This window comes from Acipenser ruthenus, chromosome 36 (genome assembly GCF_902713425.1).
Source record: "Acipenser ruthenus chromosome 36, fAciRut3.2 maternal haplotype, whole genome shotgun sequence".
NCBI lineage: Eukaryota > Metazoa > Chordata > Actinopteri > Acipenseriformes > Acipenseridae > Acipenser > Acipenser ruthenus.
Window position 1 is genome coordinate 1,264,403 of NC_081224.1, and position 63,823 is coordinate 1,328,225.

Consider the following 63,823-nt stretch of genomic DNA (forward strand, 5'->3'; position numbering starts at 1 on the left):
TTAGAGACTAGGGGGTGAACTATGCATCAACAACTGCTGCTGTTGCAGAGTCACTTCCAATAGGACCTTGTTTGTTTTACGTCTCATCTGAAGGACGGAGCACAAGGAGGTTCAGTGACTTGCTCAGGGTCACATGCACAGTGAGGCAGTGGCTGAGCAGGGATTTGAACCTCCCTGTTATCAGGACCCTTTTCTGTAACCACCGGACCACCAAGCCTCCTCCAAGCTGTGGCCAAAAGTTTTGCATCCTAATTTAAAATTGTGATATTTCGAAATCCAACTTGAAATAATGTACTACTATTATGGCTTCTGGTAGACTTTTGCGATATCATTGTGTAGTGTCTTTTGATCACATGATGTTAAATAAAAGATCAAAATTATGTTGATATATATAATATATATATTATATATATATATATATATATTTTTTTTTTTATGTCTCAATCCAAAAATTCTTGGTGATGCAAAACTTTTGGCCAGAGCTGCAAACAAATTCCCTTATTGCTAACTGTCTAACAGCTCTCAACAACTACAACAGTGTTTATTAGTATTCAAATTAAAAGGGATGCACAGAGACTTTTTTTTTGATGCAGTACTTTCCAGGCATCTTGGTAAAAATGACAAATCCTTCTTTTCCGTTTTAGAAATTCTTCGAGATGATCGGCAACATGCAAGGGCAGATGACTGTGATGCGTCTCATCGAGCTTCTGGACCGAAAACGCCGTTTGCCTTGTCCTAAAGACTGTCCGCACGAGGTAAGGGCGTCCAAAACTGTCTTGAAGACAAGGGGAGGGCGACGACGCTCAGTCCAGTACTCCATTCACAGATCCGAAGAGCCAGACTTCCACGCTGCCCAAAATGATTATTTAAAGGGGAGAGTTAGCTGACTCAATATAAAAGGAGGCAACAGGAATAGCACAGTTCCAGCTATGGAAATAAGACTCCCATTGCATAGCAGTTTGATCCATTCCTGGTTTTACTATGAGTTTAATAAGACAGCTTGTTACCTATACACTGTGGCTAATCAAGCTCAGAGTGAAACCTGGAATGGGTGAAACTGCTATGCAATAGGAGTCTTATTTACATCTTATGTGCTACCTTTGTCTCTTAATCGGAATATAACATGCATTGGATATATGTACTTCTATTTGATCATCCAGAGTAATGCACTTTGTAATAAAACCGAAATAAGAGTGTGTAACAGGGAGGTGTGTTACGTGTGTGGATCGTCACTGAATAATAATGATTCAGACACAGAGCATTGGGTGTTGACACGCCGCACAGGCACACAGATTTATTAACACACAAACATGTGCTGACACTAGGGCACCAGCAACGGTAGCCCTGGTGTCAGATTTAATAAAGACAACCAAACGAAACAAAGCTAAAAATAAAAGTTTGCCACACAAGGCGAGCGCCAGGCTCATTATAAAGAAACAAGATGTGCATCAAAGCCCAGTGCGTTTCACTGCACCCTAGTGGTTTGTGAATACTGCCCAAAGTTACTTGAAAAATAATTACAACACATGAGGCGGATGCATAAGAGAGCTCAGTGGAAGACCCAGATTACTCTACATAACTGACTCAGGCTGGAATCGAATACTTTCCCAGATAATAAAACAGGTGCTTGGAGCCAGTTCTGAGTGACCTTTCAAAAAGTCCGTCACCGGTTTAAAATGTCACCTTGTAAAAGTTTAAACGCTGCCTGCTCTTGCTAAGAAGCTGGATTCCCCGACACGCAGAAGTCTGTATGTAGGCGTCAACTGAAACTGGCATTTTTAAAGCTTTTTATTGATACTTGATTTTATTATTTCTCGCTGTAGGTTTATTTGCTGATGGAGAGATGCTGGGAAAGCGATCCTGCACACCGTCCGGCATTCACAGATCTCATCTCATCCGTGAAAGAAATAGCCAAGCGGTATCGCCAACCTGCCACTGTCAAGCTAAACCTGATGAGCCAGCCCTGAGGGTCAGCACCAGTGGACGCCGTGCTCCGACTAATTACATCCCACCCCAGCATGGGAACCACTGAATCGACCGCCTTCACCAGTTGCCTGTTTTTTGTTTTTTTTTTGTTTGCAAATCTATGGACGAAATGCCTTCAAAAGGCAGATATTTTTTTATTTTTTTTTATATATATATATATATATAGCGCAGCTAATGTGGGTTGCCATTGTAAAGGTGAACTAGTGTGAAGTGAGTGTTGTACTGCTTCAGATGTTTTTAAACATGCACATCTGTTCGGGGGAAGTGATGATCATGCCATGGGACTGGATATGCTTGTCAGCTTTCCAGCTTGGAACTCCGAAGTGCTTTTTGATTCTGTCTTGGATTTTAAACTTCTTCCGTTCATCAGTTTGGTGACTAGCTAAATCGTGCCAGGTGGTCGCTTGCTGTAGGCTGGCTGAGCTCAGTGCTGTCGTGGTGTAGTCGGCTGCTTTTCAACTGAGAGTCTTGGGAACCCAGTCAGCCTGATCTTGAAGCATAAAACGAACATCAAAAAAAGAGGAGCAAAAATGTAAACCTCGAGGTATAACGACTTGACTGCGCTTTCCCGTGATCTGTGTGGCCGCCTAGCAAGGTTTTAAAACGTTATTAATATTTTGCTCCTCTCTGGCACACACACACACAAAAAAGCCATTGTCTTCAAAAATCATGCAATGTTTGCCTTTCTGCTGGAGTGAATGACCGCAATCTCTTTGCAGCGATCCTGACTGCATGTTCAGTGCTAATCCGGAATAACAGGAAGATCTCAACTGTAGCGCAGCACTTCAGAACATATGGATAAACAATACAGGGCACATGCTTTCTCCTTCATACATTATAATTAATCAAAGCAAGAATCAAGTGCAATGTGTGTGTATATAAATAAAATATATATATATATATATATATATATATATATACTGTGTATTATGTAATATTATACTGCCTATTATAGCATCATTTTCCTTTTTAAGCCATGGTTGATAATATTGTCTCTGTTAAACTGTGTTAATGGCTATGCAGAAATTAATTGTATCTTGTTTTAAGCACGGACCTACAGCTGTTGTCAAAAGTTTTGCATCACCTAGAATTTTAGGATTCAGACACAATAGTAGTAATTAATAATTTAAAAAAAAAACTACACAAACATCATTTAGATCTTTTATTTAACATCATGTAATCAAAGAAACTACAAAATGATATTCTAAAAAAAGTATACTGGAAGCCATCACAGTAGTACAGTAGTATTTCATGTTAGCTTTTGAAAGGTCACATTTCAGTTGTTCGTTTAGTATGTGGAAAACTACAAAGCGGTGTGCAGTTCAATATGTGAAGGTAACATTATTCAGCAGGTTTCATTCGACTCTAAGAAGAAAAATGTGTTAATTCTATGGGGTGATACTAAACTTTTGTCCACAGCTGTGCAGCATAATGAAGCCTGTGGGGGGGGAAAACGTCTGTGTGTTTACTATTAAAAATCATCATGTCTGATTTTCTTTGCCCTGTTTCCTCTGTTCAAGTATAAAACCATCACAAACCAAGCTAGTCTTATGTAGACAGGGGGTCGAGCTGAAAGAGTTCACTGCAGATAAAGTAATTGCATACATTTTCTGAGCCGTGCACATCCCACAGCTGTATAGGTCTGCAGTCGTGTGTTTTCACTTGAAAACACGGCATCGGGCACCACGCTATGTTAAAGAAAAGCCATGCTTTCAGACTGTGTTGTACTCCCTCAGGTGAACTTAACTGAGAATGTGTGTAATTAGATTTTCAATGGTCTTTGTTATTGTGATACAAACAAACATTCAATACAGTGCAGGAATAATAGATCACCCACCACCTGTAGAAAGAAGAGAAAATGTGTTTGAAAACAAACAGTGGAGATACTTCTAGGCACGGCCGTAACCAGATATGAGGACACCGAGGTCGTGTCCTCGGTAGTTGTTTTTTTTTTGCATCATCAATGCTGATGCGCATGTAAAAATTCTGGTCAAGTACAAAAGACTCCTTTAATTTCCTCTGTTGGTTTGCTGTGTAATATAGATTTGGAGGTTGAATAGTAAATGCCAAGCAGTGATATAAATACTGCCAGATAGAGCTTGAAACCTAAGTGTGACGTCGGTAGAATGTCAACTCCGGTTCCGACGCTACTTATAGGCCTTTGCCATGGTAACTACACTCACTTATTTCTATTTAAATATATTAATGTGTGTGTGATGCCATTTCCTGCATAGTTTGTTACATTTTTGGCAAAAGATACCATAAACAAGGTTTTTAGTTTTGCATGACGTGTTTCTTTGAGCTTATATATATATATATATATATATATATATATATATATATATATATATATATATAAAGCAAAATACATTTCATTAGCGCTTCTCTTTCATTTACTCTGTGTTACATCTTAGAACAAAGGTGTTTATCATGTTTGCGTTTGAATCGCCAGCGGCCTTACAGTGCACATTGCAATTAGAAGAATCATTACAGAATCGTGACATACGATCCCATCTGCCTCGCTTAAGGGGGTGGTCACACTGGGGAGATATTTAATAACAAAAAGGGGGTGGAATTATTTAACCTCGTGTAGAACCAGATATCATATTGCAGCCAGCATGTATTTTTGCATTTTAAAACACGCTTTCTATATATATATATTTTTAAATAGACATTTGAGTCGAAAGCATGGAAGTGATTCTCACGATGGGTGATATCATTAACCCTGTTCCGTATACCTCATTGCAAAAATAAATAAATAAATAAAGTTAGCATCATTTTTTATTGGTATTTTATTTAATTTCGTTGAAATCGTATATGAAGAAAAAAAAATGCATTAAAAAATGCTAAGGAAATCGAGGAGTGACTCGCTGCGAGTCGCAGGGAGACGGATACAAACATAATATTTAGCAGCTTCAACATGCCCTTCATAATGCCCACGGTGTGGATTTGCATCCCATGTGACCTGCCAAAAAAAAAAAATCCAAAACGCTCATCCAATGAGAAGAGCTCTTACTACCCCGTCTGTTTATTTTAAACTGATCCAATGCAGTGACCTGTTGCTGTTGCTAGATTGAATCTTCCCAATGATGGAGGCAGCCGTGTCCGTTAGCGCCGCAACCGGTAAAGAGACCGTCAGAACCGAGCCGAACTTCGGCGCCGAACCGCACCACGACCTGGCCGCCGAGCAGGGAGAGTATGGGTACTGGGCCCACGGAGAAAGCGCGGATCCGGGGGATCCGGGTGAAGAAGAAGCCGCGGCGGGGTTAGAGAGCCGCCGAAGGTTAGATGAGGAGCTCCCGCCGCTCAGTCCGGAGGAGATTGAAAACCGGCTGGAGCGGACCCAGAGGGAGTTTTGTAACCGTCGGAAAATCATTATAAAAAACCTGCCGGCTGATGTCACAAACCAGGTAGCTTTCTGACTAGTTTTCTAAACTTTCTACACTTTTTTTTTTTTTGCTGGGGCCGTGACGGGACAGGGAACGATAGAGAAGAACTTCCCGTGAAACATTTTCCTGCCAACTCTCACGGATGCAGCGTGACAAGCAGCGTTGTGTTTTTTTTTTTTTTTTTTTTTTTTTTTAATTTATTTATTGTCTGTAGTTTAAAAATTGTGCGATTTAAAAGGAGTAATCGGTTATGTAAACCTAGAAGCTCCCCCCTCCCCGTTTTTTTTTTGTGAACTGTATTATTTTACCGTACTCCTTGGTTGTTTCAATATATTGATAACGCCCAAAAACAGTTGGGGAAATAATATACCTTTTAGAATGAACTGCCTTCCTCGCGGAATTAAACGCTACTTTTTTACCGAAGGAAAACTGCTATAGTTAATGGGGAATTTTATTTAATTATTTTCATAAACTTTATTTGAGTGGGGTGGCTTCACACGAATCCGCTGCCACTTTTTTTTTTTAAAACGAAACACAATAAGTATAGAAATGTCTATATGACGTTAATCCTTTTGTTTTGTAGAGAGACACATGCTTTGTGGTTTCTAGATCAAATGTTGACCAAAAACAGTATGGGGAGGGAGGAATGAGCCTTTTTACTTATACTGCAGCTTAGTGCTAAAGGAAAGTGCTGGAGAGGCGAGTGGTCCCTGTGACCTGCTGAGGGTTAGATCACAAAGCAATACACTTGTCATGTGACTTTTGACACCGTGTAGAAAGTAGTGTGTGTGTTTTTTGTTTTTTTAACCCTGTCATGGCGTTTCTGTAAATATCCAGCAGACTCACAGGCCTTAAAAATGTACTGTCCAGTTAAACCAGATTAAAGTTGTCATGTGAGACTACATCACAAAGCAGAGTATAGTTAGGCAAATCCTCTTTAGTGATATATTCAAAGATGATATAATTCACTTTAAATAACCCTACGGAGGTTGTGTGGTCCAGTGGTTAAAGAAAAGGGCTTGTAACCAGGAGGTCCCCGGTTCAAATCCCACCACAGCCACTGACTCATTGTGTGACCCTGAGCAAGTCACTTAACCTCCTTGTGCTCCGTCTTTCGGGTGAGACGTAGCTGTAAGTGACTCTGCAGCTGATGCATAGTTCACACACCCTAGCCTCTGTAAGTCGCCTTGGATAAAGGCATCTGCTAAATAAACAAATAATAAATAATAATAATAAATCTAACCTAACAACTTGGGTGAACATCTGCCGTGTCATACAGCCACCCTATTAGCTACACTTCACATAATGGTACATTTGATTTAGAAATGTGGCCACTGGAGTTTATTTGAATGACTTCAATCCATTGAATAATTAGTTGAAAATCCTAAGCGATTCTCGCCATTCGCTGCCTGCAGTGGATTTCAGGTGACGTCAAGCCGTGCAAAGATCAAACAAGAAGACATGCCGTAAACAAAAAAAAAACAGCTCACTGACCATTTTTTTATTATTTAGCAGCACAGTTTTATTGCAGTGGGTGATAAACCCGAGTTGTGCAGTGAAAACGGGAATTGTGAAGTGGAGTTCAGGAAGTTGTTGGTAGCCATTTGATATTAACTTGCAAGCTATATGCGTAACCTGTGTGTTTTTTTGTAGGAGGTCCATGATCTGTTAAGCAATTATGACTTGAAATACTGCTTTGTGGATAAATATAAAGGAACAGGTGAGTAATCTGGCATGTTGAACAGTTCGCTGTTATTTTTTTGGTTTATAAACAGCATAGCACTACCAGTTTACACCCTAGTCCAAATACCCCCCCAAACTAGCAAGCTGCAGCAGTTGTGACTTCCCTTTTCCGACTTTAGTTGCTGTCAAACAAAAAAGGAAGTCTAATTTAAACTTGAGTGCCAGCCTGGGAAAAACAGGACAAAATGCCTGTTTGTGTGAGCCATGCTTGTTTCGTTTCTGCCACAAGTGCAGATGTTTTAAGTGTGGCATGTGGCTTTTCTTTTCCCCTGTATTTTAAAAAGAAAAGAAAAACACATTTGTAGTACACAAGCCGGTCTTAAATCCCTCTAACCTTGTCAAGGGGATTCCCATCCTTTGTCTACAGCTGTGACCAAAAGCTTTGCATCAACATATACAAACATAATTTAGATTTTTTATTTAAGATCGATTAATCAAAGAAACTACAAAATATTGCAAGTTTCTACCGGAAGCCGTAATAGTAGTACAGTGTTTCATGTTTGATTTTAAAATGTCATATTTTTAATTAAGTGTATGGAAAACTGCAAAGCGGTATGCAATTCAATATGTTAACGTAACATGATTGTGCATTTGACTTTGTGACGCAAAATGAGTTCTTTCTATAGGGGGATGCAGTGCTTTTGGCCAGAACTGTGCAGTATAGTTCGGCTGTTTGTGTTTTATACTGTAGTGGGAACCTTTTTTTAAAAAATCAATACAATAAAATTAAGCGAATGTCTCTTCCTTTCAGCTTTCGTGACGCTGCTGAACGGCGAACAAGCCAAGTCCGCCATCAAGGAGTTCCACCAGTACCCTCTACGGGACAGGGAGGTCTCTGTGCAGCTCCAGCCCACGGACGCCTTGCTGTGCATCGCCAACCTGCCCCTGTCCTGCACGCAGCAGCATTTCGAGGAGCTGGTCCGGCCCTTCGGCAACCTGGAGCGCTGCTTCCTGGTCCACAGCGAGCTCACGGGCCACTCCAAGGGCTACGGCTTCGTGGAGTACATGAAGAAGGACTCGGCCGCCCGGGCCAAGTCAGAACTGCTGGGCAAGCAGCTGGGCACGCGCACGCTGTACGTGCACTGGACTGAAGTGAACTCCCTCACCTACCCGCTGCTCCACTCTCGCTGCCTGTGCGTGGACAGGCTGCCCCGTGGGCTTAAAGACGTGGAAGACTTGAAGGAAGTGTTCGCTGAGTTCCACATGCCTATATTTTGCCAAGTAAGGCTAAAAGTGTTTTTTTGGAGGGGGTGTTTTTTAAAGAGCGGAAGGCTAGGAAGGGAACTTATTTTTATTTCTTTATATTTTACATGCAAGTGTTTTGATGGTCTTAATTTGACCTACAGTAAAAAAAAATCTGTGTGTTATCCCAGAGTAGGAATCCCATCAGAAGTGTTTTTATTTTTTGTTCCGATTGCAGTGTGAACAGGACGGCTCATTCCTATTGCGTAGGGCTGTGGTGCCACCTGGAACGCTTGTTGGTTACTGCCGTGGAGCATTTTCTATTGTTGCAGGGGCTATGGATTATGGAATTGTGTGTGTGTGTGTGGAACAGAGGCCTGCTCTGTAATGCAGTCTAAGCGGTGTGAGTTGAGCAAGCTTCGTGCTAAAGAACGTCCAGTAATGCAGGCTTTTTTCTTTCAAAGGCAGTAATTGCTGTGCATGCAGAAAGTAGACCACCAGGACCATGATGTACACAGTGACCATTGTGCGATCCGTTCCAGCCTACTGTTTTTGTACCTTACTCAAACCTTTGTTTCATTGGCATGGGCTATGTTCCTTGTGAAATGAAATGTGTTTTTTTTTATGGGCTGTTTTTAAATGCCGCTTATCTTTTTTGCCCTGCTTTCCATCATAGAAAACCTTCAATGGAACCACCTGACAGTCACAGGTGGTCATTCTGAAATCTGAGTGACCTGCCCACACAGTGTATATTTGGAACTGCCCTGTTCAGCTCTCTTTGTGTTCCTTCCTTTCGGTTTACGTGATGAAGCCCTTTCTGGAACTTGTACAATGGCTGTCCATTGGGGGACCTTTTGTTATGTTAATTGAGTGTTTTGGCAGTTGGGGTGGCTGCTTTTTGTACAAGAATCGCAGAGTCTGAAAGGAGAAATTGAACCGCTGAGTGGTTTTTTTTGGTTCCATAATGTGCTCATTAGCCTTGGCCTTTTCAGACAGAGGGTGCCTATGGAGTTTTTAAAAGCAACCATGTCACGCGTGTGCATGTTGTGTACTGATCAGGAAGTTTTAAGAGTTTTTTTCACAGCTCCTGTAAAATTGTGTTTAAACTCCCGGGGGGTAATTTCACATGACAGCTCTAGGCAGCAGTGTATTAAACCCAACTCTCTTCCATTTAATGAAGAAGAAAAGAACACGTCTATCCTTTAATCACCAAGGTGGATTTCTACTAAACTTTATCGTTCTGTCTTTTTTATAGGTGGGTTAAATCAGATAGCTTGTTAAGTGCTAGCTGTGCTTTGTGTAACTGGTCCCTGTAACCTGGGAAATGTACAGGTGGATTGCAATGCATGCTTATTGTTATGGCTAATGTAGTAAAATGTTATATAGTGTGTGTGTGTATATTGCACCTTCTAAAAAAATATATATTATATACATATATTTTGAGGTGCAATCGGCACTCTAATTTCATATTCTATTAGCGTATAGACATTTAACAATAATCAATGCATTGAATTGATGTTTTATTTGTCAAAATAAGCAAACGTTAGTTATTTAACAGATCTAATAACTAAAAACACCGTTGTGCATAAGTTAAACAAAAAGGCACGACTTGCATTCCAATTAGAACACTCCCGAGTATAAAAAAAGAATACAAAGGACTTGCGTTTAAAAGCTGAAAAGAATATGCATGCGTCCACATCAGATTAACATTGTAATAATAAAAAATACTATTAGCAGAAGTAATTTCTGAACTACAGTTGTTCAATACTCTTTACAAAGCATTTGAATTAATGTCACAAACCCTGACTAATGTAACTTATCGTACTAAATTCAGCTGCTTTTTCTATAATGCTGCCATATAATCCAAACACATGTTTTGAAGCAAAAGGTAATTAATTGGTAGATTTAATAGATAGTGTTGCCTTAATTTAAAAAAAAAAAGTGAATACTTGGCCTACTTCTGACTTGTCTTACTCAACGCGTAATGTAGGCAGGAAGTGTGTATCCTAGCAACGTGCAAAATCTAATATACTAGCATTAGAAGCAGCGCACTCGCACTCAAGGCTTTAATGCATACCTGCAACAGGAGACTTAAAACTGGGTACTAATTCAATGCATCGATTCACCAAAATGTAATCGAAGCTCTGTAAAATTTAAGGACAGATGATCAATAACGATGCATCGTGTAATTGTTGCACCCCTGTATAAACAATGTGTGTGTTTAGTTCTCATTGCATTTTGTTCATCTTAACTCGGTCCCTTTTTGTGGTGGCATGTTTATAAAGCATGTCTTAATCACAGGCCTCTTTGTTTGTCAGCTGGCTCAGGGACAGGATGCCCAGTTCAGGCGCTTTGCAGTGTTGGAGTTTGAGACGCCAGAGATAACGGAGATGGTCCAGAAGAGTACAGACGGGCTGGCTTTTGGCAGGAGCCACATCCGGGTGTCCTTCTGCGCGCCCGGGCCCCCGGGACGAAGCATGCTGGCAGCGCTCATAGCAGCACAGACCATGGTGTGTGTTCAGTGGGCTTTAACCAGCCTGTAGACTGGGAAGGTTAGGCTCTGATACGATCTTGAACAGGTCGTGGCGTGTGTTTTAACCAGCCTGTTCAGCGGTGGCCAAAAGCTTTGCATCACTCTGTAGAATTCTGTGGAATGAAACCTGCTGAGTAATGTTGCGTAAACGTATCGAATTGCATTCTGCTTTGTAGATTTCCAGATACTTCATGAAAAACTGACATTTTCAAAATGAAAATGAAACATGAAATACTGTACTGCTGTTATGGCTTCTGGTAGACTTGAGATTTATTTTTTAGATTCTTTGATTACGTGATGATAAGGCTCTAAATGATGAAAAAACAGTATGTATGTCTCCATCCTAAAATTGTAGGTGATGCTAAACTTTTGGCCATAGCACTGAAAAGGTGAAAGGTTGGGGTCTGATGTGATCTTGCACAAGTTAACTATTATGTTTTGATTTTTAATGCGAGATCTGGATCGAGGTGGATCTGGTACCATATAATTGGCAACCATGTCATTGTTGCTTTTTAATCAGGTTTAATCCTTTCTGTCATGGGATTAGATGAAATTGGTTATTTCTTCATTTAAATTAGTTTTTTTTTTGTGTGTTTTTTTACTGCTGCATATTGCGATGGTGCATTGCTGAAAATCTGCCTTTACATGCTTGTTGCAGGCACTGAACAGAGGAAAGGGGCTGCTTCCCGAGCCAAACCTAATGCAGATTCTCAGCAGCCTCAACAACCCCACCACTCTGAAGCTCCTGATGAACCCTCTTCTGCAGGCACCCCCAGGGAGAAAACACGGTAACAAGCATGGTAATATAAAGCACAGTGCAGTACTTGCCAAAATTCCAGTACTGATGTCATCCTGTGCGTAGAGCACCACGGCTGAATGCAGTGTTCAAAAATTGAAACAAAAACAGCCATACCTGGTACCTTTTTTTTTTTTTTTTAAGCAAATATTACCAGAATGAATAAATAAATTAATGTGTGTTGCTTCCCGGCCCTCTCGCCCAAACTTGTATGATGACACCCTACACAGGACGTATTCACTTTATAACTTGTTTTGTGTGCTGTGTTGCTTGTAATATCATTTTAAAACTGTACATCTTTCTGGTTGCGGAGATTGAAACCAGATCCCTCTGCGTATCTGTTTCCAGGTTTCTGGTGTGGGCTCGACTGGCTATTGTTCCCAAAGAACCGTCAATAAAAGACTTATTTTTATACAGAGCTCTTCATGCCTTGGCATCCCAGAGCGCTGTACAAAATTTAAAAACAAGAGCTTGTCTGTACAATCCACTCCAGCTACAACCAATTTAAGCCAATTTTTTTCAGATGAACTTTGGATGCTACTAAAAGTGCCCTTGTATAGAAGTTTCTCGTTGCTGTTAGGGCTGTAACAGTCTTATCATCTTGTAGGAATTCTTGGAGCTGCTCCCACGGTGCCTTTCCTGGGAAACCCTGCCCTGTCTGGAGCTCTCCTGCAGCTCCTGCTACAGAACCAGAACCAGCTGCAACAGGTATAAAAAACAATGCAGCCCATAGGGGACAGAGAAAGCAGGTGTGTGAGCATTATTGCGGGTTGTAAAGACGATGTCAGCATTGTGCCTCTTGTGTTTTTTTTGTTTCATAAAATATTTACGAATTTAAGAGTGCATTATTTTTAATTTTAAAATCTTAGTTAGTAATTATTTCTTAGCAGACGCCCTTATCCAGGCTGACTTACAGTTGTTACGAAATCACATTACAGATAAGAGCAGTTATAAAATACAATAGTCGGTAGTAAATAAGAGCAAAATCAAGTGTAAGTACAGTAAATTTAAGTTTGAGAGCCATTTCGACTAACAGAAATTAAACTTACAGAAAATATTTGCTTAAGAATAAATTCCATTAAGAGCAAGTAATAAGTACAATAAATAGATAAGAACGATTTCAGATAAGAGCAATTGCAAAAAACGTGTGATATACTGGAAAATTGACGTGTAGAATACACACACACACACGGTCGAATTGGATACTGTAGCACACGCGAGTGTGTGCTGGGAGGGAGTTTTATTTTAACCCTTGGAAGACCGTGGTTGGTGTAAACATGATCATACTGAAGTGGTGTTCTGGGCCCGTGATTGGGAACCTCATAAATGCACTTCATTTCTTTGAATTATTGGGTCACCATACTATTGCATCTCCTTGAATAGGGGAGAGATTTTTTTTTTTTTTTTTTTTTTTTTCCTCTTAATGTGACGTCACTGAGCCGGGCATTACATTTTTAAAGGGGCGGAGACATTTTACAGCAGCATGCAGAAACAAATCATCACAGGAACTGCCAGAAAATACCTTAAATCCAATGTATTTGACTAGTAGTTAGCATGTGTCTTTATATATGTCTGTCTGTCTGCCTGTGGAAGTTGAACTGGGGGATGGGGGGGGGCAAGGATAATCTTTGGCTCCTGACCAAATCCTTTGGTGCACATTGCACACAAGCATTCTGCATGCCTGTCAAACTTTTTCAATTGGATTTCTTTCTCCTTTTGTAGCTACTTTTAACTTGCTCTTAATTTGAACAACCCTACTCCTGGTTGAAAAAAACATTTTAATTCCTGCTTTCTCATCTCCTGGCACCAACGATTCTTCCTGTAATCTGCTGTCTTTCTCTTTCGCTTCCGTTTTCCCTTCTCTGTATTGCTTTCTCTACCTGCATCACGTGGCAGAACGTCTTGCTCGGGAACCCTCTGCTCCTGCAGAGTCTTGTTTGGACACGGCTGCTGCAGAATAAGGAAAACCAGGCAGTCCTGAGTGTGAGTTCATGCAAGAGAGTCAAACCTGAAGCAATGTGCTGTGCTGTGGTGTGCTGTGGAGTCTTTCTTGTGATGTGTCTTGGCAAAAACAGGAGGCTACTCCAGTCTTCAAAGTGAAATTGAGGGGTGGAGTTATGCTCCATTAGTTTTGCCGTGTTGTTTTTTTTGTCACTTGTGTGCGGTTTTTAAAAGTACAGCATGCATAATGAAGTGTGCACATTGGTTTCATTTATCCACGGAAGGGTTAGGAGTACATTTTACGTTCTTCCCTGAAAATTCCTAACGCAAGTACATTTGTCGTTTTGCTTGATGTAACTGGATTGTGAGATGAAGTCGAGATGAGATTACTGACCTGCATCCCCCCTCTATTCGTTCACAGCACCCCGGTATCATGGGAGATTCTCCTCATGCAGTTTTACCGCAACAGAATGTATTGCAGCAAGGATTGGCTATGCTGGGGGATCTAGCTGCAGGTATTATCTTTTGATACGTCGCCAATCTACTAAATGAATTGCAAACCTCTAAAGCTGAGGGAACTCAAAGCCACATTTTCAGGAACAATGGCTTGAAACCTGGTCCCAGGAGACCTAGTCTGAGGCAACTTTGCTGTATCAAACTCCAAGTCTCCCCCGGTGTGTCGTGCAGTGGCCTAAAACCTAGTCTTCTGAAACCCAGGTTCCAAGCCACAAAGTGGCTTCGTGTTCCCTCAGCTTAAGATCTTAAATATGACTTGCAACAGCTGTGAAAATGTACATCATTTTATGATGGGTTAAGATTTCACTGCAGTGTGTATACTGCTTTCTTAGCAATGTTCTGGTAAAGGGTCATTGGTCCTAGTAAACAAAATTATCTTCAGTGTTTAGAATTTGCTTTTGTAGGCACTTGAACTACTAAAGGGATCTAGAAACTGGAATTACCAGTTTGTATCAAATGGGCAAACTAGTACCTGTGCATGCATATTTCCCTGTTTTGTCATCGGTAAATTTTTATTTTGCCACTTTTAATAAGACTGAGCTTTTCCCTCAGCTGGTCTGTCTCCTGATGTTCCCTCTGGACCAATGAAGTCTCCCAACACATTCTACGGGCTCCGTGGAGTCCCGACGGATAGAGAGTCCCCCACAGCAATGGGGGAGCACCATCATCTGCAGGCCAACCAGCCTCCAGCCCTTCAGGGCATGGGCAGCCCGCTGCTGGGGTCTATTCTAGGAGGGATGCAACAGCAGAGCCAGAGTCTGTCTGGGGACAGTGGCTCTGCATTGTCTGGGGTAAGGAAAAGTGCATTTGTTTTCAACCCTCCTTTTATCTGATGCCTGTAGTTTTTCTATTTTATGTAAGCATGCATGTTGTCTTCAAACAGTGAAGTGTGTAATGATGAGGGCTCTTGAAAAGGAATGGATGGTGTCCTGTGTAAATAACTAAATGCCTTGGGGTTTTTTTTTTTTTTTTTTTTTATAATAGGTTTCAATATTGGGAGAGCCACCTAAAGACTTGAAGATTCCTCAGAACCCGTTCCTAAACATCCAGAGTGTGTTTCCAAGCGTGGGCATGCAAGGTAAAAATTTAAGGCTGCAATCTTCCAACTATACACTGTATAACTGAGGCTTGTGTGGGCAGCCTGGCTACGTTTTGCAATACCTTTTTTAATTATTGGCTTTTGAGACGCTTGGAAATGATCACAAGACAGGCAGCTGACCTCTTCATTAATGTAATTTAGCCCTTTTGAATTGTCTGACCCATTGCAGTGTTCAGTGTGTCTGAAAGGAGCTGATCTCCTGTGCGTAAATGTGATTCTCTTATAGTTTTGATCCTGCTTTAAATCTAACTTATCTTTTTTTAATCCCCCCAGCTGTGAACTCCAGACCACACCCCTACAGAAAGAAGCCAGGGATTTTGGGGAGCATGTCCAATCCTAGAATTGCGCAGAATTCCCATTCTGATTTTGCGGTTCCTTCTAGCAGTAGATACCAGGATAACTATGCCTTTGGAGAATACAAACAGGTAAACCCAAAGACTTAATAATGATGCTACCTTTCTTTTTGCAATGAGGTACGTGAAACAGGGTATAAAATGTACTGAAAGGTTGGATCTGGTCATCCAAATGATCAGTTTCTCCTTGTGATACAAGTCGCTCTCAAATGTATATGAGGCGGTTTGAACAACAAGCGCTCAATCCTTTATGTACCTCAAGGGGTTAAATTGTTTTGATGTCTGCAAATGGGTTTCTATGCCTCCCTCAACAGGGCAGTCTTCCTCCTCCTGAGAATGTGTTTGCATTGCAGAATGCCATATATAAATTCAGATCTGCCACAGCTTGATATCCTGAGAGAAATGCCCACAAGTGCAACAGAAGTGTATGGTTAGGGTAAAAAGACCGCGGTGGCTTTTTAAATGCTTTATGATGGTTTTACGTTTTCTTTACAGGATTCCTTGTCACATGTGTACCAACACCATGAGCCTGCTGACCCTACATCAATGAGAGGGTATGGCCACCACAGACAAAAGGTAAATCAAAGCTTAAAAGAGTAAGTATGCTAGAAATGAGAAACTTCGTCAGACACAACCACCAAAAACGTAAAAAAAATTTGAGCCACTTCAAAACTTAGATGATCAAAACCAACATCAAGAGAATGAAAGGAACAACATCCAGGACCCTAAAAACCAGTGCAGCCAGGCAGCAAAATGGGAGGTGATTATTGGGGGACTCCATATTGAGAGACCCAGCAAGTTCAGTGTTCAGTCTGGACCCCCTTACTACAACAGTGTGCTGCCTTCCAGGAGCCTCTGTCAAGCACATCACTGAGAACGTGGACAGGCTCCTAGAATAAACAGGAGACAACCCGGTAGTAGTCGTCCACATCGGCACAAACAACATTGGAAGAGACAGACCAAAATCCCTGCAAAACAAATTCAGAGATCTAGGAAGGAAATTAAAAGGCAAGACCAAAACTATGGTATTTTCTGGGATACTGCCGGCACCTTGCAAAGGACCATACAGACAAAGGGGGCATATTAAATGATATTTTCTGGGTGTCCACTAACAACTACTTTTTTTTCTGTTTTTTAAAAAGGGGCCCTATCGCTCCAGCTACAGTGAACATAACCAGTTTGGTCCCTCTCCTGTGCCTCCACCCCCTCCCTTTAACCCGGGGTCTCCCTCTTCATACTTCAACAGTGGCTTCAAGGCTGGACTCCAACAGTCTCACCTCAATAAGGTAACTGTAGAAATCCAGTTTTGCGTGCTCCTTTTTAAAAGCACAACCAGCATTTTCATTTTACTTTATTTATATTCTGTTAAGCCCACATGTTTTAAAAAAAAAAAAAAAAAAAAAAAAAAAGCCCTGCATATTTGTTGCTTAATTAGCAATTTGCATTGATCTGGCCAAGTGTGTCTGTAGCTGCCTTTTGATTGCACAAAGAAGGAAACAATCAACTGATCTTTTATTTATTCATGCAATATTATGTCGGCTGTGTGAAATGACCAGCATGTCTGATTTGTAGTTGTGTTTATGGTTTTCTCTTGCAATTTTTTATTTTAGGCGGTGGGAATGCCTCCAGTGTCCCATGGGGGTGGAATGTACGGGTATGGCCTTAACGTTTCTCCTCCAGGGCATATACTAAAGGTAAGCTGTGCAAAGAAATGTCACTGTTCTACCATCGGCTTCAGTTCTCTTAACACAACAGGTGTTCTGTCGTCTTGGACAGATATATCCGGGAAAGTATTTATCAAGGGAGTTCAATTTTAGAATGAATTGTTCATGGAGCACGGGAATTGCTGATTGCCAAATAAAGTTGACATATGTACTGGATGCACTTGCATGTAAATTCTGGATTAAACAGTCTGTCATGATTTTATATATATCTAACTTTCAAGTGTGGATCCTGGATTAGGGATGGAAGTAAGACTCCCATTGAATAGCATTTTGATACATTCTTGGATTTATTATGAGTTTAATAAGAACCCCCTGTGCTTGTTACTTAATACACTGTTGCTAATCAAGCTTATAATAAAGTCTAGGGGGCGGGGGGACGACTGCTATGCAATGGGAGTCTTTTATTTCCATCCCTGTACATTTGCTGCAAATTCCTAAATGTTCCACAATCGCAAAACCTGTAAAGCAAATGGCTGATCTTGAAAACGAGTTAATTTATTTTGCTAGACGCCGATTGGAGGGCAGAAGCGAGTGTTCTCTCGCCTCATCCCTTCCCCGGAGCCCAGTCCTGAAGGAGGCTACGTGGGCCAGCATTCCCAGGGTCTAGGAGGGCACTACGCAGACTCTTACCTGAAGAGGAAAAGGATATTTTAAGCGGAGCCCTGGAGTAGCAGAAGTGTGTTACATTGTACTAATCATCTGTGTGTGTGTTTGTTTTTTGGTGATGGTCTGATGGTCACCAAGTGAAAGTCCTACTTCTACAGTAGTTGTATTCCAGACCAGCTCTTAAACTGTGATTTCTTTCCCAAGGTCTTTTAATTAGAAGTCTTTTTTTCTCCCCATTTTATTGAGGTTTTATTTTTGTGTGTGTGTAAAGGTTTATTAGATTTTTACCTTTTTTTGTTTATTTGGATTTGTATTTAAACATATTTTGGTTTATTTGGCGTCACAAAGTTTAAAATTGACTGAGCCTTTATTGGACTATTATTGAATGTTATGTTGAGTGAGCAAAGCCCAAGTGTTTTATTCTTTAACTTTTTATCATTGTTTGTGTGAAAAATAAGGAAATATTAATTTACCTTTGTTTAATTTGGCTTTACGGTGTCTTTTACTTTTTTTTAAGTTAGTGATGGGAAAAGAAATGTATTTGTTTGTACGTTGTCCATGTAAATCTGTCTTGAGTTAATGTCTTAAAGTTAAAGAATGTTACCTATTTCCCATCACCCCCAAAACTGTTGGCTTTTTACAGTCTTCTGGGGGTGTGATGGTAATATTGTGCTCTGTCTTATTTTCTTTAGGTTTTGTTAGTTGTGTTTTTTTTTTTTTAACATGCAGCATCTTTCCAGACATGGTACATAATTTCTATTTTTACACTGAATGTATTTTCCCTTATTTGATAATATCGGAAGAAAAGTAATGTTTTTCTAAAACAGGATTTCAATGATCAGAGTGTGAATCTTTCTGCTGTTTCTAGCATCTTGTCATGTACTGGTTTTATTGCATAGTAAAATACTGCGCGGTTTCTTAAATCTTCTGCAAGCTGGTATTGCTGACATTAGTCTAATTTTTGAAGTTCACTGATCAGACAGGTCCTGAAGCAGCAGGATTTTGTCCACAATAAGCTAGTTGCAATGCTGGAGGTCTGGCACCTGAAGTTCTTAAAATAATGAATTGTCAGGTGGTTGCTGCTTTTTAAAAATAGATTTAATATTTTTTTTTGTTTTCTTTTTAATTGTCTTACCTTCTAATTTCAGTCGACAGCATGCAAACTGTCAAGCCTAAACCTTTTTTTTTTTTTTGCATTCTGTTTACTCTGGTAATGGCAGCTGTCGTTTTGCACGTGACGAACAAAGAAGTGTTATTCTCTTGAAGCCCAGTTTGCAATCCTTTTTTATGCGCCATTGGAAATGCTTTCCACTGTCTTTCCTGACATGTTACTAGAGGCACTTAACTGTGTTGAACATCTCTACCTATCTCTCCTACGTGGTGCATTCACTGACAAAAATCACTGATGCCTTTCCAGGATCGGAACTGCACTTCAGCAACAAAGAATACTGTTGTACATTTCAATTGCTGTTCAAATACAATAGCCATGTTGCAGTAACAATTAAATACTTTTTTTTTTCGTATATGTATTGCAGCTATTTTGCATCTGGTTCTTATTTTATCTTAACAAGTCTCTGGGAAAACAAATGCATGTAACCAAACGCAAGCTGTTGCTAGTTTTCAATTTGAAAGTGTGTCCATTCTTTTTATTTATACCTGCTATACTGTTGAATGCTAGAAGCCTCATTTCTCTGATCTACAGATCTCCTGTAGGAATGTATATATCTCTTGCACATTTCTTTTTGTTTTTGAAGTGTTAATTTGACCTCCCCCTGTCAACGTAACTGGACAGAACTTTTAGTTTTTATTATTATTTGTAAAGGTTGGGTTATGTGTTCTATCTATTGTATGGACCAATTGATCTTTTGAACAAATACTTTCACTGGAATGTTGATCTCTGGAATTTGAAAAGGTTTGGAATAAGTAAAATTAATTTAAAAAACAAATTGTTTCCTGTTTTTTGTTTATCGGTGTATTGTGCATCTTCTCTTTGCCAGGTAAATCCATCTGTTTTATTTTATGAGGTTACCATAAGACTTTCATGTTCACTGGGACAGTTCAGGGTTTTTAATGCAAGCCCCAGTGCATTCTGGTAAGTGTAGTCCTGCTGTGAAAGCTACCGGAGACGGGTAAAACGTATCGGAATGCGTTAGGACGTTATGTAGGTAACCTTGAGAATGGTCAAGACATTGAAAGACTATCATTTAATTTATTAAGTCTCTTGGGGTTTTTTTAAAAGGAGAAAATCAGCTTCCCCGGCGTCACCCTACACATATAATTTCAACAAGATGTTAGTCTACTACGGTATAAATATAATTTCTATCTGACACACCTACATTACAAGATTATATATATATATATATATATATATATATATATATATATATATATATATATATAATATTTTAAATTTTTTATTGTTTTTTTAATTACTCCAGAAAACAATTCGACTTTTTGGTTGCCAGGTAACTGGGAGTGATATTGGCACACTGATTAGAACGTGCCACGTGCCCGTCAGAGCTACAGTCACGCGCCACCTGGTTTGAATATTTCTAACGTTTTATTTGAATGTAGTGAGGCAGTTCGTTTTTAACAGAAGGGGACGGTTTTTTTTTCTCGTTTATTTAATAATTATGAAGAGTGCGGTCCAGCCTTAGCGTTATTAATACGTTTTAGGGGTTGTATTTTGTTAACAAGTTCTCAAAGATGGGGAGGATTATTTATTTTATTTATTTATAAGACGGGAAACGACAGCCACCTCAAATGACCTCTTCCAAACAAGTTATTTGTATTTTATTTATTTGTTTACTTTTTTGCAATGTGTTCATGAAATGCGCTTTCCCGGTGAGTGAGTTACATGTGACGGATAAAGATTTGAGAATCGTGTGACAACAACTATTACCTGTAAGTAAACGTCTTTTCTCAATGTTAATTACGCTGCACATCATTAAATGGCTGTTTTAAGAGTAGTTAGTCTCAGCAGTATAGCATGCCACCTTGATAAAGACATGTCATGCCTCATAAGATGAGATAATTGCTTACTAATTGATTTTGTGCAGAAACTGTAACCCACGACGGTACATTCATGTCTACTGTTGTGAATTTGAAAAGTCTAATTTATACTGCATACGTTATTGAAAGTTATTTTTGCACACATGCAAAAAAGTATTATTGAAGAAATTACTTATTTTGTTATTATAATTTTTAAAATGCGTTTTAACGTCCCTGTACTTGACGTAATGTTTTCATAGTTTCACACACAATAGTGGCTATAGTGGCTTGAGACCCTTGTGACTATTATTTTGCTATTTTATAAATATCTGTTATTAACCCGATTGAAACTTAACTGGAATTTGCAGCGCCGTTTGCGCTTTGGCTAGCCCCGGTTTTTATCAGTAATGTATTTGTTTGTATTCTTCTGCATAAACTTTGAGAGTAGACCTCCACTGCAGTCAGGTAAAGACCTTTCAGGAATGTGATACCAAATGCATAGACAAGAGTTGCTCGCTCCTCAATCTACATTAGTAAAGTTTGCGACACACATGTGACCTGAAGGTAAATTTCAGTATTGCAGCACTAGTTTATATTGTATTGCTGGAATCGTCCATTAGATGGCGGTAGTTGTCAGACTGCCATTTTAATAACTTAATACTTAAATGTGGATCAAACCCTGTTTAGTCTAATCAGTGACTTCATTCTAAAAGTCTTTTATCAACACATTTTCATTTCATTCAGAGAAAAAAGGCACTTTACAGAGCGTTTAAAAAGAGGCCAAGAACAAAGTACACAGAAAAGAAGTTGGAACTGCAAACGCAAGTCAAAAAGGAAGTTAGAAAGGCCAAGACAGAGATAGAAATGAACATTGACAAGTGGGCTAAAATCAATTCCAAAAAGTTTTTCTAATATTACAACAGCAAAAGAACATTCAAGGAGGTATTAAAATGTCAGAGATACAAATGGCAAAATCATAAATGAAGAGAGAAAAAAAACAAATATACAGTATTTAATGCTTACTTTTCACAAGTTTTTACAAAGGAGGATACTGACAACATGCCCCACATGTCGACCTGTACCTATCCAGTTTTAAATAACATTTCTGCCTCTTATGCTAAAGTTAATGGAACAGAGCTCTTAAAACAAACAGATCCTCCCAATACAGTGCACTCCATTTTATAAGAATCACTGAAATAAGTATCAACCGCATATAGTGATCAAAACCACTGGGACAAAATCATTAACCATGCTAAAATAATCTGCTTTTAAGAATCAAGCAATCTGCTTATAAGAATAATTTTAGGGAAAACTGACTACATATTATACAGTACTGTATCAAGTGCAATGACATGTCCAGCCACTGTTTTTTAATTTGATCACATCTGGCCTGAATAGGCACATACGCAGCGTAGATCGTGCAATGATGCAGAAAACACTGGACAAGTTTGTAATCAAACTTGTCCAGTGACTGAGACTGTGCACTACTGCATTGCACAGGGATGTTATTTGTGTTCTCGGTTAGTTAAAATGTGTTTCAATAAAGTGAATACACATTCATTGAATACATACTGAGTACAGCAGTGTTATTGTGTGGGGGAGGATTGCAGAGCTTTGAATCTCCGCTAAGTTAAGAACTGTGAGATTTGCATCACAACTGAAAATAAGTAAGCCACAGATGCTTAAATGCAGTGGTAGTCCTGACAGTAAAGTACTGTACTGCAATGTCCTTGTAATTCAAAAGCCATTACACATAACACCGCACGGTAGTTAAACTAGGCACCCTGACGAACGATCGCTTCTCAAGTATACTGTAGTAAAATAGGATTCTGCAGCTTTGAGTAAACATAATCGTGATCATATAACAAGCTGCTTGCCCACGAGGACTTGTTTTGATGTATTGTCCTCAGTGATTGAGCACCTTGACATCTGTATACTGTATTTAAACTGTCGATGGCATGCTTTTTCTAATTGTAATGTGACAGATACCTCGTTTCCACAAACCTGCAGCACTCTGCTGGTATTGTTCTGTCACTCTTATGAACGCGTGCCACGTTATTTTCCATAATTTTTGTAAAAACCCAAGCCGTGCCCTGGCGCGTCGGCACCATGCCGTGCCGGCATCCTTTTGTACCTGATACTGGCGGGGGAGTGTGCGAGAATGTGTAACGAAACGGGAAGAATGTCGGTAAACGAACAAAGAATTCCATGGGAGGATTTTAAAATTAAAATGTTGATTAAAACATGTTTAATATAACATCCAAAAGCAACTGAATACTGCCGTTAGGAACGTAACTGTAACTTTATCTCAATAGCCTCACTAGTTATTTACAAACCGCTAACCAAGATCATGCAACCGTCTCTGAAGACAGGGGTTGTACCAACAGACTGGAGAATTGAAAACGTAATACCGATCCACAAAAAGGGAGACAAAACCGAACCAGGTAACTACAGACCAATACGCCTGACTTCTGTTATATGTAAACTTATGGAAACTATAATAAGATCGAAAATGGAAATTTATCTATATGGTAACAGTATGCTGGGAGACAGTCAGCATGGTTTTAGGAAAGAGAGATCTTGTTCAATTAACCTGCTTGATTTTTTTGAGGATGCAACATCGACAATGGATAATTGCAAAGCATATGACATGGTTTATTTAGAATTCCAGAAAGCTTTTGACAAAGTTCTGCATAAAAGGTTAATTCTCAAACTGAATGAAGTATTATTATTATTATTTATTTCTTAGCAGACACCCTTATCCAGGGCGACTTGCAATTGTTACAAGTTATCACATTGTTTTTTACATACAATTACCCATTTATACAGTTGGGTTTTTACTGGAGCAATCTAGATAAAGTACCTTGCTCAAGGGTACAGCAGCACTCCCACCTGGGATTGAACCCACGACCCTCCGGTCAAGAGTCCAGAGCTCTAACCACTACTCCACACTGCTGCCCAGGAGTAAAGGACATGCACTCACATGGATTAGGGAGTGGTTAACATGTAGAAAACAGAAAGTACTGATTAGAGAAGAAACCTCAAAATGGAGCGAGGTAACCAGTGGAGTACCACAGGGATCAGTATTAGATCCTCTGCTATTCCTTATCTACATTAATGATTTAGATTCTGGTATAGTAAGCAAACTTTTTAAAATTTGCAGACAACACAAAAATAGGAGGAGTGGCGAACACAGTTGCAGCTGCAAAGATAATTTAAAATGATCTAGACAGCATTCAGAACTGGGCAGACATAATGGCAAATGACATTTAATAGAGAAAAGTGTAAGGTACTGCATGCAGGCAATAAAAATGTCTGTTATAAATACCACATGGGAGATAGTGAAATTGAAGGAGTCTATGAAAAAGGAGTTCATGTTGACTCAGAATTTTCTTCATCTAGGCCAGGGGTGCACAATTCCGGTCCTGGAGGGCCAGTGTCCCTCCTGGCTTTTGTTCCAACCTTGCCCTAAATTACTTAATTGGACCAATTATTACCAATTATTGGTCTAATTAAGTAATTTAGAACACAGTTGGAACAAAAGCCAGGAGGGACACCGGCCCTCCAGGACCGGAATTGTGCACCCCTGATCTAGGCAATGTGGGGAAACTATAAAAAAGACCAACAAAATGCTTGGATATATAGTGAAAAGTGTTGAATTTAAGTCAAGTACACAAGTACCAGGGGTCACAAATGGAGATTAGATAAAGGGGCATTCAGAACAGAAAATAGAAGGCACTTTTTTAAAACAGAGAATTGTGGGAGTCTGTAACCAACTCCCCAGTAATGTTGTTGAAGCTGACACCCTGGGGTCCTTCAAGAAGCTGCTTGATGAGGTTCTGGGATCAATAAGCTACTAATAACCAAAAGAGCAAGACGGGCCGAATGGCCTCCTCTCGTTTTGTAACCTTTCTTATGTTCTTAAATCGAATAAACAATTGAATGTTCTGACACGTTTATTATCGACACCACCATTTTTCAGTGAGACTGTATTTTAGTCATTGGTCAAAAGATCTGCATGATGATCTTCTGGAAGGAGTCTGAGTACAAACAGTTTGATTTATTGTCATGTCTTCTTCGTTCATAACTTGAATTCTCAAGAATGTAATAGATTTAATAGGAAACATCCCATTTCCACTTTTCTAAGAATTAACCCGGAAAATAACCATTCATCTTTTAGACCATATATAGACAGACATATTAGATGAATACAATGTAACTTCACTAATGTAGTGTGGCAAAGTGCCCTGACCCTGTGCGTATTTTTGTGTTATGTTGCGTGTGGTGTGTTAATGTTGGTGTATAGGTATTGGTGCATGCGATCTAAATGGGTCTGTGTAGCACAAGTGATTTAAATTATAGAATTGTATTTAGGCACAGGGATTGCACAATCACTCCACATGCAGATTAAAGTGGGTATTAGTATGGGGGCACGGGGAACACAATTAGTTCACGTGCAGATGTACCGAGATTCCTATTGAATGATTGATTAGCAATCGAGTCTCAGTACAGCTGCATAAGAGGCATGTTTCACTCACTCGGGGTTGTGTGGTCTTGAGTGGAAAATGGGTGTGGAGAGGAGATTAAAATAATAAATAATTAAAAAGAAAACAAATGCTACTCGTGTGAGAGGACTCGCACAATACTTGTTTAGTGTTTGTCCACTGTTTGTTTTGTCTGTCTGTTTGTTTGGCCATTGCGCCATTTATTTTGAGTGTTTTGTTTTGTTTAAACCTTTTATTTTATTGTGAACCGGCACCAGCAAAGCGCATTCACCATTTCACGGTGCTTACAAAGGTACCATGAAATGTTCCTGTCAGGACACTGCACTCTGATTGGCTATCAAATTATTGTTACTAAAACAATGATAATCCTCTCACTACACTGAAACCCTAACCTTAAGGTCAGTATCCTGTACTGCAGTCATTACACATCTAAAGTAGTTCATGTTTGGCAGTGAAGAAGCGTTTTTGTTACTGAAATAAAGAGTGAGCGGAGGTGCCGGCTTCCTCATTTGTCCTGACAGGAACATTTCGTGGTACCTTTGCCACCATTTCACTCACAGTGCTGTGTGTGTTTCTTCTGGGTCTGACGTCACCACTACAAGCCATCTGTGACATATGGTGGCAATTGTTCTGGAAAGTTACAGATCTTGGGTTAAAGGCAAATTAGGGAAGCATTGGTCCAAAGTCATATCAGTGTAGTAAACTTATTTTTCTGGTTGTTGACAAATTATTGTGACAAGCTCATGGTTGTAAAGTTTTGTTTCTCTGTAATTTACTTTGCCTCCACCACACTTGGATACAGCTACATTGCACTTTACATGTGTTTTACTACTGTATATGGTTATTGTAGCTTAAGTAGACTAAGGGGGTTGCTTGACCCCTTAGGCCACTTAATTATGTCAATTAATTATTTTTTGGCTTCAAAACCAGTTTTTAGATTAATGTTGTTTGTATAGGTCAGCTCCGACATGGAAAAAAAAATAGGCATCACGATACGCCTTTTTGCTGGCTTCAGATACATTCTCACCATGTGGAGAAGCTGTTCTTTTGCATGCAGGTGACACCCTCAAACTCTTTTCACATGTGGTTTATCTGCATAAAAAACAATTCTTCAATAGCATCACACACAAAGGAAACCACGCCCATTAAGCTGGCCCACTTGAGCTAGAATGACCCTCTTTCAATACTTTAAACAGCAGTATCCAAAAACTATATATATTTAAACATTGTCATCTTGTGATTGCGTACATGCATTTCCTTAGTGTCTAAATTAACCTTTTTACCAACTCAGCAGACAAAATGAGGAATTGCAGCATACTCAGCCCTCAAACAAAACCAGCCCTGCACTTGATTTGAGAGTGTACATTGAAGTAAAAGTTAATATAATGTAAAATAAACTTAAAATGCTGTGGTTAAATTGTTTGGAATGCACAAAACTCAGAAAGGCTATTGGGCTGATTGAGTGTTGATCTTCCTATTCATAAATACTGTAGTAATTATCCTTTTAAGAAATCCCAGTCTTGATATGTGGCTGTCTGACTCACTCTGCAGTAGGTCTTCAAATATAAAACATGTTTTTTTAATCCAATTGCAATTTGTGTTCAGTACCTTATTGTGCTTGTTTACAATTTCTGAAACATATCAAGCACCTAATGATTTTGAAAGGGCTACCCGGAAGTAAAAGAAATGAAGAAACCTTTCATTGAATTGTTTAAAACCGAACTGTCTTTTGTAATATATGTGTACACGTTGATTGATTATAAATGTATTATTAAAGTTTATTTTGAAAGATGAAACTGTGCATGGCTGCCAGGACCCTCCCTGCAAATGAAACGATGCATCCCAAGGAGAAAAAGTTTTAAATCCTTTAAATTAATTCATTTACGGATTTAAAAGATGCAACATGCCCAACATGCCTCATCCATTATGACTGTACTGTAGTGCACATTTTGTAGCTATGGGGGTTATACTTTGCACCTTGTTTAAGTGTGATCTCTTCTGGGTCTAACCCTTAAAATAAATATGAAGGACCCCTATCAGAAATAACACTTCTTGCACTACTTGAAAACTGGTAAATGTGTGAAGCAGAAGTGTAAAATAACATCCTGTGTGCTGCACAACAGTGTCATTTTAGTTATTAATTTGATGCTTTGTGAATTTAGCGTTCCTGAAAGATAGAGTACAATCAGTGACAACTGGCTTCAGCCACCCATTCTCCTCTGTAAGCGCACCTCACCTGAATGCTCTGTCATTGTAATTTGTATCAGAATGTGTGACGGTTTTGTGATGTAGGCTGTTGTCCACTGAGGGCTTAGCTGAGACCACCAAACTTTCACCTGTCACCATTGTGACCTGAGCCAGATTCCAACCCAGGTATATTAATCACCTTGCCACTTTCCCTATGCCTTTTTAAACTTAAACACATGTATCTAGTTTTGCAGGCATCATTCAGCTATTAGAAACTGTAGTTGCGGGTCAATTCGTAAGTCTTTAATCTAGGGTTACCATATGACTCCATGTACACTGGGACAGTTCAGGCTTTTCAAATCACATTACTGTGCATTATGGTATGTTTTACCTGTCTGGTACTTTTCACAGCAGGACTAAGCTTACCAGAATGCATTGGGGTATGAATTGAAAAGCCTGAACTGTCCCAAACAGACCTAGTGTAGGCTACATGGACGCGTATGGTAACCCTGCCTAAAGTTTTCTTTCTAAACCAAGGTGAGTACTGATGAGTACACAATATACTGAACGAAATGATCACTGTTTTGGATAAAAATGTTGAAATGATGTCATTCAAAAAAATGTAAAACTTAAGGAATGCAAACATCCCATCATATTTGACATTAGTTTAATCTTTAGAATTACAGTTTACATAAACATTTTAGACTATGTTTCTGAGATGCAGCTTAATTTCAGTGCTTGGTCAACCTTTGAGACAGTGCCATGGATATTTCAGAAAACAAAATTGGTGATAAATAGATTAAACTCGCCATGGAAGCATTGTAACTTAACTTGTAAGTAAAAAAAAAAAGAAAAATCTTTCTGCTGTGTTGTGCTGAAACATGATTTATGCAAAGTTGTCATATTTTGTGCATTCTGCCGCTTCGCTGCTCGACAAGTTTAAACATGTCTGAAAACAATGTAGAGTTTCACCATTTCCTTTGATTCATTGCACCCTGATGGGACATTATGTTTGCAGCCTTGCTATTCCACTACAATTCAGGATTACAGAAAAAAATCATCTTTAGTGGGTCATTCCACACCAAATGGACTACATTTTGGGATCTTTATTATTTTGATATTGCATGTGGGAGTACCTGGAAGAATCCCAAAATATGAGCTGTCCACTCTTATTTAAGTTATGGTCCTACAATGCGGGATGCCCATGATAACAGATAAAATGAGCACTGAAAAGGGCCCATGTTTGAGAGGTCAGATCTTTCAAAGCATTCAAGATCTCGTTGTGATCCTCGCTACACACACAGAACACTTCTAGTTTAATAATGTGTCAGCATATTACCTACTGGTGACCATGGGTGTTAATGCAGTAGAGTTAAATCAGTGCAAATGCCATAATGTACTTGCAAGACTTCTGAACCACTGTAGTTATCATCATGTAGTTTCTGCAGGTTATCTAACAACAACAAACACTATATATGCAATGTCAGTGTCACAGGCTAAATAGCTATGAGTTATAAGCCCCCAAAAGTGGAAGTTAGGCCAGAAATGGCATCTCTTCAGACACCCCAGAACTCAAAAGGGATTTCACATATGCCTTGTGCTTTTTAATATTTTATAAATGTATGTTTTTTTCTAACTGGAAAATATGGGAATTGTAAAATGTGTCCTTCTACTGTACTTTTCATGAAATTATGACTATACCTTTCCAGGATATGACTTAATGTAAGTGAGAGGGCAAGATCCACTCCTTAGATTAATCATCGCAGAACATTTCCTGTAAAAATGTAATGACCCTTACTCATGCAAATAAACTACACTGCACATTGTAGGCTTATTTCGTTATTTCAAGTTTAACTTGCATTGTAAATCTTTGTTTACTTCTTATTCATAATTTACAAAATATCCTGCAATTCAAGTTGTATTCTGTTTGTGCTGAACTGTCTTGTGCAGGTCAGTGATTCTGTCATCGATGGTATATCCACTGTTTAGTGGTTAGTCTGAGTTAAAGCTCTTTGATTCACTGAATTCTGATTGGAAATGATGTTCGCAGCCCTGGTGTTCCGCTGCAGTTCAGGATTGCATCATTTCTTTGGGATCAGCTACTCTCAGTTATATCTTGCTTTTCTCCGACATGTGTAAGGTGTAATGTGGGATTACATTAGGATGACAAACAGTCTAAGGTTAATTTATCATACAGATAATATTATTTAGAATACAGATGCAGCAGATTATCTTTTATAAATATAGTAAATTCAATTGGGACTGACTAAGCAGAAAATGTAAACAAGATACCGGGATTCTTTAAGTCAATCACTTTTGTTATGTTAATTAATTATACAAATAACACTTTGATTGCTGAACATTACTATTGACAATTGTAGCAAAATTTAGAAATTAACTCAATACAAAAACATAAATGTTCCTAAGAAAAACAATGGTAATGAAACATTTGCATTATATGGGAAAAGTAAGCTTTATGTAACCTGCGGTTAATGTACTGACATAGCAGTAAATAAGTTACTTGATACAGAAAATAGTGTCTTGTTAGTAAGTAGTGAGTGTACAGTATCTTCTGTGTTTTAAAGATGCATACCGTAAAACTTAAAATAATTGCCAGGTCTCAAATAATCGCATGTCTTCAATGCACGCCAGGAGGCGTTTAATTGAAGTTTTACAGTAGTCTTGCATTTAAACAAATAATCATTACTCAAAAAAAACACAGGACATTAACAATTCCAGAATAGGCAATTTAGTGAACATTTGTCAACAAAACAACATGCAGTACATTAATGCAGCTTACAGTTAGAAACCATTATTATCATCTTTCATGTTAAGACAATGGATGAATGAGACTCTTCTTGCTGTACTTTAAGTGTTGTTCTGTGGGTAGGATTTCATGGCATGGCTCGACACACTGTTAAACAGTGTTAAAAGCATAATCTATTTCAAATGGTACAGTAGATATTCTTGTGTCCTTTTAGGATTATGATAACAAGCTCCATATATGACTGAGCACAAAAAAAACATTGAGTCAAGATTCACAAAGAATTTGTAGCATAAGAGGCTGCTGACTATCATGAACAGCTAAGCAGTATTCTTTCGATCAGCTTCACAAAACGCTTCCGGATTTTCGTCTTCTGGAGAATCTGATTCCTCCTGCTATTATGGCAAGAGCAAGAGCAACTCCAATAATAATAAGAATAATCCTAACCCAAGGGATTCCTCCTGTACATAGAAAATGAACAAAGTCATTATGGTGTATCCTGCATTTCTTGTACTTCTATTAATACCCAACACCAAAGATTATCTTACGAAATACATTACAAGCTTGGGGGGGTATTTATATTTTATCCAAACTGAGAATTCATTATGTGTGACTAGGCAAAGTTATCGTTAACCACGTTTGCCAAATATGTAAGTGATTTGAAAATGTTTATTACCTGTGTGCCCTGACTGTAAACAACAATATTTATGCTTTAACATCCCAGTTGTTCTGAATATTTTACACACCTCTTCTAGGCAAAAATGTAAACGTTACCTTTGACTGTAAGAGTGATGTTCTTCATTGCGACCCCATATGTGTTCTTAGCATGGCATTCATAAACCCTGGCATTGCTATACGAGGCTCTTGTGATGTTTACAGTAGACACTCCATCCTTCGTTATCTCCTGTACATTATCAGCTTTGGGGTATTTCCACTCATACGTGGGGGCTGGGCTCCCATCAGCAGAGCAGTTTAAAACTATACTGCCCCCTTCACAAACTTCAACATTTTCTTCAGCAGCGCTCAATAGACTGGGCTTGTCTGAAAAGAAAAAAGGAGAGTAAACAAAGAGAGGAAGGCTCTTCAGATCCTATCTGAGACCACAGGTGGAGGAACAGGGCAATGGGAAATGCAAATTCACATTTACAACAGACAAAGAATTTACAGTGTGGGCCATTTTCATCTGCGGATTTGACTTTGTACAACTGGGCTTGTTTGTTTTAATACATAGGCTTTCTTTTCCATCCAACGGATCACGGTGGAGGATTCTAGTTCTATGATTTACATTAATTTACCTGTTTTGATCAGACACTGGCCACATTATTTTGAAAAATGTTAGGCATGCTTTCCCACTATAATGCTGATTTTCAGTTTACAGTCATGTGGTTTATAATTATTAAAGAATCAGCAGGCTAGGAGAGCAAGAGAATGAAAAAGAATTGCTTAACTTACAAAATACTGGTATTTTCAAGGGAGGAGAGCGTTTTGCTGGATTTAGTTTCGGTCCTCCTGGTCCCAATTTAAGCTCTGCCACACAAGTGTACTCCACTCCATTGTCTGCTCTGGTTGGTGTTACTGGGAAGGGGATGCTTTCATTCACAGGAAACCGTGTTGAGCTATGAGTAAAGCTTCTATTCCCAAGCTGTTCATCTCCCTTATACAGCTTCACACTGAGATATCTGATAGGAGCCACATCTAGGACCTGGCACGTTATATTAGATTCTTCACCGATCTTCATAAAGTCAGGAGCAATGAGGGAGACGTTTTCTGGATACTCTGCAAATGAACATAAACAATATTGTTTTTGCTACAGGGTGATATTAAAAGGCTCAGATCAGTGTTCTGTATAGAAATATACCAAACAAACAAAGACAATGCAGATTATGCAGCAAACGCTGTCCATACAGAAAAGTTTGAAAAATAACACTGGGATGCTATCCTGAAGAAACCCTGGCAGAACCATGTACAGATCCCAGCAATGCAACTCCATGAACTTGGGACACACTGTCTACTGCAGAGAGGTGCTGATACAGTAGGAGTACTTACTGTATATATCAGTACTAAACTTTCTGCATAATGACAAGTTACAACAGTATTTGGTAGTTTTTACCCCACATACAGTCAGCTTACAAACAATGTAAAATAAGTGTTATATGAAGCCACTTACTGTAAATAACCAAATCCAGTTTTTCTGCACACTGACGGGGTTCATTCATGTAGTTTATAAAGCATTTTGGCTCTGCATCCCAAACAGTGAGGCTGCTGACATTCCAAACTGCTATTTTACTATTCGGTTCATTCACAGGGGAAACAGAAGACTCCCAGCCAGCCCCCAATACATCTCCACGTGTTGTGGAGCAGTTGACAGTCACTGGGTCTCCAAATCTCACCACGACTCTAGAGGGGTCAATATGCACATCACAGACAGCAGAAGAGGCACCTAAAAGAGATAATAACAATCATCTCAATACTTCTATTATCTTTCACAAGGAAAGCAATACAGATAAATTACTGATTTAATAAAAATGTATGTTTCATTCATTCAAACAGGTGCAATACATTTTTTTAAAGTGTGTGCGTGTATGTGTGTAGTTTATATATACTGTGTATATACAGACATGCTCAAATTTGTTGGTACCCCTCCACAAAAAACGAAGAATGCACAATTTTCTCTGAAATAACTTGAAACTGACAAAAGTAATTGGCATCTACCATTGTTTATTCCATATTTAATAGAAATCAGACTTTGCCTTTGATTTTTTATTCAACATAATATTGTAAATAAGAAAACAAATGAAAATGGTATGGACAAAAATGATGGGACCGCTAACCTAATATTTTGTTGCACAACCTTTAGAGGCAATCACTGCAATCAAATGTTTTCTGTAGCTCTCAATGAGACTTCTGCACCTGTTAACAGGTAGTTTGGCCCACTCTTCCTGAGCAAACTGCTCCAGCTGTCTCAGGTTTGATGGGTGCCTTCTCCAGACTGCAAGTTTCAGCTCTTTCCATAGATGTTCGATAGGATTTAGATCAGGACTCATAGAAGGCCACTTCAGAATAGTCCAATGTTTTGTTCTTATCCATTCTTGGGTGCTTTTAGCTGTGTGTTTTGGGTCATTATCCTGTTGGAGGACCCATGACTTGCGACTGAGACAGAGCTTTCTGACACTGGGCAGTACGTTTCGCTCCAGAATGCCTTGATAGTCTTGAGATTTCATTGTGCCCTGCAGAGATTCAAGGCACCCTGTGCCAGGCTCAGCAAAGCAGCCCCAAAACATAACCGTGCCTCCTCCATGTTTCACTGTAGGTATGGTGTTCTTTTCTTTGAAAACTTCATTTTCTCGTCTGTGAACATAGAGCTGATGTGACTTGCCAAAAAGCTCCAGTTTTGACTCATCTGTCCATAGGACATTCTCCCAGAAGGATTGTGGCTTGTCAATATGCATTTTAGCAAATTCCAGTCTGGCTTTTTTATGTTTTTCTTTCAAAAGTGGAGTCCTCCTGGGTCTTCTTCCATGGAGCCCACTTTCGCTCAAAAAGCGACGGATGGTGCGATCAGAAACTGACGTACCTTCACCTTGGAGTTCAGCATGTATCTCTCTGGCAGTTATCCTTGGTTCTTTTTCTACCATTCACACTATCCTTCTGTTCAATCTGGGGTCGATTTTCCTCTTGCGGCCGCGCCCAGGGAGGTTGGCTACAGTTCCATGGACCTTAAACTTCTTAATAATATTTGCAACTGTTGTCACAGGAACATCAAGCTGCTTGGAGATGGTCTTGTAGCCTTTACCTTTACCATGCTTGTCTATTATTTTCTTTCTGATCTCCTCAGACAACTCTCGCCTTTGCTTTCTCTGGTCCATGTTCAGTGTGGTGCACACAATGATACCAAACAACACAGTGACTACTTTTCTCCATTTAAATAGGCTGAATGACTGATTACAAGATTGGAGACATGTGTGATACTAATTAAAGAAACTAATTAGTTTGAAATATCACTATAATCCAATTATTTATTATCTTTTCTAAGGGTTACCAACAAATGTGTCTAGGCCATTTTAGAATATCTTTGTAGAATAAGCAATAATTCATCTCTTTTCACAGCTACTTTGCTTTATTCTGTGACATACCAAAGGCATGCAAGTATACATGATAAAATAGCTTTTAATTTCATCACTTTTCAGGAGGAATGAAGCATTATTTCAATTAGGGCTGTCACTTGATTCAAATTTTTTGATAAGTTAATCTATGGGCATTAGTTGATTAATCAGTAGATTAATCCGTCCACATTTTTAATAAAGGTAACGTTCTTATAGGGGTTGTCCTGCATAGAAATACTTCTAAATCATTCGAATCTAAAAGAATAAGCTCAGTGGGAATGTAGTCTTTCTAAAGGTATTTTTATTATTACATTTTTTTAGTAAGTGTAACAAATGTTCACAGAACAACCGTTCATTCGGGCCACTGTCAGCACATCCCTGAAAACACAAGACAGCTGAGCTGCGTTCACCATTACAGCTACGCACGTGGCTTCCTGTACTTCTCCTTTTTATTGCATCTAGCAAAACGGGAGACACCAAAGAGATGAAGTCGCAATACAATTCTTAATAACGCTCTATAATAAGCAATATCATGCAAAATTCAGCTGCGATCCACTCTTTAGTTGATTAATCGGTCGGATTAATCTATTAAATCTATTAATCGGAGCAGCCCTACTACTACAGTTGTAGTCAAAAGTTTAAATACCCCAATAAAAATGTATAATTTCTAGAAATTTCTCAAAGAATTTTAGGAAAAATCTTTTGTAGCAAACGTTTTGCAAAAGTCTAAAAATGCGAATTAAAAAGTATTCATACCCATTGATGCTGTGATAGTATTGTCTACAAAGTACTAGAAATTTCAATATGATAATGCAGAACCTAATTCTAGAAAAGTCTAGAGAATGCTGTCTAGAAAAAGAGCTATCTGAAGACCTTAGGCAGAACACTATGTATTGTCATAAAGCTGGATAGGATACAAGATAGAAGGATACAAGAAGATTTCCAAGCATTTGAGTATCCCAATTTCAACTGTTGTTTCTATTATCAAGAAGTTCAAGACTCATGGTACTGTCACAACGCTCCCTCGGTCTGGAAGAAAGAAGGTTCTTTCACCAAGAACAAATAGTAGAATTGTGAGGAAGGTTAATAACAATCCGAGATTGACTGCCAAAGATATTCTAAATGACTTGGGTGCAAGTGGGACTGGGATTTCCATTTCAACCATTGGTTGAGTATTGCATAGTGAAGGTCTCAATGGTCACAGGCCAAGGAAAAAGCCACTCTTAGGAAAACTTCACAAGGACAATCACTTAAAGTTTGCAAAATGTCATTTGAATGGTGGATATGAGTTCTGGTCAAAGGTTTTGTGGAGTGATGAAACAAAGATTGAGTTATTTGGTCACGCTGATAGATGTGGTTATATCTTTCTATGGGGCTGTTTTTCCTCTCATGGCGCAGGAAATTTAGTTTCAATACGTGGTAGAATGGATTCCATAATTTGAATGAACTGGAACAATTCTGCGTTGAAGAATGGTCAAAAATCACTAATCATACCAAAAGGTCATTGACAAATATCCTAATTGTTTAAAGAGGTTATTGCTAAAAGTTCCTCAACTAGCTATTAATTTCATTTTCCTTGTCAGGGTATGAATACTTTTGAATTAGCATTTTTGGAGTTTTGCAAAAAAAAAAATGCTGAAATAAATATTTGTAGACACCTATTTCTTATAACTTTTTCCTCATCCACAAAAGCAAAACCTTTGCTACAAAAGATTCCTGTGCGGAATATAAACCCCCACAGCCAATTCATTCGAGGCTGTTGAGTACAAGGAAGCTGGAAGGGCTGTGCTCTGCTTCCGAGCTGGCAAAAGTAAGTACTGTGTGTACTTTGCAAGGTTTATTGGTTTGACAGGAAAACAGCTCAGTTGTGCTGTGCAACACAGAAACTTCAGTATTAGCAATTAATAATACAAAAACAAACAAAATCCTAACTCCTTACTGAGCGCTAACTACACATAAGCAGAAACTCTTATTTATTTACTATTTGATTGAAGTATTTTGTTATTTAATTACTTGACTTCAGAATGTCAAAGCTCATCCACTTTATGGTATTGGGAAAACTTATTTTTTATTTATCTTCAAATTAACTTTTATATTAACACCACACCCTTGATGGCATACAATTTTGGTTGACAGAGGTCAATAGTTATTTAAAGCCATAGGTATACACTTCAGTCGATGTGGATAATTATTGAAAAATGTTTGTAATTTCACTTTGTAATTTTATATTCCAACATGTTCTGAATTATGTAAATACAGTAGTTACTGGTAAAAAGGGTCATCATTACAGATTACAACGGTATCTCTTGCGGGGTTCCTTTATCTGTAGCACCATCATCTGGGCCCTGAAACACTGAAATGGGTTGGTACGAGGATAAAGTGTTATGGGGAAACTGTTTTCTGCCAATTTTGTATCTTTTTACATTTACCATTTAACACTTACATTTAACACTTTGACAATAATATTCTTCAAGTTCTAAGCTTTTAAATGATCTATGGTTTTACGGTGATTAGATACAAAGGTAATTACTTACGATTCTTAAAAAGAAGTGTGCATTTTCTTTAAAATTTCTAAACAAAACAAAACAAACAAACCCGGCTCAGATTTCCAGCATAGAGGTCTAAACCCGGCCTTGAAAGGGTTAACCATCTTAAAAATACAGTAAATGAACCATACTGTTAACAAAGGAACCATACTGTTTATAAATGAACCATACTGTTTATAAATGAACCGTACTGTTTATTGCCACTCATACTAAACCCATATGCGGGAACGCCCAACTCTATTTTCTGTTTTTGCATTGCTAGCCTAATAAGTACATAAAACGAATGTCCGTAATGCAGCGTGTTCATTATTACAACCCCTTTTGTTTTTGTTTTTTTATATTTTTAACTTTCTTTTTTGCATTAAGCACAATTATAAACACAAATGTTTAGGAATACAACTTGATCTTATACAAGAGGTGTTAAACACGGCTAATAATACTGGTACCAGAATCCATCGAAATATTATATCACCAATTAAACATCTTGTAAAAATCTAAAATTAAAACCAATAAAGGAAACTTACTTTTTGAATTAAAAAGCAGAAGTCCTACACAAACCAGCAGCGCCCCAGGCTCCATGTGTTGTGTTCTAGTAAGGAGTTATAAATGTGCTCTTACAGTGCGATCCTACAAGATCAGCCTTTCCCCGCCTCGAAACAGAAAGTTAAAAAAAATCACTCGCGCAATGGCGATCATTACTTGGGAACGTGATTCAATGCCCACTACAGTTTTATGTATTTATTTATTTATTTATTTGTATTTTATTGTATTTATTTATTTATGTATTTATTCATTTATTTGTCTTTTGGAATAATAAATGTAAATTCTACCCGAGCGTTAATCAACACCTTCTGTGGATACCGTACAGGACTAGTCTGTGGAATCAGAGACATTTGGTAAAGCGCTGTAAATGTGCAATATAAACAGAAGCACTGGAAATTCCTAAATTGCTTTGCTTCAACCTATAATGTTGGAGATTCCTTGTGTTGTGATGTTTGAGAAAACATGGGCAAATAATCGTTTAAGATTTACATGTAACTTTATCAATCTTTGGGTTTATAACGTTATTCTGGCCAAGATAAATATTACACTTTGCATTGTTAAAATAAAATGCACAATAGTCACTAAAGCCTGATATAATTCACGAAATCAATTTGTGTAATGTAAAAAGGGCAACTCATCAAGGGGCAATAATATTAAACGCTGAAAAGAAAATATAAAACGTGTACAGATGATACAAGTGTATTCTTTAAATTATGTGTTATTGATTTGGGAACAATACTAGGTTTGTGGCTAGATATACTAGTTATTTTGCATCAACATTAAAATGTGAACAGGGCCGCAGCTGAGCTTGGGGTTCAATTGACTTGTCTTTAAAGTGCAGCACGTGTTGAATGATGAGGATGTTTAAGGTCCAGGGTAACATTTTTATTCCATGGTGTTTATTTAGACTGCTGCAGGAGTTTGTTTCACCAGAAAGTGCAGCTGATAGTGTATGTAACATCACTTTGTCAGTACTGCCACCGGAGGGCGCTCTTATCAATGGCAAGTTAATGGTAGTGTAAGAAAAGTAACGGCTGCTTTATTTAAACTGTAAAGCAGCAGTTCAGTGTTTGGAAGTGTCCCTCCTGGCTGCTTCTCTGCCATCATTTTACATGAAACATATCTTTATATAAATAAATAGTCATGTTTTGTGTGTATTAGCTACAAGGGGAAATGGCTTGTACGAGCAGTTCATCTAAAACCCACAAGAGACAGATGGAGAGATCACATAAACACTCTACCATTTGTGTAAATCCTGAAGTTTAGAAAAAGGTATTTTAAACTGCTGACTACTTTTAAAATATGCTAAGTGATTTAGAAGCATGTGAAACTACAGGTACTGTCCCTAGAGGACAACAGCAGTTACACCAACAAACACACATTAACTCAACCCACATTCAACTCTGAGATTAACACCCGTGATTACCCTTTATATACACCTGTGAGTGGAGCCTAATTAACCATCAATTATTCAATTTACAGCCCGAGCCACATTCCCATGTGCTTTTCTGGCAGGGAGGAATTTAACCCCTTCCCTGCCAACCCAATATTCCCCACACACACCCACACATTACACCGGCAGGGCTTTCACCCTGCCACAGGAATGTGTCATTTTTGGTAATTTCCTGCAACTGTAATGACCCTTGCTGATGCAAATAAACTGCACTGCACATTGTAGGCTAATTTCGTTATTTCAACTTTAACTTGTATTGTAAATCTTTGTTTACTTCTTATTTATAATTTACAAAAAAATCCCTTTGCAATTCAAGTTGTATTCTGTTTGTGCTGAGCTGTCTTGTGCAGGTCAGTGATTCTGTCATTGATGGTATATCCACTGTTTAGTGGTTAGTCTGAGTTAAAGCTCTTTGATTCACTGAATTCTGATTGGAAATGATGTTCAGAGCTCTAGTGTTCCGCTGCGGTTCAGGATTGCATCATTTCTTTGGGATCGGCTACTCTCAATTGTATCATGCTTTTGTCAGTCGTGTTTTTAAGGCAGTGGTGCACAAACGTTTTATATGCTGCCCCCTTTTCTTAGCATACATTTTAACTTTATATTTTAACAGGTGTTTTTTTTTTGTTTTTCTTTTGGATTTAATTTAAATCGTGTATTTTCCTGGATTTAAGTCCAGATTTAGCTAAATACATAAATGTCAACATACACTTTCTTAAAAGTTTTTAAATTTGTACTTTGATAAAGTTTATAAATGTTGAAAACATGTATCACAAATTCAACATTTAAAATCAGTCTAATTTATTCACGCCCCACACTTTGCACAACACTACTTTAAGGTGGGATGTGAGGAATTTGAAGCCGCATTAGATTAGGATGACAAACAGTCTAAGGTTAATTTATCTAGCAGACAATAATTATTATTTAAAATACAGATGCAGCAGATTATCTTATATAAATATAATACAAATACAAATATAATAGATTCAGTCGGGACTGACAAAGCAGAAAATGGAAACAAGATACTGGGATTCATTAATCAACATTTATTAATGAGATATTTAATCACTTTTGTTATGTTAATTCATTATACAACTAAGTCATAGTAAATACATTTTTTGATTGCTCAGCATTACTGTTGACAATTACAGCAAAATTAACTCAATAAAAAAACATAAATGCTTCTCAGAAAAACAATTGTAATTAAACATTTGCATTATATGGGATAAGCTTTATGTAGCCTGCGGTTACTGTAGTGTCATAGCAGTAAATAAGTCACTTGATACAGAAGAGAGTGTTAGTAACCTGTTATTTTGTGCCATGCTATCTTCTGTGTTTTAAAGATGCACAGCCTTGCATTTAAACAAATAATCATTACATGTAAAAAAAACACAGGCATTAACAATTCCAGAATGTGCAATTTGGTGAACATTTGTAAAAACAACAACATGCAGGACATTAATGCAGCTTACTGTTAGAAACCATTATTATCATCTTTCATGTTAAGACAATGGATGAATGAGACTCTTCTTGCTGTACTTTAAGTGTTGTTCTGTGGGTAGGATTTCATGACATGGCTCGACACACTGTTAAACAGCATTAAAAGAATAATCTATTTCAAATGGTACAGTAGATATTCTTGTGTCCTTTTAGGAGTATGAAAACAAGCTCCATATTTGGCTCTGGCTCTGAACACAAAAAACACAAGAGTCCAGTTTCACAAAGAGTTTGCTGCATAAGAGGCTGCTAACTATCATGAACACTTCAGCTGTATTCTTTCGATTTGCTTCACAAAACACTTCAGGCCTTTATTCGTCTGTAGATCAATACTATTACTGCTATTACAGCCACAGACAAAACTCCAATTCCAATCCAATGGCTTCTTCCTGTACATAAGAAATGAACAAAGTCATTAGTGTATCCTGCATTTCTTGTACTTCTATTGATACCCAACACCAAACAGTATCTTACTACAAACTGAAGGGGAAGGTTAGTTATCTGTATTTTATTTTATCCAAACCGAGAACTCACTATGTGTGACTATTCAAAGTTATTTTGCCATTAACCACGTTTGCCAAATAATATGTGTATGATTTGAAAATGTTTATTACCCCGGTGCCCTGACTGTAAACAACTGTAAACAACAATATTTATGCTTTAACATCCAAGTTGTTATGAATATTTTACACACCTCTTCTAGGCAAAAATGTAAACGTTACCTTTGACTGTAAGAGTGATGTTCTTCATTGCGACCCCATATCTGTTTTTAGCATGGCATTCATAAACCCTGGCATTGCTAGACGAGGCTCTTGTGATGTTTACAGTAGACACTCCATCCTTCGTTATCTCCTGTACATTATCAGCTTTGGGGTATTTCCACTCATACGTGGGGGCTGGGTTCCCATCAGCAGAGCAGTTTAAAACTATACTGCCCCCTTCACGAACTTCAACATTTTCTTCAGCAGCGCTCAATAGACTGGGCTTGTCTGAAAAGAAAAAAGGAGAGTAAACAAAGAGAGGAAGGCTCTTCAGATCCTATCTGAAACCAGGTGGAGGAGGAGCAGGGCAATGGGAAACGCAAATTCACATTTACAACAGACAAAGAATTTACAGTGTGGGCCATTTTCATCTTTGGATTTGACTTTGTACAACTGGGCTTGTTTGTTTTAATACATAGGCTTTCTTTTCCATCCAACGGGTGACTGTGGAGGATTCTAGTTCTATGATTTACATTAATTTACCTGTCTTGATCAGACCCTGGCCACATTATTTTGAAAAATGTTAGGCATGCTTTCCCACTATAATGCTGGTTTTCAGTTTACAGTCATGTGGTTTATAATTATTAAAGAATCAGCAGGCTAGGAGAGCAAGAGAATGAAAAATAATTGCTCAACTTACAAAATACTGGTATTTTCAAGGGAGGAGAGCGTTTTTCTGGATTTGGTTTCGGTCCTCCGGGTCCCAATTGAAGCTCTGCCACACAAGTGTACTCCACTCCATTGTCTGCTCTGGTTGGTGTCACTGGAATGGGGACGTTTCCATTCACAGGAAACACTGCTGAGTCATGAGTAAAGCTTCTACTCCCAAGCTGTTCATCTCCCTTATACAGCTTCACACTGAGATATCTGATAGGAGACACATCTAGGACCTGGCACATTATTTTAGATTCTTCACCGATCTTCATAAAGTCAGGAGCAATGAGGGAGACGTTTTCTGGATACTCTGCAAATGAACATAAACAATATTGTTTTTGCTACAGGGTGATATTAAAAGGCTCAGATCAGTGTTCTGTATAGAAATATACCAAACAAACAAAGACAATGCAGATTATGCAGCAAACGCTGTCCATACAGAAAAGTTTGAAAAATAACACTGGGATGCTATCCTGAAGAAACCCTGGCAGAACCATGTGCAGATCCCAGCAATGCAACTCCATGAACTTGGGACACACTGTCTACTGCACAGAGGTGCTGATACAGTAGGGGCACTTACTGTATATATCAGTACTAAACTTTCTGCATAATGACAAGGTTCAACAGTATTCTGTAGTTTTCACCCCACATACAATCTGCTTACAAACAATGTAAAATAAGTGTTATATGAAGTCACTTACTGTAAATAACCAAATCCAGTTTTTCTACACACTGACGGGGTTCATTCATGTAGTTTATAAAGCATTTTGGCTCTGCATCCCAAACAGTGAGGCTGCTGACATTCCAAACTGCTATTTTACTATTCGGTTCATTCACAGGGTTAACAGAAGACTCCCAGCCAGCCCCCAATACATCTTCACGTGTTGTGGAGCAGTTGACAGTCACTGGGTCTCCAAATCTCACCATGACTCTAGAGGGGTCAATATTCACATCACAGACAGCAGAAGAGACACCTAAAAGAGATAATAACAATCATCTCAACACTTCTATTATCTTTCACAAGGAAAGCAATACAGATAAAATATTGATTTAATAAAAATGTATGTTTCATTAATTCAGACAGGTGCAATACATTTTCTTAAAGAATACACACACACACACAAACACACACACACACATCTATGGGTAGCAGTGTGGAGTAGTGGTTAGGAAAGAAAAGTAAGAAAAGTGGTCAAACAGACTACCAACGGATATAAAACGCAACATTAAATCCTGGTTTTATGCAGTATAACCACTGCTTAATGTAAATCATTTTGCATTAGGAGCTCTGGAAACCCAAATGTGTAGAACACAATTTAGAATAAAAATCTGCCTTAACAGATGTTAAACACATTTAATTTACCTGTAGGAGAACCCATATAAAACAATACAGGGCACTTACTTTCTGTAGTAGAAAACAGAAGAGCTAAAACACAGGTAATGAGATTTCCAGGTTCCATTTGTTTACGTTCTGTAGTAAAGGGTTCTAAGTTCGATTCGAAACAGCGAATCTAGCATTCTTAGGCTAAAATCGAAAGTAAAACCAAAAAAAAAACCGTTTTGTATACGCATGCGCAATGATTAGGGCCGACCAAAATGATCAACATTTCCTGAAATCGTACGCTTTTTGTTTTAAGCAAAAACAACTACATTTGTATATAGTTTGAAATATGTACATGGTATAGAATATGCACAGAGTATAGAAGGCAATACAGCGTCAGCAAACTCCGGTTATTTTTCTCGTGTTTAAAACATTTCTTTGACATATCGAGTTAATTTCTGATGCTGTGGTGTTAGCAATATGAGTATATATCAAGGGGCAATCGTTTGAATGACAAATGGTGCAGAAAGACAACATCACATGATTAAATTAACATACTGTAACGTGCACGGGGGAATGCAGCAGCAGGGATGGTCGGTGACGTAATCACACAGAAAGACAAGCTTGATAGACGCTCCTTGCAAAAGAGCTGTCTCTTGTGCAGCCGTATCGGCACTATGCTTTAGAGCGAAAGGTCCCGGGTTCGCGTCCGCCCTCCGCCTGTGTGTGGATTGAGAAATCCTGCCTGTCACTAAAGGTACATCCTAAAAAAACTCAATGCAGTAGCGACTGCAGGATTTAATTCCTGGCTGGGCCGTTTATGACGTAATGACGTAATTCCTAATATGTGTACTGAGGACACTATCAAAGATCTTTATAGTAACTAGAAGATTTTTGACTATACTGTCAGAAGTAGCAGCATATTCCCCAAGGACGCACACTCTACCAAAACATTTTGACAGACGGAAATCCGATTTACTACCAACAGGCATAGCAGCACAAATGCTATAAGGTTAGCATCTGACAAAAGCTCTCAAACGTGTTTCGACTTCTCAAAGTGAGCTTAAATTTAAAAAGCTCTCATACAGTGACTAAAAGTGAATGTTAATACTTCCCTTTGAGCTTTACAAGTGTCATTTACATGGGAACAAAAACGAAACAGGAATAGAGGCATGAGTTGAGCATAACATACATCTCAGCTGCATCAGTCAACTGAATTCAAATTGATAAAATTAAATGTAGGTACTGACATTACTGGCGCATTTGTTGATTCGTCGGTTCGTTTTCTTTTTAAAAAATGTGTCGGGACATAGCTAATGCGTAAGACACAAATATAGCTATGGTTTACTGCAAAGTTTGCTAAACATTCGGTATTATTATATTTCTTAGACTTACAATTGTTACAAGATATCACATTATTTTTACATACAGTTATCAATTTATACAGTTGTTTTTTTACTGGAGCAATCTAGTTAAAGTACCTTGCTCAAGGATACAACCGCAGTGCCTCCTCACCTGGGAGTGAACCCACGACCTTCCAGTCAGGAGTCCCGAGCCCTAACCACTACTCCACACTGTTGCCCTGTGTAGGTAATTAGATAGGTAATTGCAAATGTAAAAAATAACTAAACAGCAGCTGCACAAGCTAGTTGCGTGCCTTGCAATGAAAGAAAATTTCCTGTATGTATGCTCCTGACGCGCTGTAATTTCGATACTATAGTATCGAAGACGTAAGATCTCATATCTCAGCCGTACAATAACCAATCTTTTTTTTTCATAACCATGACAACGGTGCTGAGGTGGGTGGGACGGATATATTTTTTGAACCACAAGGATGAGCTAGAGTCGCCGCAGCAGATTACAGTCTGATACGGTTTGGCATGAAATGTTTTTAATTGTCAATCGCTGCATGACTGGGTGGGCCCATGAGCAAAATGGGGGGGCCCAGGCCCCTCAGTCCCAAGCGTGGCGCCGCCCCTGGCTCAATGTGAAAAAAGTAAACGCTGAAGCTCAACCCAAACCACTGGAAACGTTGCAAATGGCAAGCCTAGCACTTCCCAATACTATGATTAAAGAATCAGGGCTTTTCATGAACATGCACAATACAGTACAATCACGTTGAGCCCTAAACAACCCATTCAACGTGAACTGCACTTAATGTGAAAAACGCTTTAGTGCTTAAATTCTAACCAATCCCTATGACACTTTGCAAATGACAAGCTTAACGCTTCCCAATACTTTTCCAATAATCGATTAAATTCCCACATTTTAGAATAGTATTGGTAAGTGTTATCCTAGAGTTTCTATGGTTTTGGTTGTAATTTAAGCACATTGGCTCTGAATATCAAATATCATATGTTGAATGATAAGAACATAAGAAAGTTTACAAACGAGAGGAGGCCATTCAGCCCATCTTCCTCGTTTGGTTGTTAGTAGCTTATTGATCCCAGAATCTCATCAAGCAGCTTCTTGAAGGATCCCAGGGTGTCAGCTTCAACAACATTACTGGGGAGTTGGTTCCAGACCCTCACAATTCTCTGTGTACAAAAGTGCTTCCTATCTTCTGTTCTGAATGCCTCTTTATTATTATTTGTTTATTTAGCAGACGCCTTTATCCAAGGCGACTTACAGAGACTAGGGTGTGTGAACTATGCATCAGCTGCAGAGTCACTTACAACTACGTCTCACCCGAAAGACGGAGCACAAGGAGGTTAAGTGATTTGCTCAGGGTCACACAATGAGTCAGTGGTTGAGGTGGGATTTGAACCGGAGACGTTCTGGTTCCAAGCCCTTTTCTTTAACCACTGGACCACACAGCCTCCTCCTCTTTATCTAATCTCCATTTGTGACCCCTGGTCCTTGTTTCTTTTTTCAGGTAAAATAAAGACCCCTGGGTCGACATTGTCTATACCGTTAGGATTTTGAATGTTTGAATCAGATCGCCGCGTAGTCTTCTTTATTCAAGACTGAATAGATTCAATTATTTTAGCCTGTCTGCATACGACATGCCTTTTAAACCCGGGATAATTCTGGTTGATCTTCTTTGCACTCTTTCTAGAGCAGCAATATCCTGTTTAAGGTCCAGGGTAAAGCAAGGTGCATTTTAATAACACGGTGTTTATTTAAACTCTGTTGCAGGAGTTTGTTTCACAAAAGTGCAGCTGATACTGTATGCAATATCACTTTATCAGTACTACCTAAAGCCACAGGAGGGCGCTCTTATCAACAGCAAGTTAAATGGTAGTGGAAGAGAAGTAACTGCTGCTTTCTTATGTAAACTATAAAGCATCAGTTCAGTGTTTGGAGGTGTCCCTCCTGACTGCTTCTCTGCCATCGTTTTACATGAAAGATATCTTCATGTAACTTACAGAAAACAGAAAAAGTATTTTGCAATATAAAATGATTAAATCTCTGCGCTCCCTCAATATTTTTCATCCTCATCTGTCAGACATGTCGACAGTAAATTGTACAAGTCCTATATTTTCCTGTATAAGGGCCCTTCATTAATTCAATGTTTAATATACAGAAAGACAGATAAATAGTCATGTTTTGTGTGTATTAGCTACAAGGGGAAATGGCTTGTATGAGCAGTTCAGCTAAAACCCACAAGAGACAGATGGAGAGATCACATAAACATTCTACCATTTGTGTTGAGGCATACATTCTGAACCACTGACTCAATGCTTTTGTAGTAATAGAGTGTCCTTGGCTATAACAGTGTCCAGTGGTCTTTTTCACATAAACCTGGGCAATGTATATTTATTACAGGCATTACCAACAGAAGTTTTAGATAATCCTTGCACTATCAGTGGGTTTGAAATAATCCTTGCACTATCAGTGCACTAGAGCGGACATTTTGAAAAGAGCTTTGAAAAAGATTTGAAAGTTACAAGTGTAAAAAGTTGTCAGGATGTTAACAATGAAAAGAGAAATGCAGGTACGTTGTTTAAACAGGTGTAGCAGCACGTGGGGACGTGGAATGCTGTATTTTTCAAAACCCTGCTTTAACCTCTAAAGCAATGCTGTGGCAGTTTCACTGCAATGCAAAACTACTGGCGCCTTAAGCACACATGCAGGAAGCCCCATAAATACTGCTAAACTTCCCCTTCATAGCACTTAACTGTCCTTGATTTTAATGATCAGAACAGTGCATGAATCCTGATAAGAGCTCAGCTGGCTTCAATACTGCTGTCTCATGAAGAAAACAACACAGGGAGGATATGTCAGCCTTCATCAAGGTCAAAACAAGCAAGAGGAAATATTTCAGTAAACAGATCCCTTCTACTGCAACTTATTTAAAATACATTAACACTTCAGTGGAGTGGTTGTGTGACTGTGATTTTATATATATATATATATATATATATATATATAGAGAGAGAGAGAGAGAGAGAGAGAGAGAGAGAGAGAGAGAGAGAGAGAGATTACTATTAAACAAGCATTCAATTTACTGTACAGTTCTACACACAACCAAACTATTCAAACACAAAAATGAACCTGTGCTGTAATTACAATAAACTGAGAAAGCCAACAAAAACAACAGCATGTTGAAAACAAACATAGAAGACTGGACTGTAAAAGAAGTGCTAACTAAGGCTGTATCATACAAGAACTGTACATCTCACTGATTTCCTGTGGTGAGGATATTCACGTCTGTATGGGGACGTGGGCATCTGCCACTTCCTGTGCGTCACTGCTTTCATGCAGACAAAAAATCATATGGCCAACACGTGTCTGTTGTGCAGTACCTTTGATTGGCCACACAAAATGTTGAGATGAAGTAAAAAAAGAAATGGTACAAATTGAATGTAATGGCATTTGAGACATCAAAGCCCATCACAATGTGAGATGTGTGCTATTGAGGAATAAAGGTGAGGAACCCCTGCTCCATTTTCTTAATGGTCTTCTCTACCAATAATCCCCCTTCACTCTACAAAGGGGGCGGAGGGGGGCTCCTTCAGGAAATTTCCACTTTTTGATTTCATACAGTATATTAGTGCCCTCTGCATGGTGAAGGATGAGGGCAAACGCAAGACGTCCTGGCTAAAATGGTTATACGTTTGCACTTCTACATAACACCACTGACATTGTAAAATATAATGATTTTATTATAGTATATACATACAATTGTAACACAGTAAGTCCACACCAAAACGTTTTAATTTCAACTTTTACAAATTAGTTTGGAGGTTGTCATCTGTGAATGTGCAGGTATGTGCATCCCATTTACACAAAAAACCCCAAAAAACAAAAGAACCTGCATTTGTAACAGAAGTTTGCATAAAAATGACCTTCATTTTTGTAGTGTCCCAAGATGCCCAAGTTTGCATTCAATTAGAAAACGGTCTGTAAGTCAATGCTGCAGCTACTTCTCGAAGTATTTGAAGGTTATAAATCGCACCTGCAAGTCCTGTTTTTAGTTTAAGCGCTTTCTTTTTTTCAATGTCGTTTTTGTCTTGTGGTAACATTTTTAAACTGTAGGGAGGTGCACTGGAACCTTTTTAAGGGAGGCATTGTGTTGGCTTAGTGCTCCCAACCAATTTGAAGTCACAAAGTCCCTTATAAAAGTGAATTGCTTTACCACACCTCGCTATGCTTTCACTAAGCTTGATTGCACTTTGCTAGGCTTTTACTATGGGACACTTTCATAGTGGCTGTGCAGGTAAACCATACTGCAGTATTATCCTTTCACTTTATTTTATTTAGCATATTGTTTTGTTTATTATCTTTGTGTAGGTGCCCATCTCATCCAATTATAACATTCTGGAGTTCTCTAGCTATCGAGAGCAGGTGATCGCTTTGTTCAGGTGAGAAGTAATACAGAGGACTAATAGCAATGGCTAGTCATGGTGCAGGGTTGGTGCTATGCAATATTTCAAATCCTCCGCATTTTCCAGGTTTTAGAATTCTTGTGAAAAAATCTGCATATCTCTAGAAGACTGCAATAGCACCGTGATTTGACTGTTTTTAAATTCTTGATACTGTGGTGTTTCTCAAAGCTAACCTACTGTTTGTGAAAAAAAAAAAAACAGACTATTTACATTTTTCAACACATTATATAAAAATGACAATTTATTGAAGTGCCTTGCCATTGCAATCTTTCAGTGTTATTACTTTGGAGCTTAAAGACTTGCTTGAAAATAATATACTGTTATTCACCATTCTGTCCTTTTTGCTGCCAAGACCCTGTTTTACAGCAATTTACAGCTGCACAGCAGCAACCAGCTTTCTTTCCACCATGTTAGTCTCAACAGGTGATTAAAGTCAACACACAGCATGTTGACTTCTAGTAGGCTGTAGATTTTGATTACAATAATTTGTGGAAATACAAAAAAAATTCTGTGCATTTTAAGTATATCTTTAACATGAAATAAAATAAAACCAACAAACATTTTTGTTACAGTGGTATAAACACTAGCTACTGATTACATTCCTCAAGGCACTGTTTTATGATTCTAATCACAATCAGAACCATCTTATTAAAAATAAACTGTGTTATAAATATAATATTTTATACAATGTGGGTTGTTATTGGAAGATTCTAAAGCACCCATGACAAGAAACTTGGATTAAACTTAAAAGGGGCAAAATAACTTTAGCGTAACAGCTTCCTTGCAAACTTCACTTATCGTTTTTCTGAAGATTTTTTCGAGACTTTGCACTGGGAGTGAATCTGCAGTTTGGTGGCAGGATGAATGGGCTTCACCTAAAGTTTTGGTTTTTACTCATTTAAGAAAAAGTTGTGTTTTTATATAAACTTTACATTTGAACTGATATCTGATATGCGCCTTGTGCTAAGCTATTTTCAATTTGTTTTAGTACAGTAGACATATTCAGTCATTTTTGTATACAGTTACATTTCCAAACCAAAAAAAGGCATTTTAAAAAGTAAATACCTACAATATATCAATTTAGTGAAGAGTGTTAGCTTAAAGCTGTATTTCTGTGCAGTGTATTTTAAGAAACTGTTGATGACATCACAAAGAGGAGCCTGCTCTGAAATTCTATTGAGTTCTTTCCAATGCTGGTACTGCACAGGTGCACAAGTGAGTATAAATACAAGGGCTCTTCTCCAGGGCGTTGTTTTTATGCTTGGGTTCAAACCTGTCGCTCTGCAAGATAAATAAATCCCTCTGAGCGTGCAAACAAGAGGACAGGCTCCTGTCTTCATGAAGAAACAAAGACAAGCTCCATATGCCTTCTGTCTTTCAATGTAGCAGAGCAACATCATCCCACAGCATGGCCTTGGCATAGCACTGCAAGAGGTCTGGGGATCATTGACAGCAATGCGGCTCCTTCATAAAGTCAAAAGACAAGAATGTTTGGAAGTCTTATGTAGGTAAAAACCTGCAGTTAATTCTTTAATTATATACTGTGCTTGGCTGGATTTCTGAGGGTTCGGGAGAACGGTAGGCAGGTGGATAACAAACGTCCTTTTCGGTGGGTTCATACTTGTGTTAAGGGTATTTCATCAGCTGCCTTTCCATTATGTGCCACGCTGCCATTTGCACTTGAAGGTTTTCCTTTGAGGTTGTACTCTCCTGTTTTATGCTGTTTGTAGTATACATAGTACAGGACCATTATTAATATTGGAATAACAAGAACAATTAGTACTACAACTCCAGCTATTATTGGAATGAGGTAATCTGAGAAGGAAATAAAAAAACAAATTGTAAGCAAAACATGTATTTCATTCAATTCTAAGAGTGTATTTGTTTGTTGCATGTGTGAGGGTGTTAGCTAATTTAAGACCTTTTTGTTTCCAAGTACATTTGGTTTTCAATATTTCTGATTCCCTCTGAACGCTCCTAAATATTCTCTTGTTAAATAACTGCAATACACATTTTACATTCAGAGTAGAAACGTGTGTGCTGTCAAATACTCAAGACATCCAAACTCTTATAATTTGATTCAAGGGGGTACTTTTCCTCATCACCTGTAATTTCTAGCTCTCTTATTTTGTGTCTTTTTTGTGTTTCTGTCATTAGCCCTGGTCCTCCCTGGAACTGATACTTTGAATAATTATCCTGTTTAAACAGAATAAATAAACAAATCAATCACGCACTGCCATCATCCTAGTTCCTTGCTCTAATACTCTTACCCTAATTAGCGATTCTGAAACTGGAGTAACCACTGATTATGTTGTTTTTACAAACGTTCACGTTTTTACTTTACAGTTATACAGATTATCTGTATTTTAGATATTGTTAAGATTATGAGGCTAATAAAAATAGACTTAAATACTGTAACAATCTTTTCTTTTGGGCAAAGTTGCATCTTAATTGCAAGTGGTAGCATGTTAAAATAACTAAGGGTTAATTCTGTTTAGATGTTGTAATGTAGTGTAGCAGATGGATGTGTGGAGATTGGTAGATGAAGTAGTAAGCCTATAATTGCATTAAATGGTTTACATTACCTGTAACTTCAACTGTAACTTTCCTTGTGAAATTCCCATGTATGTTCCTAGCATGGCATTCATAAACACCACGATTGCTAGATGAGGCTCCTGTGATAGTCACAGTAGACACACTGTCCTTCGTTGTGATCTTCACATTATCAGCTTCAGGGTGTTTCCACGTGTATGTAGGGGCTGGGATACCATCAGCAGTGCAGTTAAAAACTACGCTGTCCCCTTTCAGAACAGGCACACTTTCTTCTGCAGGGTTTATTGCACTGGGCTCATCTGAAAGAATGAACGGCATTAACGGCATTACTATTACAACACTTCATAGTAGCTACTCATGTATAATTTACTTTGAGTTGTGATCACAAGTTTTTGAAGATTCTGATCAATGTGAATTAAAGTTGTTAAATGATAAGTTTCTTCTCACCCAAACTAAGCTGTATTAATAACAGTCAAAGTTGTTATAATCGTGGAAAACAATAGTGGCGCCTTTGAGTAAATTGTTGATGCTCATAACATCGATATATATTGTAACTCCTGAATGTGGAGTTTTGCACAGCAGTGTATGTGATTGAAGCTCCATCTGAAAGGACATGCAGCTGCCAATGTTGATGGATAATGTTAATGATTCTGACAGCTCTAACATTGAATTCTTCTTTCAGGTTTTTTCTCTATTGCTCATTCCATCGGGCTGCCACCTTGTTTACAGTTTTGCAATGTTGTTGTTTTATTGTTATTATTATTTGCTCCCTGGTCTTGAGAAATCATGTGATAATGTGACCTTTCAACTCTGACTGTAGTTCTGCTTTACCCGAGGTGCAGAGCGGATATCGTACAGTAGATTTATTTTTCTGACCTCTGCTAACAGACACGGAATATCCTAAAAGGCTTAATGTAAAAAAAAAAAAAAAAGGCTTAATTCAAACCAAATCCCTAGAAACTTGCAAACGGCAAGCTTAACAGTTCCCAAGACAATCCTAAAAAAAATCTGGGGTTCCCATTGACATGCACAATATAGTAACCACGTTGAGCCCTACAAACAACCCATTTAATGTGAACTGCACTTCATGTGAAAAACGCTTAACGTGGCTGAAATTCTAATTCTAACCAGTTCCCATGGAAACACTTCCCAATACTTTCTTCCAAAAAGTGGGGTTCTTATTAACGCAATATAATGATCACATTCAGCCCTACAAAACCTAGCGTTTTTCACATTAAGCTTTAGGATGCCCCAACAAGTACTCTCATCTTGAGAACAGGAACTGGCCACATTGTTACCGTCCCGTCTCCTCAACCCTTTCCACTGGGGAAACTCCCTCAAGGGTGGTGTTCAGTCAACTGTAAGAGTCTTACTCATGGCATGCCTACGGAATACACTTTCGAATATTAGCTTAAACTTACACCCCACAGTAACTGTCACAGTGGCAACTGCGGATCCGTAGTTGTTCATAGTTTTAAGCTGGTAGACTCCTCCATCTGTTCTCGTCAGTATTTTGGATGAATCAAACTCTTTGCTATCCTTTAACCACACAGTTTTAGGGGGAGGATTTCCCTCAGCTTCACAGTCAAAGTGGCTGCTGAGTGTTTCGCCTTCTTTCAGATCTTTACTGGCGGGAAAATGTGTTTTTATCGTGGGAGGATCTGTAGTTTTTGGAAATAAGAAAAAAAAATGAAATTTGTAACTTAGATATGCAATACCATTTTTATTTATAAAAGCTTATTTTGAGAGGTTCATATAAAGACCATATCATCATTTAGATCGATCTTTATTAGGATCAGTTCTTTAGTAATACAAGCATTTCTCATCTATTTGGTGAATGAAATAGAGGGACCCCTGAATATCCCCTTCATTATACTGCGTGTATAATTGTACATTGTTAAGTTTCATATCTATGGGTCTATTTGATGATGCATACATGTTCTGGGAGAGCAACTTCTCAATCTCAACTCAGTTTACACAACTGTTTTATCATTTTAAAAAATCGTGACCAAAGGGGATATTATAAACCTCAGAACTTTCACCAGTGCATCGGAATCCTTGAACAACACACACAGACACACACACACACAGACACACACACACAAACACTGACACACACACACACACAGACACACACACACAAACACTGACACACACACAAACACTGACACACACACACAGATGCAAACACACATATACATTGACACACACACACACACACACACACACACACACACATGCAAACACACACATACACACTGACACACACACACACACACACACGCAAACAACGGCATACTGTATACTTACACAAAACATTGAAGGTGGTACTTTGATTTTTCTTAACAGAAATAGCAGCTAAATTCAGCTCAGTCTCACAAGTAATAATTTTGCCGTTGAGTTCTTTCTCTGCTTTAAACTCGTACTGAGCAAGTGTACTATTGTGAGTTTCATTGACAATTAAACCGTTGAGGAGCAGCCTTTGGGTTGCAGTTGCTGGGAATGAGCCATCCACACTGCATGTAACAATCCCTGTTTGATTTACCAGTACAGCCTCAGTGTGAAGGGTGGGCTCTGGTAGCACTATAACAAGACACACATGTTAGTACAGAACATTATTTCAGAATCTCTTCATCCAGTCCCCTAGCAATGGCAAATCTACAGAATTATACCAGGCTAGAATACAGGATGACGATTGACTCTACATAGTTTACAGACAGATTTGTAAACTGGAGCCAGTTACAGGGGGTTAGATTCTTGCTAGCCAATTGTTCAACATGTTGTAAGCTTGAGAAATATTGACTTAGATTTGGTGAGTTCATTTTTTGTGTGTGTAAAAGAGCATATAGATGTAAACATACTGGGACAATGTTTTTACTTACCGTAGCCTTGAACATTTCTACTTGCGCTTTTTGACAAAGATCTGAGGGACACATTACATGTAATCACTGCAGGTTCAACAGAATCCAGAGTAAAACCTTCTTCAACATACACGTTATCCATGTTGGAGCGGTTTGTGTGAATTTCATTATTTATCAGCAGCTCTACTTGGACTTCTTCAGGTGGGAAGGCATTTTTAAGTTCGCATCTCACTGTAGATGACTGGTTGACTTCTACATTTTCTGATACAGTAAGGATTGGTTGTTCAAAATCTACAATACAAGAAACAGACCCGAACATGCGGTTAAAATATACCATACTGCTAATGTACTACTGCCTTTGAGATCTGTGTACAATCCCCAGGTTTCATGACATGCACAATCAGAACAGTCACAAAGAATAACAAGACCACCCGGTCAGCGTTCTGTCCCTGGGTGTCGTTTTAGATCTGGGGTGGCCCATGTTAGAGCTATGCTGTTCATAGCTGACCTTTGTCTTGTACCAGGTATGACCAGACTGTTATTGTCAGGGGAATGAGAAGACTGTAAGAACACTGTGAGCTTGCCTTTAATGGGGGACAATGGGGTTAGTTAGATCAATGGCAACAATTAATAACTTTCAATTAATTTACAAACTGACTGTTTAGGTAACGGACCTTGATTAGCACTAGTCTTGGACTTGCTAATGGTACAGTACCTGCGGTAGTCCCAGAAAGGTGCTAATCAGTTTTTGCAACAGAGGAGCAAGAAGGTTTCACATGGGGAGGAGGCTTATGTCTCTACTGCTGACGCCACCTTAGTGCAATGCAGACAAAGTGAGATGTTAAAATAAACTGTGACGAGGTCTACTTTCTGAAAACGCAGAATCCACAGGAATTATATTTCATTGTGAAATTAAACATGACTATCTATGGGACACTGTAGCTTTAATTGATGCTTCGATTTGTTGCTTTGAGATTATTGTTGCTGGTATGTTTCAACTCATTCATTGATTATTGATTGCCATTGGTTTTTATGTTGCCAACCTCGCTGTAACATTCATTGATTGATGAATCTCCTTGATGCCTTACTCCTCACGTAGCTAACTACCTATTAACAAATGCTTTCCTTGTGATGATAGCTGTTTTGTAAAGAGAAATTCACAATCTAATGAAAAACATTGTATGTCTTCTAGCTTCTTTTATAATAGTGTTCTTGCATGGAGTTTATTACACAATTGTCCAATACTTGATTAGGAAATTGGTTTCTGATTGCCCTTGCCTGAAGGACATGGAAACTATATCACAGACAGGGAAAGAGTTTCTAAAGACTTACCAATTGGAAGCATTCTGAATGGGAGAGATACATTTTTTATTGGTTCTCCCAGCTCCAATTGAAGCTCTGCCACACAAGTGTACTCCGCTCCATTGTCTGCTCTGGTTGGTGTTACTGGGAAGGGGACGCTTTCATTCACAGGAAACCGTGTTGAGTTATGAGTAAAGCTTCTATTCCCAAGCTGTTCATCTCCCTTATACAGCTTCACACTAAGATATCTGATAGGAGCCACATCTAGGACCTGGCATGTTATATTAGATTCTACACCAATCTTCATAAACTCAGGAGCGATTAGGGAGACACTTTCTGGATACTCTGCAAATGAACATAAACAATATTGTTTTTGCTACAGGGTGATATTAAAAGGCTGAGATCAGTGTGCTGTATAGAAATGTAAAGAACAAACAAAGACAATGCAGATTATGCAGCAAACTCTGTCCATACAGAAAAGTTTGAAAAATAACACTGGGATGCTATCCTGAAGAAACCCTGGCAGAACCATGTGCAGATCCCAGCAATGCAACTCCATGAACTTGGGACACACTGTCTACTGCACAGAGGTGCTGATACAGTAGGGGCACTCACTGTATATATCAGTACTAAACTTGTACTGCATAGTGACAAGTTTCAACAGTATTAAGTAGTTTTCACCCCACATACAGTCAACTTACAAACAATGTAAAATAAGTGTTATATGAAGTCACTTACTGTAAATAACCGAATCCAGTTTTTCTGCACACTGACGGGGTTCATTCATGTAGTTTATAAAGCATTTTGGCTCTGCATCCCAAACAGTGAGGCTGCTGACATTCCAAACTGCTATTTTACTCTTTTGTTCATTCACAGGGGAAACAGAAGCCTCCCAGCCAGCCTCTAATACATCTTCACGTGTTGTGGAGCAGTTGACAGTCACTGGGTCTCCAAATCTCACCACGACTCTAGAGGGGTCAATATTCACATCACAGACAGCAGAATCAGCTCCTGAAAAAAAGATAAGAATCATCAACTTCCTATTTAATTTATTATCTTTCACAAGACCATTCATGCAATGGTGTGTTTCACTCAGACAGGTGCACAGTAAATCATTGCAAAAGCAAAATGAATGTGTTTAAAATGTGTGCCTACAATGGCTAAAGTTGTAAATCTATGTCATTGTCACACAATTCAATATCATGATTGTATTTTATTGAGAGTAGGATTGTATGGTTATCTTTTCATAAACATGTATTTTAGCAACAAGTGACCTGCATGGTAAAGCATAGAAAAGATCAGTAAAGCATAGAAAAGTCACAGAAACTATAGTAATTGCAAAACCATGCGAAAAGCATAGTAAACCTGCAACACTTCAGGGGTGACATCAGGTATAAACTGAGCAATAGTCAGCAGTTCATAAATGAGAAGTCACAACCTAAAACCAGACGTGCTTCTTGTTTTGAATTTCTGCTCTATAAACAACTCCAGTGTGGATCCTTTCCTCCAAGTTATTCACTATAATGTTTCAGCCCAATCTCAGCTGGAGGAAGCTGTGGCATGGTCCATTTCCCGTGATAATATGACCTTATTTCCTGTAATCCAGTTCAGTGACATGAGCCTATTAACTATTTAGTGAACCCCTTTAAACAGTGTGGATGTTATTGTTCTGCAGTCTAATTTGATACCATAAAACAGAACAATAGTTTTATCCTTTTTTCATCTTCCCTAGTATAGATCTGTATATGGTTCCTCTTGCTTTTTGACTAAACACATTATGAAGAGGTTCTGCCATTTGGGGAGAGCTGGCAGTGAGTAAAGTCTGGGGTTTCACTTGCAGGGCCCTTTGGAGCTGATGCATCCTAAACCATGCATGACCCACAGCATGAGTTACACCATCCAGCATGTTTTACAAGAAACCCCATTAGAAAAGCAGATTGGAATTTCCCAACAGATGGTTTCGAAATGAGTTAAGATGATTATGAGTAATAGCCTAGTTAATATTGACTGACCACTGCCAACAACACTGGTAAGGTACTAGAAATAATAGAGTATTTGTTAATAATAATAATAATAATAATAATAATAATAATAATAATAATAATAATAATAATAATAATAAATATCCCCAATTTAAAGTTGAATTGTTCTTGATATTTATCCCTCATCTCAGTCCTCAAAGCAACAATAAATCTTTTTTTTTTTTTTTTTTTTTTTAAACATAGAGAGCTCCAGGATGTAGCCACCCTTTAGCCGCTTCTCCTCAGAATAGCTGTGGTGCCAAACTTCTTTTTCCTGCCGCACAGTAGTAGTCTATGCATGCAGTTTGAAATTGATACTCTTGAAACGCTCAACCAGCCTTCAACGTTTTTTTTCATTTTAAACGTTGATTTTGTTCGTTTCTGGAAATGGTATTCGCTATTAAATTAGATTTAATTTGGAAATTAAAACGAACAGCAGCATGCGTGTTTTTTCAACCCTTACACTCCCTTCCAGCACTGGTTTTGAGATGGTCGGGACGTGTGTAGAATTTACAGTTGCTTATTACCAGCAGATCTGGTTCGAAAGTACATCAGTGCTGGTGGGAGACAGAATTCCTTGCAGAGGATATTGGTTCAGAATGGTTTAGACTTCTGCCCATGTTAGATGATGAAAACATATATACACGAAGGGGGGGGGGGGGGGGGCTGTGGTTTAGCCAGGTTTTTAAAAACTAAATTACCATACCGTTATGTGTTAATAATAAGAGCATAGATATTATTTACACTACCGGTAGATAAGCAACGAAACGCTATATACATTTATACCTATCATGTTTTTACATTATTATCCGTACTGTAACCTGAACATAATCATGATAAACTGTTTGCAATTACATACATAAGGGAAGAAAAAGCTTTACTGAATTAATAATTGATATGTTTTTAAGTAAACAAACAGATCGTGGCAGTCCTGACTGCGTGATAGTGTATTATATACCTTACTTTAGTGTTGCCTGCGAACCAGCAACTGGTAACTCTTAACTGTCTGACGAAAGACAGAACAGCAAACTTACTAACCACGACTAACATAAATCGTTGAGTGAAACATCGTGTATTCATTATTCATTGGCGCTAGAGAGAAAAATGCTGTGCAGTGAAATAGAGTTCTGCATTCATTTTTGAAACGATGACAATTTTAATAAAAAAACTGAAAAAAAAACCCTGTAGGAACTGTACTACAAAACTGTTTAAAATGAACACCACAAATCGTATCCATATTTTAACTGTTTAATGTTAAAAACACGTGTAAGGTATTTAATACATATACATAATACAAACTTCGATTGAGTTTGTAGGCTCCCGTTTCTAAAAAACTATAACTAGTTATTAACTAAAATAACATGCTGTATCTTTTTAGGATATAAAACAAATATGTATATAACTTACCGCTCGTTGTTATGGAGACAAGTAATAATGAAACAGAGAGAATGTGCAGTGGTCTAACTTCCATTTGTTTTTGTTTCTTAGTTTCCAGTCACAAAATGAAGTTATTTTTAAAACCACAATACAAATCAAGCCTTAGAAAAAGTAAAAAAAAAAATCCAACTCAGGACCTTTATCTTGCAGCCTCTCGGTAAGCCTTCGGTGTAAACCCAGTTTACAGGAAATGATACGATATACAGCAAGCTAACTGCCTACCCCTTTAGTTTCTCTTCAATTATGTCATAGCTTGACATGGAAATCCCCAAGCTTTCAAAATCCCAGAGACCCTCACCCCCTCCAAAACTGGAATTTCCAAAAAATGTAAAGTGAGTCTGGTGCTTCACCGTGTCTAATTAAAAACAAACAAACAAACAATAATTAGAAAGTAGTTTATATTTTAAAAGACGCTGCTTGGTATGTTAATTGACATATTTCACAGTAAAACGCACACTCCAGGATCTGTGTGGGAGTCTGACTACAACCTTGGGACCAGGGAAATGTTTCCTTTGTGTATAAATCTGTCATTGGTTGACGGTTATTATTATAGCTCCAGTTACCAGTTAAAACAAAACAAAACAAAACAAAAAAATTGCCAAGTTGAATATTATTTTACCGATTGGTTTAGTGCTCCAGACCTTGAAGCACATCTTTACACTAGAGAAATCTAGTTGTACTAGTTTTTACATCTTTATCACTGTAAAACCCACGTTTCAAAATACGATGTTACTGACAAAAGCTTTGAACAAAATGATGGCTTGTTAAAGCAGAAGTGTTGGTCTTTGGACCGGAGTTCATTGAACAGAAAAGAAGGGAGAGAACCGCAGAGTGAGTGGGGGTAGGGCTAGTAGAAAAAGTGGTCGGGGCTGAACGTGAGCTGCTGATGACACATCTAAATCAACAGTGCTTCATTTGAATTGGTTTCAATTTGTCCGTTCATATCTGGTAACCAAATTGAAGTTATTTAAAATTTTGTTTTTAGACTCCTGCGTTAGAACTTCCCCTGTCACTTGTACAGAGGGATTTTGAAGTCCCTAGTACTCTCTCTCTTAAAGGAATGTCTCCTTCATTCCTGGGAGGAGTTTCATATATTTATCCTGGTAGTAACATATGGGGTTCCATGTGTTAAAAAAAAAAAAGAGTTAATATTTTAACGTCTTTTTTTTTTTTCCAGATTTAACTTAAATCTTGTATTTTTTCTCCAGATTTATAAATGTTGTGAAAATAAATAAATATATATTTTTAAATGTGTACATTCAGATATAATTTATATTTAGCAACTTTTCAACATTTGCTAAATCTTTATTTTAAAAATAAATGAATACTGTATTTTGTTATTAAATATTTATTTGGAGAATCAAGATTTAGCTGTTTGGAAATAAATCTGGATTCGTGAACTTAAATATTTAACTAAATCTTATATCTCTTATCTAAATCTTACAAGCCAGTGGTACGTACAAATGGTACCATTCTGTCTTTATACCACGGGGCTCCCCTTGTGCACTTCAGTACAGAGCTTTTGTATTGCCAATGCAGTGATCGTTTGCTGAGGTTTTTGGGGAGGCGAAGGAGATTTTATGCAATGCTTCCTTTGCAGGCTTTGAAATAATATAATAAATAAATAAAGCTGTGTACTTTGGCAAGTATCTTATATCCTCACATCGGTCTTGGCCTTGTGGTGCATTTGGTTTCAATTAGTTTAGATAATGAATATAGATGTGTTGGCTGCCTGTGACAGGAAGGGATACAAAGGGAAGAAACACACAATCTTTTGCGAAATTACATCTAAAATGACGGAACTATGGAAGAATGCAGGATGCTGACCCCAAGGAATGATATGCTGTTTCGCAAGCAAACATTATTGGAGTGCGGGAGCTGAAGCTTTAACTGCGGGTTGAGGTCCCATTGTGTGGGGGGTGATTAGCTAGCCAGCATTGGGAAAATAGGGGCTTTCTGCCAGAATGTGCCAGAGAGTATACATATGCATGGAGAGAAGCAATAGCTTTCTGTGTAAAAATCTGCCAGTCCAGAGATCAATCCAGCTCAGTGCTGGTTAGACAAATGTAGCCAAATGAGCCAGCTGGCCTCTCTCAGCTATTTGAAATAATGCTGCTGCTACGGGTCTCGGATATGAAACAACAACAACCCACGTACTTTATAGGAACGTTTCAATTTCTTCCGCTCCCACGGATGATGCAGGGAGTGATTGTTTATAGCCTCAGTTTATAATTAGTAAGATGTCACATGTTCCATTTCAACCCTTACAGACTGTTTAAAAATATATATAGCAGCCGGGACACTGTGCTAATACTAGTGTGTAACAGCGGAGGAATCCTAGCAGAACCATTTGTAGCCAACATCATTACCAATAATGTCCATACCATTGTGATACAGTTAATATGTCAAACTATGAAAGTCATGATACCATTGGTTCACTGTAGTTGCCCCTTGTGCAGCCAAAACCTAAATTCAGAACCCAAACCATTGCCTTGCCATTGTAATACCACTGGGCAATTCTTATTACAATTGTCTTTATTTGAAAGAATTGCCTGTGATTCACAGAAATAGGTGGTACATGCCTTACCATATTTCCTGTAAGCAGTGCTGATTTATGTGAAAGGAGTAGGAAATGCTTATCTTTTAGTGCAGGCTTTGATTGGGGAAGGGAATTACACTTTCAACATGTTGAATGGAATGGAAAGAACAGCAACATTCCAAATGGCTTGGATTAGAAATTGCAGAGAAAGAGGGAGGAAACTGATTAATTGGGTGGCAAATATATTGTAGAGGATTTGTTGAGCCACACCTTTCAACACCTCATGTTGATATACTGTACACTGTTGCATTCACTTACTGCACCTCTCTTTGAGCCCTCTTAGAGCCTGTAAGCAAAACATCAGAAAGCATGAATGATAAAGATGATTCTGTGTGTGATATTGTATCAGGTGAGTCCCTCGGGAACTCCTTGTGACACACAATTCTGAGTACATGGGCTGCCTCTCCCATGTGAAAAGACCTGCAGTTAAAAGTTGAATCTCCCTGTTAGGAACGGGAAAGGCTGCAGAACTGACAGACTGAGGGCTTACATACATCCCCCAAAAAATTACATTTTTACTACTTATGTAATAGAATAGTATTTTTTTTTCTTTATTAACTTAACAAACAGCTAATAAACATGTTAATGTACATTATTTATTTTCTGTTAACTGTTAGTTAATAATATATAATAGGTCAGCTAAAGCTGCAAATACCAGAGCCCTAGGGGTGATCAATCAAACACCAGAGCCCTATGGATGATCAATACCCAGTCGATCATATGCTTGAAATCGGTTCAAATTGTTACTGTAATAATGTTTAGCAAATTAAATCAGGTTTTTATTAACCCTAACCCTAACCATAACCCTCAGCTAAAAATTAACAATGTTTGTTAACAGTTAATAAACAAAATAAAAGGCACTTAAAATAAAGTGTGACCGTATTTAGCATGAGGGGACCAAGGTGGGTGTTAGATTGGTGTCTTTTCTATTATTTATTGGAAAACCCCTTGAAACACCAACAAAAAAAATGATACTCGTGTTATTATGTAGGTCTACCTCATCAAAATGTTCTCACCATGTGGGGAATGAGTTACACAGCGTTTCCAAACATAACACCGCACCAGGATTGTACACTTCAACTAGAAGGACTCCTATATTCATTCTGCAAACAAACAAATATATATCAAAACCATCAAGGTAATTTTAAAAAAAAACACACACACACACAAAAACCTTTAAAAACAATTGAGAAATAATATTTAATTTCAATACCAAATAATTAAAATTTCGAATTTGGTTCTGATTCTTTTTAAAAAAAAATTATTTTAATACTATTAATACTTTAATACATGCCAGAGTGTTACAGGAATAACCTCCAAGGACATATTCAAAAATAATCCCGTCCGTCATTCACTTTAGTTTTGTTCTGGCTACGTTATGATGAGTTTGAGCAGCTGAGATGCAGTCTATTTTTAGCAGGTTCTCACTCTTCAAACCATCCCCTTCAAGGCGAGAGCTGAAGCTGGTTTATATCACAGATTTACTGATTGAACACACAGGCAGAACGTGGCATAAAATCCTGCAGAAAAGGCTGTGTGTGTCGCTGCATTTGAGCTGCATTACTGAAGTTTTACTTATTCTACAACTATTCAAGATGTTTTAGAAGTGTATTTAAAAAAAAAAAGTCTGTTTGCTACATTCTTCCATAGTTTACACTTTGGTGGCACACTCTGCTTTTATTAGTTAGCAGTTGTTGACAGTTCAGTTGGTTTACATTCCCTAAACAGAAGATTACCGTATAGGGAAATACATACAGGATTGGACTAGAATGGCTGCTGTAGACAGACAGATTGCTGTACTGGACCAGTTACCGTAAAAACAGCTGTATAAGCCACACCGGTGTATAAGCCCCCCCCCCCTTTTTGAGAGAACAGTTTCAGGAAAAAGCCTATAGGTCTGTGACAGAGTGGTGAGTGAATACAGGTGAGTGCAGTGCAGAGCGGATACAAAACAGACAGACACTGATTTCCAGGTGCAAGGGTGTTAATTGAATGATTTTACAATGTCCAGAGCCTTATTGCAAAC

At 38.3% G+C, this 63,823-nt stretch overlaps 4 protein-coding genes across 10 annotated transcripts in view; 2 read left to right on the top strand and 2 right to left on the bottom strand.

The window, feature by feature from the left end:
- Nucleotides 1-3,477, top strand: part of LOC117962351 (non-receptor tyrosine-protein kinase TYK2-like) — a 41,469-nt gene extending 37,992 nt beyond the window's left edge. For both annotated transcript variants that reach the window (XM_059008240.1, XM_059008241.1), the window contains exons 23-24: nt 645-755; nt 1,824-3,477. In XM_059008240.1, coding sequence (XP_058864223.1) covers nt 645-755; nt 1,824-1,967 — 255 coding nt within the window. In that variant the 3' untranslated portion in view covers nt 1,968-3,477. The remainder of the gene's footprint in view (nt 1-644; nt 756-1,823) is intronic.
- Nucleotides 3,478-5,021: 1,544 nt separating this feature from the next.
- Nucleotides 5,022-19,814, top strand: LOC117401949 (ribonucleoprotein PTB-binding 1). Of its 4 annotated transcripts, none has more exons than XM_034002707.3 (15): nt 5,022-5,396; nt 7,029-7,095; nt 7,870-8,339; nt 10,619-10,810; nt 11,492-11,621; nt 12,237-12,337; nt 13,526-13,612; nt 13,992-14,085; nt 14,639-14,877; nt 15,071-15,164; nt 15,459-15,610; nt 16,034-16,114; nt 16,681-16,824; nt 17,149-17,232; nt 17,770-19,814. In XM_034002707.3, exons 1-15 carry the CDS (start codon nt 5,073-5,075, stop codon nt 17,914-17,916), a joined length of 2,406 nt encoding a protein of 801 aa, XP_033858598.3. In that variant the 5' UTR covers nt 5,022-5,072; the 3' UTR covers nt 17,917-19,814. The 4 variants fall into 4 exon arrangements, with proteins under 4 accessions (XP_033858598.3, XP_033858597.3, XP_033858599.3 ...); XM_034002706.3 differs by having other exon boundaries at nt 5,023-5,396; nt 11,492-11,633; XM_034002708.3 differs by lacking the exon at nt 13,526-13,612 and having other exon boundaries at nt 5,023-5,396; nt 11,492-11,633.
- Nucleotides 19,815-30,184: 10,370 nt separating this feature from the next.
- LOC117966857 (vascular cell adhesion protein 1-like) lies at nt 30,185-43,684 on the bottom strand. 3 transcript variants are annotated; one of them, XM_034913628.2, is made up of 5 exons: nt 43,275-43,684; nt 32,483-32,755; nt 31,768-32,091; nt 31,090-31,356; nt 30,185-30,776 (listed from the first exon to the last, which is right to left on the bottom strand). In XM_034913628.2, the coding sequence occupies exons 1-5, from the start codon at nt 43,330-43,332 to the stop codon at nt 30,661-30,663; spliced, it is 1,038 nt and encodes a 345-aa protein (XP_034769519.2). In that variant the 5' UTR covers nt 43,333-43,684; the 3' UTR covers nt 30,185-30,660. The 3 variants fall into 3 exon arrangements, with proteins under 3 accessions (XP_034769519.2, XP_034769522.2, XP_058864125.1); XM_034913631.2 differs by lacking the exon at nt 43,275-43,684 and adding an exon at nt 37,489-37,634; XM_059008142.1 differs by lacking the exons at nt 30,185-30,776; nt 31,090-31,356; nt 31,768-32,091; nt 32,483-32,755 and adding exons at nt 39,992-40,846; nt 41,180-41,446; nt 41,859-42,182; nt 42,574-42,846 and having other exon boundaries at nt 43,275-43,680.
- A 5,327-nt stretch (nt 43,685-49,011) lies between these two features.
- On the bottom strand, nt 49,012-59,424 carry LOC117965636 (intercellular adhesion molecule 5-like). The gene is made up of 8 exons (XM_059008125.1): nt 59,169-59,424; nt 56,479-56,751; nt 55,771-56,085; nt 54,460-54,729; nt 53,888-54,160; nt 52,999-53,238; nt 51,610-51,876; nt 49,012-50,839 (listed from the first exon to the last, which is right to left on the bottom strand). The coding sequence occupies exons 1-8, from the start codon at nt 59,230-59,232 to the stop codon at nt 50,640-50,642; spliced, it is 1,902 nt and encodes a 633-aa protein (XP_058864108.1). The 5' UTR covers nt 59,233-59,424; the 3' UTR covers nt 49,012-50,639.
- Between the last annotated feature and the right edge of the window lie 4,399 nt (nt 59,425-63,823).

Coding starts and splice junctions, on each gene's coding strand:
- LOC117401949 (XM_034002706.3), top strand. CDS start 5,073: ATGATGGAGGCAGCCGTGTCCGTTAGCGCCGCAACCGGTAAAGAGACC. Junction 15,165..15,458: donor TCCAAGCGTGGGCATGCAAG/GTAAAAATTTAA, acceptor TAATCCCCCCAG/CTGTGAACTCCAGACCACAC. Junction 15,611..16,033: donor CCTTTGGAGAATACAAACAG/GTAAACCCAAAG, acceptor TTTTCTTTACAG/GATTCCTTGTCACATGTGTA.
- LOC117966857 (XM_034913628.2), bottom strand. CDS start 43,332: ATGGAACCTGGAAATCTCATTACCTGTGTTTTAGCTCTTCTGTTTTCT. Junction 32,092..32,482: donor ACTGGATTTGGTTATTTACA/GTAAGTGGCTTC, acceptor GTTCATTTGCAG/AGTATCCAGAAAACGTCTCC. Junction 30,777..31,089: donor CATCACTCTTACAGTCAAAG/GTAACGTTTACA, acceptor TTCTATGTACAG/GAGGAATCCCTTGGGTTAGG.
- LOC117965636 (XM_059008125.1), bottom strand. CDS start 59,232: ATGGAAGTTAGACCACTGCACATTCTCTCTGTTTCATTATTACTTGTC. Junction 54,161..54,459: donor TAGAAATGTTCAAGGCTACG/GTAAGTAAAAAC, acceptor GTCTTGTTATAG/TGCTACCAGAGCCCACCCTT. Junction 50,840..51,609: donor AGTTACAGTTGAAGTTACAG/GTAATGTAAACC, acceptor TTTCCTTCTCAG/ATTACCTCATTCCAATAATA.